Genomic DNA, 72,089 nt, shown 5'->3' on the forward strand with positions numbered 1-72,089 from the left:
TGCAATTCTGGAAAAAAAAATGCCTTCCCATTATTAAATGTTCACATACAATTTTTGTTTTGTTAAAAAAAGACCACAGCCAAATTAATTGCAGGCAAATCCTGATTGCTACTTAACTGGGATTTGAAAATTGGTAAACATAATCATCATTATGAAATACTGGTGTATGATACCCCACCCACTCAAAAACCCAAGTTTATATAGATCATGAACAAACACAAAATTCTTAACCAACATAAGAAGTGTAACAAGTCTAAAACCAAATATGAAGAACACTTCTACTAAAATTTCATATGGAACTCCACAAGTGCCGGCGGGGGGTGGGGGGGTGGGGGTGGGAGAGAATGATATGCAGGGCTTTTTTTCTTTTTTTAGAAATAGTCCAGCAGGAATTCATTTGCATATTAGGCCACATCCCCCTGATGCCAAGCCCGCTGGAACTGCATTAATGTGCGTTCCTGTTCAAAGAAAGCCCTGATGATATGAATCAGGCTACATTGCCAGGTACTTCCACCCATCTCATGTCCTTGATCAAAAATACTTCTACCTCAGCTGCTATGAGTATCAGTAGTAGTAAAAGACAGTCATGATAGGGGTACCAGTCTTTTTTTCTTTCCAAGGATTAAAGCAGCCCAGAGTGTCTGTTTTTGATTAGGGAAATGATGGTGCAGAGGAAGGAAAGAGTTAAAACTTCCCCAGCACCACGTCTCAGAGCCATCTTTGGGGCCACCAAAACTACATTTAAGTGTCAAAAATATGTGTTTTTAGACATGGAACTCCACATGTAAGCTGGCCCTTAATGTGCTGATTGTTATATATATGAGTAAATGAAGCTGCCTTATACTGAATCTGACCATTGATCCCTCGAGGTCAGTATTGTCTACTCAGGCTGACAGTGTCTTTCCAGGGTCTCAGGTAGAATTTACATGTTAGAACACACGTACCATACACAACTCTTGCCTATATAACTTGCTTATCAAACCTGGCCAAAATTGTTCAAGGTTGAGTCATTATAAATAACAATGGGGAAAGTGGACAACCTTGTCTTGTCCCTTTACTAATTATTGTGTCTTCTGTAAGATCAGCATTTATGCATAACCTTGCACATTGTTCAGTATATATTGCTTTTATCATTCTTATAAAGCTTTCTCCCAGCTCCATTTTCTCCATTACTGCAAACATAAAATCCCAATTTAAATGGTCAAATGCTTTCTCTGCGTCCTCAAAGAATAATGCTACTTCCTTTTCTGGATGTCTTTCATAATATTCTACAATATTTACAACAGTTCTGATATCGTCTCTTATTTGCTGTTTGAGAAGAAACCCTGCTTGATCTTCCTTTATAAAATTTATCAAATATTGTTTAAACCGTTCTGCCAAGATTCTTGTATATATTTTATAGTCATTATTTAATAATGAAATTGGTCTATAATTTTTTACGTTCGTAACATCTCTATCTTCCTTTGGAATCAACGAAATAACAGCTTCCTTCCACGTATTTGGTATTTTCCCTTTTGTTCTTATCATATTCATCAATTTCTGAAGTTTCGGGATTAACTCCTCTTTGAGGGTTTTAAAAAATTTAGCTGTATATCCATCTGGCCCAGGTGCTTTTCCATTTTCCATTGCATTAATTGCTGCTTCAATTTCTATTTTTTCAATTGGATCGTTCAAAACTTTTTGCATATTTTCTGCTAAGGATGCTATTTTTATCTTTTGTAAGTACTCATCCATCTTTCCTTTCCTTATTTTAACACCTTTAAATAACTTGGCATAATACTTAAAGAATTCTCTTTTTATTCCTTCTTGATCTACCACCTCTGTTCTATCCACCACAATTTTATTAATAATTTTACTTTCTCTCTTTTCTTCAGTTGCCAGGCCAAATATTTTCCGCGTTTGTTTGCTCCCTCGAAAGATTTCTGCTGCAATTTTTTCAGATTCCATTCCAGTTCATTATTTAACAAATGTCTCATTTGCATTTGTAATATTGTAATCTCCCTTATAATTTTCTTTTTCCCTGGCCTTTTTCTCAGTTCCCCTTCTTTTTCCTTTATTTATAATAATAATAATAATAATAACTTTTATTTCTATCCCGCCCTCCCCGCCTAGGCGGCTCAGGGCGGCTAACAACAACTTAGACATTAACATAAATGATAAAACTTTAAATTTAACAATTAAAATTAAGCATAAAAACCAGTCAGTTAAGTTAAAATACATGATTTTCGTTAGCCTAGATATATATGAGTGTATCTGGCAGCGATTGAGCTGTTATGGCGCTGGTTCTGCCAGTTTAGGTAGTCTTATAGATGGCGGTTCTTACACCAGGCAACTCAGCAGTCAGTGTCGTTATAAGCTTGCCTAAAAAGGGCGGTCTTGCAGGCCCTGCGGAACTGGCCGAGGTCCCGCAGGGCCCGCACCTCCTCCGGAAGCTGGTTCCACAATGCCGGTGCAGCCGCTGAAAAGGCCCGTACTCTAGTATGTTGGAGTTTGACCTCTCTCGGCCCAGGGATGGTCATTTTGTTTTTACCCACTGACCTCAGTGCCCTCTGGGGTTCATATGGGGAGAGACGGTCCCTTAGGTAGGCTGGTCCTCGGCCATATAGGGCTTTAAAGGTGATAACCAACACTTTGTACTGGACTCGGTAGATAATTGGTAGCCAGTGCAGTCCGCGCAGCCCCGGCCGTATGTGCTCCCATTTCGAGAGCCCTAACAGTAGCCTGGCCGATGCGTTCTGCACCAGCTGTAGCTTCCGAGTCCGGCACAGAGGTAGCCCCAAGTAGAGGGCATTACAGTAGTCCAATCTTGAGGTGACCGTTGCATGGATCACTGTTGCGAGGTCCCGGCGCTCCAGGAAGGGGGCCAACTGCCTTGCCCGCTTCAGATGGAAGAATGCTGACTTGGCAGTGGCTGCTATCTGGGCCTCCATTGATAATGAAGGCTCCAGTAAAACACCCAAACTTTTTACCTGGTGCGCTGGTTCCAATGGTGCGCCATCGAAAGTTGGGAGAGCTATTTCCCCTCCCCGAGCGCCACGACCCACACAAAGGACCTCTGTCTTCGCTGGATTCAACTTCAATCCACTCAATCTGAGCCACGTCGCCACAGCCTGTAAGGCCCGATCCAGGTTCCTCGGGGCGGAGCCAGGCCGGCCATCCATTAGCAGATAGAGCTGGGTGTCATCCGCATATTGATGGCAACCCAGCCCAAACCTCCGGACAATCTGGGCAAGGGGGCGCATATAGATGTTGAACAACATTGGGGAGAGAACTGCTCCCTGAGGCACCCCACAGTCAAGTGTGCGCCTCTGGGATCGCTCACCCCCAATGGCCACCCTTTGTCCCCGATCAGAGAGGAAGGAGGAAAGCCATTGTAGGGCCAACCCCCCAACCCCTATGTCGGCGAGGCGACGCTTTAGCAACTGGTGGTCGACTGTATCAAATGCCGCCGACAGGTCTAATAACATCAGTACCGCGGCGCCGCCCCGATCCAGATGCCGCTGGAGGTCATCTACCAAGGCGACCAGCACTGTCTCCGTCCCATGGCCCGGTCGGAACCCAGACTGGCACGGGTCAAGAACGGAATGTCCAACATCTGTTTTTCTTTTGCCCTCTTATCTTTGTTATTCAATGGAATCAATATTCCTCTCATTACTGCTTTGTAAGCATCCCAGACCATCTAAAATTCTATATCCTCTTTATCGTTTATTTGGAAGAAAGCTTTAGTTTCATTTTCTAGAGATGTCACTATTTCTTTATTCTGTAGTAAATCTTCATTCAATCTCCATCTTCTCAACTTCTTAGACAATTTTGTAATCCACATTATTGGGTTATGCTCAGCCCCAATTTTACTTACACTTTCTCTTCCACCTCTTGCACTTTCTTTGATGTTACCACAGTTACCACAGTCTCATTTCTGAGATCTTCTATATCTTTCCTTAGCTCTTCAATGTCTTTTCTAATTTCTTTTTTAGAAGCAGTTATCATGTCTCTCACCCCTTTCATCATCCTGGCTTCCATTGCTTCTAATTGCTCTTGCATTTTCTCCATTGAGGCAGTCTTTGCACGGGTTAACTTATGCTCTGACATTTAAAAAAACACTGAAAATTTTGACCTCTCCAAATTAAATTTAAACTATCAGGTTTGATAGAGTAAAGCTTACCCTTTTCAAATAAGCCTAATTTTGCCATCCTCAGAGCCTCCTGGGCTCAGATATTAATTTTTAAAGTTTTTATTTCTTCCAAAATGGCGGTCGTGACTTTCTGCTTCCCTTTAAAAAAAATTTCCTTCAAAGGGCTTCTAAAATAATTATCAGTGATCATGTCCAATAGTATTTACCTTATAATTGTCACCTCTGTCAGCTTTACCAATTTTTAATGTCCCGAACACTTTAAAAACTTTGTTTAAATTTTGACCTCCTAGCAATGGCCGCCGATGTTTTTCTATGATATTATAGTCCTAGAGTAGGCTAGCTGCTTCAATAATTTCCCTTTTCCATCTGACACTTCCTGCTTTTCTTGCCACCAAATCCCATTTTCACTGGTAAAAAGATCTTGCAATGTTTGACGTATTTCCTGTGTTGACTGTGAGATCTGCAAATCTGTGATGATGGGGCTTTTTCACCAAAACCGCAAGTAGACAAAACAATAAATTCCTTTCCATTTTTTATCACTGTCCTTTAAATTTACAAAGTTCAAATTTCGCCCCTTCTCCCCTTCTTCTTCCAAACTTTCTGAATCTCTATTTCCCACTTTCTGATTTTATTTTGTTTAACTTTAAATAGTCCCGGAATGAAGATAGTCATCAGTACCTCTTTCTTCAGTTATCCAGATCCAACACCGGTCTTGAATAGCTTTAGATGTTTAGCAGTCTCAAAGAGGGTTAGGATCCTGTTGAGCTTATGTCAAATAAATGACTCTGGAAACTTCTGCAGATGATGAATATGCAACTCGTCTCCAGAGACCCCTCAAAGCCTCAAAGGAGCGCCCCCCCCCCGGGACTCACTTTTAGCCAAGGTAAATCTCCTCAGAGTTACCTGTGCATATCTTGGACTGATCTCTGACTGAGAAAAGTAGGCAGTAGGCATTAAATTACCCTCTACTACCCCGAACAGAAGCCCCAGCCTGCTCCCCTTCTGCGAAGCAATTCAGCTTGGCATTTTCCAACCCTGGAAGTATTACTGATGCAAATTCAAGAAGATAAAGAAATAGAAGGATTAAAAGTAAAAGGATTTACTTATAAATACAGAGCATTTGCAGATGATATAATGTTTAGAAATGAAAACCCCATACAAGTCACACCTTTGTTGTTAGCCAAAATACAAGAATATGGGGAGTTGGCGGGACTTTGTATTAATAAAGAAAAATCAAAACTTCTATGTAAAAATATGCAAATAAATAAGCAACAAGAATTGCAGAGACTAACGGGCTGTGAAGTTACCTCCAAGGTAAAATATTTGGGTGTGGAGATAACAATGAAGAATATTGATTTGTTCAAAAATAGTTATGAGAAGCTATGGCGTAAAATGGATGAAGATATGTTAAAGTGGAATAAACTTAATTTGTCACTGTTGGTAGAATAGCCGCAATTAAAATTAATATTCTACCAAGAATAATGTATTTGTTTCAAACTATTCTGATTCTGAAAGACAGTAAACAATTTAATAGATGGCAAAGAAAAATTTCAGAGTTTGTGTGGGCGGGGAAGAAACCAAGAATTAAAATGAAAATTTTAAGATATGCAAAAGAGAGAGGCAGATTTCAATTACCAGACTTAAAATATATCATGAAGCAATTTGCTTAGTATGGATAAAAGAATGGATAATGTTGTTAAACAAAAAACTCTTAGCATTGGAAGGTCATGGAAATAAATTTGGCTGGCACGCTTATATGTATTATGGGGAGGGAAAGATAGGCGGCTTTTTCTCTCACCATTATATAAGAAACAGCTTGCTAAATACATGGATGAAATATAAAAAATATGGAGATGAGAGAAAACCGTTATGGATAGTGCCAGCCGAAGTGATAAAAATAACAGCTGAGACGGGTGAAGAAAAGTGGTTGTCATATAATCAACTATTAAAAATACAAAGTGGTAAAACAGAATTGAAAACTGTTGAAGAGCTGAATAATAAATATGATTGGTTTCAAATGCAACAAATAAAGAGTTTGGTGGAGAATGACATTAAAACTGAAGGAATAAGAAAAGAGCAAACAGAAATAGAAAAAGTTCTGCTTGGAGACAACGAAAAATTAATTTCAAAATTATATAAATTACTTTTAAAATGGTCTACGGAAGATGAAGTAGTGAAATCTCAAATGATTAAGTGGGCAATTAATGTAAATAAAGAAATACAGATGGAAACTTGGGAATATTTGTGGAAAAACTCTATGAAGCTTTCGACGTGTCACAGTATTAAAGAGAACTGTTTTAAAATGATGTATAGATGGTATATGACTCCTAAGAAATTGGCAAAGATGAATAATAAGATGCCAGATAGATGTTGGAAATGTAAAAAACACGAAGGTTCTTTCTACTATATATGGTGGACTTGTGAAAGAGCAAAAAAGTATTGGCAGATGATTCAACAAGAAATTTCTAGGATCTTGGGATATGAATTTACAAAAAGTTGCAGAGACTTTTCTGTTGGGATTATAAATGGAAAATTTCCAAAAGAAGATAGAACTATAATTTGGTACTTGCTTTCAGCTGCTAGAACATTATATGCACAGTTGTGGAAGCAAGAAAAAATACCGGAGAAATGGGATTGGATTGTAAAAGTTATGACATGGGGTGAAATGGACAAATTAACAAGAATTTCAAGAGACTATGATTTAGAAGTTTTTACGATGGAGTGGAAAATAAAAGGACATTGGACAATTTTTGATAATGATTAAGTCTTAGAAAAAAGAAGAATATTAATTTTTGTTTTTATTAGTTAAGGCTACCTTTAAACATTAGTACTTTAAGTAAATAACACCGGCGGGGGTCAAGTAATGGGGGGAGGGGTGGGTAGAAAGTAATATATGGGATAGATAAAAGAAGTTATTAATGATGCAAGAAATATAATTTGTTACCATATGTTACCAAATAAAATTGTTTTAACCCCAAAAAAACTGTTCAAGGTTGAGTTCAGTTTTGGAACAGCTATCTCAACTGAACCTGTCTGAAAGAACAATATGCTAGAGAGCCAGTGCGGACAGCAGTCGAGGGTGGCAGACTCTATTCTGGAGAACCAGATTTTATGAAGCCTCCTGCTGGATGACCTTGGGCCAGTCACAGTTTTCTCAGAACTCTCTCAGCCCCACCTATCTCACAGGGCACCTGTTGTGGGGAGAGGAAAGGAAGGCAATTGTAAGCAGTGTTCTCTCTAAGTTGAATTAGTGTGAGCTAGCTCACAGTTGTTTAGCCTCTGGCTCACGCATTTTTGTCTTAGCTCAGGAAGGAAGGCCCCAGAGCACACTAGTCTATGCAGTAGCTCATAATTTTAATGCCAGTAGCTCACAAACAATGTTCCCTCTAAGTTGCAAAGTCTTGTGAGCAAAAATTCTACTTTGTGAGCTATTGGCATTAAAGTTGTGAGCTACTGCATAAATTAGTGTGCTCTGGGGTCATCCTTCCTGAGCTAAGACAAACATGTGTGAGCTGGAGGCTAAAAATCTGTGAGCTAGCTCATGCTAACTCAGCTTAGAGGGGACACTGCTCACAAAGTAGAATTTTTGCTCTCAAGACTCCACAGCTTAGAGGGAGCATTGGTTGTAAGCCACTTTGAGAGTCCTCAAGGTAGAGAAAAGTGGGGTATAAAAATCTTACCCTATTTCTACATACCAGGTCTTTGTGAGGTTAACCTAGCCAAGAAGTTGTTTTTGCTTACATTTTAGGGTTATGTCCACAACACCAAATACAGCCCTCGGGTAAGTAATGTTTGTCTGTCACATGCTGGGAAATTTCTTCAAGAAGATATAGGTCTTTTACCATAAGCCACAATCCTATGCAGATCAACTTGGAAGAAGATACCTCAGTAGGATTTATCAGTACTATTTAAGCTGAATATGAGAGTCTTGCAGATGATGTGCAAACTTTGATATGCTAACAGCTTCAGCCTGCAACATTCAACTGCAAGCTAAATATTTTGGTTGTGGAGCTGCTTTTAATGATGTAGTTGCTGCCCGGGGAGGCAATTCCCATACAAAAATGTCAGCCTATCTCAGCTCTTGCATATAAAGTATTAGCTGTTATTAAAGTATTAGCTGTTATTATTCTGTAATTTGTTATTATATTCAAACAAATGTGTTAATACATGAATGCTTTGTTTCAGGCGTCACTGTGGAACCTGTATTTTTTGTTTTCCAGTGAGCATGGTGACAAAATGTAACAAGAGATAAAGCTCTACTGCTCCTTGACTAATTACTAATTAAGAAATAGCAGGGACTGGATGCCAGGAGTTCTGACAGCATTCAAATTTGGAACTGATATTTGAACAAAAATATACAACTAATCTCTAAAATTGGTCTCCTTATTGGACAACTGGAAAAATAGATAATGCTATACTCTGCTTTGAAAAGGTACTTGAAAGGAGGAGGGGGAGCCCAAAAATTACACACTCTGGTATTAACCTACATTCCATCCTAGGTAAACTGGAGGAAAACAGTACTGAGGCTAAAATTATTGAAAATACAAAAAAGAATAAGCTTTTGTGGGAACAAACCAGCATGAATTCAAAGGGACATTCTGACACACCAGCCTCTGAGCATTCTTTGTCCATGAGCATGTAAATAGAGGCGATCTGGAAGACTTTGTATCCTTGGTCTTCCTGAAAGCTTTTGATAAAGTCCCTTTGCAATAGCTTCAAATTAAATTTATAGCTCAATAGTGCTTTTTTCATTATCCTGGTACATATAAAGTAGGTTGTTTCTGCTGTGTTCTCAATGTATTTTATTCTGCTATTAAGTGCATTGCATTTTAATGGCGTTCCTTTACGTTTTTGTTGCAAAACTAGCTCTGTGGACATTAATGTGGTGCTTAATAGACATTGTTTGTAATCACTGCAAGACAACCAGAGTCCTATGTGGTGCCATGAATGGCCTGGAAGAAAGAAATGTGAAACGGAAACACAATAGTGACCAACAGTGCCATCCTAAGCCCAGTTGCACTCTTTGAAGTCAGTTGGAATCGAAGGGCAGTTTTGCTTAAAATGCCACTGTAAGGCCACTCAGTGATATTAAATGGGTAGACTTTTAAAAAAGGAACTAAAGTAAAAGAGAAATTCTCAGAGAGACCACAAATGGATACTGGTCAGAAGAAAATGGAGTGCAACGTCTTGCTCCTTAATGCATGTGCAGTCAGGCAAGCTCTGCCCCAGGGAGGAAGATATGAATGCCAGTTTCTTAGCCGCAGTTAAAAACATAGGAATAGCCCCCACAGGATCAGACCAGTGGTCCATCTAATCCAGCATCCCATCGCACACATTGGCCAACCAGTAGCTCTGGAGGTCCAACAAGTCTAGAACTTTCTGAATTGCTTCTATCACAGAGAAGACATTCTTTATGACTCTAGAGCCATTGAACCTTAGGTTGTGATGCTAAGCAAAAACAAGCCCTATTCAATCATTAAAGTCTGAGGGATCCAATCACATGTAAGGTGAGATCCCATGGTACCTGATCCTCTTGATAACGTGTGGCAACCATTTTGTGTGAACAGGGCAATGTGTGTGGGTTTTCCAGCCTCAGCATAACACGATTAGGAAATCAAGTTTCTGATGGCATAGCTGAAAGATACATTTGTGAACCTTTTCACACAAAACAGCAACAGCATGTGTTGGGAGGACTGCAGATAGTGTGCCATTTGAGGTTGCTGAAATGCTGAAGTTGTAATGACTTTGCAAATATTTTTAATCAGACTGCTCCCTGCTAGATGACTGTTGATAGGAGATCTTGGCCAATCACTAGCACCCTTTCCCTTAACCCCTTTCACTTGGGGGGATGGGGAGGGAAGATGCTTACTTGTGTGGTTGGAATCAAATGTAAAACATTCTGAAATAAGTAGATTCCAAGTGTTTGAGGAATGCATAAGGCATTCCTAAGGACACCTGACCAGAAGCAATGCTCAGTTGCCACAGGTGGGTCTCTCAGGTTTGCGAAGTGGTGGGTCTCTCAGGTTTGCGTGGAAATCATGTCTTATGCTAGAAGCCTCTCCCGGCAATCCCGCAGGGTTCCTGGATTAGTTGGGGCTTGTGTTCAAAACCACCTTACTGGACTGATGCTCCAAACTTGCTCCTGGAACCTAGGAGATCAAATGAACCTGTGGGAAGAAGCCAGGGAGGTGGGAAGGAACCTCTATGAAATGGGAGGCAAATCCAGTCATTATTTCTTTGTCTTGGCCCCGCAGCATCACAAATGACCCTGAGGCAGAGCGTGCAGCAAGCGCAAGGTCCTCCCCCCGCCCCCGTCGCACCCCTGGCAGAGCAACAGCCGGCTCGTCGCAGCAGGCAGAAGTCAACAGGTTTGGAGATGGAGTGATGGGGAGGGGGCTGCCCCGCCTGGCTTGCTGGTTGTTAAAGCTCCGGATAGAGGCTGCGTGCGCGGGGAGGGGGCCAGGCGAAGGCGACGGATCCCGCTGCGGGGAGGGTCTCTCTTGGAAGCTCTCTTGGCCCCCCCGCCCCAGCATCGAATCGGACGCCCCCCTCCCTCCCCGTCGTGGCGGGGCGCTAGGACCGCGCTGCTGGCAGAGGTGCTGGGTGCTGAGTGCTGAGTTGCCCACCCACCCATCCACCCAGGCGGAGGCTGCTGCGCGGGGCTGAGCAGACTGCGGCAGCGGGGCTGGGTGCCTGCGAAGGAGGGGGCGGCCGACGAGACCCGCGACAGAAGGAACCGGCTTCTCCAGCGCACAGCCCCGCCGGCAGCCGCTTCCCTCGCCATGGTAAAGTTCTTTCTTTCTTTCTTTCTTTCTTTCTTTCTTTCTTTCTTTCTTTCTTTCTTTCTTTCTTTCTTTCTTTCTTTCTTTCTTTCTTTCTTTCTTTCTTTCTTTCTTTCTTTCTTTCTTTCTTTCTTTCTTTCTTTCTTTCTTTCCTTCCTTCCTTCCTTCCTTCCTTCCTTCCTTCCTTCCTTCCTTCCTTCCTTCCTTCCTTCCTGGGGCCGTCGTCGAAGGAGGGGGCTGGGGAGTTGGCTGCCGGGCTGCGGCTTGTGTGGGTCGTCGGGGGCGGGGGGGGGAGCTTGTTGGGGGGCCGCGGGGCAGCCAAGTGCGCGTCGCTCCGATCTGTGCAGCCAAGCGACGGGCGAGAGATCCAGCGGCGCCTGGGAGCGAGGCGGGCGCGCGTCTTGGGGCGGCGGGAGCTTCGGCGGGGGAGGAGGAAGACACGACAGGCGGCTCCTTGGAGGGAGGCTGGGGGTGGCGAGCAGCAGCACAGCTGGGCGGCCGTCTTGGGGGGCTGCCTGGGAAGGCGCCGGGCGTCGGGAGGTGAACTGGCAGGTGGCTTGACCCGTGGCGGAGGAAGGCAGCCAGAAAGAAGGGTCCGGCGAGAGAGGGCTTCGACCCGACGGGAGAGCGCAGCAGAGATGGTGGGCGAGGGCCGAGAGAGAAGGACCTCATAGGGGAGCGATTGCCCGCCTGGGGCACCGTTCCGCAAGAGGAGCCCGCTTAGCCTGTTGCTGCGAGGCGATGCTGCGGCGCCTTCTAGGAGAGGAGAGGTCCCGGGGCGCAAACGTTCAGGGATGCCCCCGGCCCTTCCTTTTAGCTGCTTTGGGGAAGGGTCATTGTACCTGCTTGGCCTCAGGGGCTTGGCTGTTAGGAAGAGCAAAACGCCCTGCCCTGCGCGGCTCTTCCCGCGGCTGGTTCAGCTTCAGAAGTCACCCTCCTCGCAGACCTGAATCGCCCCAGTGAGCCTAATCTCACCAGATCTGGGGAACCAATCAGGGCGGGCCCTGGCCAGTCTTTGGATGGCGGAGACCTCCAAGGAAAACCAGGGTCCTGATGGCCTAGCACCTCTGAAGGTCTCTTGCCTTGAAAACCCTTCAGGGTTGTCATAAGTCAACTGTGACTTGACAGCAACGAATAATGATTCTCTCAAGCATCCAGAGAGATTCACATATCTCTCAATAACCATCACAACAATCCTGCAAGGTCGAGCAATGTTGTTATTTTCATGCATGTGTTTTTCAGGGGAAGAGAGAGCCTACAGCCATTCATTACGACAGTGATTGGAATGGAAGCCTCCCCCGGCTTTTCAGCACTAGACCACACCGGCTCTGATTCCACCACATCATAACTTTCTGATCCTACGACATACGGTAACTTTCCTCTCTTTGTGGCTCAGGGTACCTGCTGAACATCCTATGGCCTTGGAAGCCCGGCCGACCTCAATCACCCTCTGGTTCAAGAAAGGGGAGCTGGCCATGGAGAACCAGTCTTGGGACTTCTTTGGAACACTGGCGGGCAATGCGAGCACCAACCAGACTTTCCTGGACAACATGCCCCGTTTGCCCCTGGAGATGCAAGTGGTCACCATCTTGCTGGTGCTGCTGATCTGTGGAGTGGGCATTGCAGGCAACGTCATGGTCGTGCTGGTGGTTCTTCGCACCAAGCACATGGTGACGCCCACCAACTGCTACCTGGTCAGCCTGGCCGTGGCCGACCTGATTGTGCTGCTGGCGGCGGGGCTGCCCAACATCTCCGAAGTGGTAGCCTCTTGGGTGTATGGCTATGCAGGGTGCCTGTGCATCACCTACCTGCAGTATCTGGGGATCAACATCTCCGCCTGCTCCATCACCGCCTTCACAGTGGAGCGCTACATTGCTATCTGCCACTCCATCAAAGCGCAGATGCTCTGCACCGTGGCCCGGGCCAAGCGCATCATTGCCTGTGTGTGGTTCTTCACCTCCCTCTACTGTCTCATGTGGTTCTTCCTCGTGGACACCTCACAAGTCATTTTTGCTGATGGAGCACAAGTCAGCTGCGGCTACCGTGTCTCCAGGAACCTCTACATGCCTATCTACTTCTTGGACTTCACCATCTTTTACGTCATCCCCCTGGGCTTGGCCACCGTCCTCTATGGCCTGATTGCCCGCATCCTGTTCATGAATCCACTGCCCTCCACTCCGCAGCACACCAGCAGGCTGAGCAAACATGGCGGCTCCATCAGCACCTCCAGCTCTATGAAGCTCTCATGCCGAGGGAACAAGGGTGCTTTGAGCTCCAGGAAACAGGTTCTCTTTGCTTCTTTTTCCGGGCTAGTTCAAAGGAGAAGCACATGAGGAAATGTGGGGTGGGAGCATGGACTCGCTAGGGGTGCATGGACGGGAACACAGCTTGTATTGTTGGGAGGGATACCTAATAAGAGCCCAAGGTATTTGAGACTGAAATGCCAAATGCACCTTTGCTCTTTATTGGCAATGCCAGCATCCCCCACTTAATCAGAACAAGCCCTACCTCTAGAAAGGTTGAGGCAGCCCACTTCAGGCAGCAAATAGACTGTTAATGGTAACTCAGCTTTCACTGCTTGAACTGAATTGACTCACCTTGCCACATGGTCGGGCTGACCCTAATGGGGGAGAAGAAGGAGACTAACCACTAGGGGGCAGTGGCTTTGCACAGGGGCGTAAGAGGACACTAGTTAAGAAGGTGACAGAGGCAGTGTGCAATATTTGATCATGTTTTATTGATAACCATTTTCTTTGGGGTCTTCACAGCAAAGCACATGCAATCCCCTGATGGTCTGATTCTGAACAAATCTGGAGCACCTAGATGTAGATAAAATAAGGGAACATTATTTAGGACATGAATATAAGTTTGAGGAGGGGAAATACCAGTAAAATCCAAGTATCTGGAAAAACATTTGGTTTGAATAGGAAGGGGCATAGCAATAGTGTTAGAAGCACCATTTGGGTGGTATGGGAAAATGGTGGCAGCTGGAGTCTGCTTTGAATGTCCAGAATCAGTTGTAAAAAGCGAGAGTAGGGATTTTAAAAGTGTGTGTGCTTATGAACATGCACAGAGTGAATTTTCTACAGTGACCACTGCCTCTCCTACACAACTCTGCAGGAGCAGGACCTTCAGGCTGGTGAATGCAACCTTCAGGCAGACTTGAGTCCTTTAGCAATAAAATAATGGGTAAATAATTTCATATCATAGGCTGCACCAACAAGGTAGGAGTATTGAAAATACAATATCATCACAACAGCCTGTAAGGTAGATCATACTGGAGATTGTAGGAGGTCAGGGATGGGGAAGGAGACTGAAGCAGAGAGGTTGTGGCTTGTCTATAGCTGTGTAGTGAGCAGAAGTGAATTTTTAGCTCTGGGCTTCCTTGATTCACAACCTTGCCCTTAGCTGTTACACTAAACCATTGAGGGGGGAAACTCTGAGAAGGAAGAAATAAGGAAAGCAGAAGGCAGCTCCCACATCCAAACCTCTTTAAAATATTTTAAAAGGGTAAAAACTGTAGAGAACTAAAAAGAAAACATTTTTGGGGAAACAACACAGGATTTATTCTAAAGCCCTTGGAAAAGAGAGAAGTTTCATTTTAAAGGAGAACGAGAGGAAACTGACTAGGCCCTTTTAGAGAGAAAGTTGTCCAGAGAAGACATGATGTAGACATGGGTGCCACAGGTTTCTTTCTGGTTTCTGAGGATCATGTTCTGTGGAGTATTATGTATTTGTTTTACAAAATGTATATCCTGACTTTTTGTCCTCACAAAAGCCACCAAGGCAGTTATCAAATTAAAATAAAAATAATAAACCAGCCGCCAAACTGACATCTTTAGAACAATTAAAACTGGAGCTAGCGTACAAAGTCATAAAAAAAACCCTAGGTGGGAAGCGGGGATCTATGAAGGAATGCTAGATGAAATAATGAAGTCTTCACCTATTGGTGGAAAATCACTACAGACAGGACAGATGAGTCTCCCTGGGAGAGTGAGTGCCAGAGTTTTGGTGCCATCACCAAGAAGGCCCTTTCCTGGGTGTGTAGGGGGGTGTACAGTAAGTGCCACTAAGTCACTTCCACCTTATGGCATCTCTATGAATTGATGACCATAACCTCCAAAACATCCAATCTTTAGCATCCTTGCTCAGGTCTTGAAAACAGGTTAACCGTGGCTTCCTTGATTGAGTCCATCCAGGGTTTTTTTTTTTTAGCAGGAATGCACAAGAACACAGTTCCAGCTGGCTTTGCATCGGGGTGTGTGGCCTTATATGTACATGAGTTCCAGCTGGGCTTTTTCTACAGAAAGCCCTGTCTGAAACAATGTTGACATCTGGGGGTATGGCCTAATATGCAAATAAGTTCCTGCTGTGCTTTTTCTGCAAAAAAAGAGCCCTGAGTCCACCCATCTCATGTTGGATCGTCCTCTTTTCCTGCTGCCTTCAACTTTTCCTAACATTATCTTTTGACGTGACTCTTGCCTTCTCAAAATGTGACCAAAGTATGACAGCCTCAGTCTGGGAAGTTCTAAGTATTAGGATATCTTTGGGCAGAGGTAAGTTTAAATTTCCCTGGGATTTCTTCTCCACAGCCTACCCTACATTTTCATTAAGCATAACCAAAACCCTGCAGAAAGATGGAATGCCTCACAAACTTTTTGCTTGACTGAGATGAGACCTGGACTGATTTCTCACTAGGTTTGCTCTGGTCTCAGAGCCCTTTTCCCCCTGGCACTTCTGTCCGATTTCACACAAGCTGCCATGGGGCTGCAACTTGCCTCGCCTCTTTCCTATGGCAAGCAAGATCCTCTGAAAACTGGTTTCTGTTTGCTGCGAGAAAGAGGCGAGACAAGTCGTAGCCCTGTGGCAGCTTGTGCTAAATTGAACAGAAGTGCCGGGAGGAAAAGGGCTCTGAGACCAGAACAAGCCTAGTGTGAAATCAGTCTTGGTTTTTCTGCCACTCACCATCGAAGAGGGAAAGGGCTTCCTCTGAAAGCTGTACAGTGTCCATATGAGCAAAGGCAAATTTTGTTGCTCTCACAATAGTACAATGGCTAAATTAACTTCCTGATTCTGTTGTTGTTGTTCAGTCGCACAGTCGAGTCTGACTCTTTGCGACCTCATGGACAAAGTCACGCCAGGCCCTCCTGTCTTCCACCATCCCCCGAAGTCTGCTCAAATTCATGTTTGTTATATCAGTAACACTATCCAGCCATTTCATCTTTTGCCGTCCCCTTCTTCTTTTGCCTTCTGTCTTTCCTAGCATCAGGATCTTCTCCAGGGAGTGCTCCCTTCTCATTTGGTGGCCAAAGTATTTGAGCTTCAGCTTCAGCATCTGACCTTCCAGTGAACAGTCAGGGTTGATTTCCCTTAGGACTGACTGATTTGATCTTCTTACAGTCCAAGGGACTCTCAAGAGTCTTCTACAGCACCACATCTCAAAAGCATCTATTCTTCTGCGCTCGGCCTTCCTTATGGTCCAGCTCTCACAGTCATACATTACTATTGGGAATACAATCACTTTGACTACACGGACTTTTGTTGGCAGGGTGATGTCTCTATTTATTATACTGCCCAGGTTTGCCATAGCTATCCTCCCAAGGAGCAAACGTCTTTTAATTCCATGGCTACAGTCACCATCTGCAGTAATCTTGGATCCCAGAAATGTGAAGTCTGTCACTACTTCCATGTCTTCCCCTTCTATTTGCCAAGGTGTGATGGGGCCAGATGCCATGATCTTAGTTTTTTTGATGCTGAGTTTCAAGTCTACTTTTGTGCTCTCCTCTTTCAACCTCAACAAGAGGTTCTTTAGGTCCTCCTCACTTTCTGCCATTAGAGTAGTGTCATCTGCATATCTGAGGTTGTTGATGTTTTTCCCGGCAATCTTAATTCTGGCTTGTGCTTCATCCAGGCCAGCATTCCGCATGATGTACTCTGCATATAAATTAAATAAGCAGGGTGACAATATACATCCTTGTCGAGCTCCTTTTCCTATTCTAAACCAATCAGTTGTTCCATATCCCGTTCTGACAGTTGCTTCTTGACCCTTATACAGGTTTCTCAGGAGACATGTGAGGTGGTCTGATACTCCCATCTCTTTAAGGACTTGCCACAGTTTGTTGTGATCCACACAATCAAAGGCTTTAGCATAGTCAATGAAGCAGAAATAGACGTTTTTCTGATACTCCCGTGCTTTCTCCATAATCCATTGAATGTTGGCAATTTGATCTCTAGTTCCTCTATCTCTCCAAAACCCAGCTTGAACTTCTGGTAGTTCCCAATTGACATACTGCTGAAGCTTAGCTTGTAGGATCTTTAACATGACCTTGCTGGCATGTGAAATGAGTGCCATGGTGCGATAGTTTGAACATGCCTTGGCATTACCCTTCTTTGGGATTGGAATATAAACTGATCTTTTCCAATCCTGTGGCCACTGTTGTGTTTTCCAAATTTGTTGACATAATGTGTGCATCATTTTAACAGCATCATCTTTTAGGACTTTGAATAGCTTAACTGGGATACCATTATCTCCGCTCGCTTTGTTGTTAGTAATGCTTTCTAAAGCCCATTTGACTTCATATTCCAGGATGTCTGGCTCAAGGTCATCGATTTCACTGTCATGGTTGTCTGGGACGTTGAGATCCTTCTTGTATAATTCTTCTGTGTATTCTTGCCACCTCTTCCTGATCTCTTCTGCTTCTGTTAGTCCCTACCATTTTTGTCCTTTATCATGGCCATCTTTGCACGAAACGTTCCCTTGATTTCTCCAATTTTCTTGAAGAGATCTCTTGTCCTTCCCCTTCTATTATTTTCCTCTATTGCTTTGAATTGTTCCTTCAGGAAGACCTCCTTATCTCTCTTTGCTGTTCTCTGGAAATCTGCATTCAGTTGGGTGAATCTTTCCTTTTCACCTTTGCCTTTTGCTTCCTTCTTTCCTCAGCTATTTATAAAGCCTCATCAGACAGCCCCTCTGCTTTCTTGCATTTCTTTTTCTTTGGGATGGTGCTGGTTGCTGCCTTCTGTACAGTGTCATGAACCTCCATCCATAGTGAGTCAGGCACTCTGTCTATCAACTCTAGTTCCTTAAACCTATTCTTCACCTCCACTGTATATTCATAAGGAATATGATCAAGGTCAAACCTGAATGGCCTAAACTTTCTGATTAGGAGTGTGTTAAATTGCACAATGACAACCAGAGTGGCTGCCTCTCCAAACTGAGAGCAGGTTTAATTAACTCCTCTAATTTAAGATCATTTACCTTTACTCTTGGGTGTGTGTGTGTGGGAGGAGAAATTAATTGAGCAGCTCCCAGTCACATCTGAAGGTCTTTCTGGCACAACCTGTTTACTTGTTGCTTATTTGTATCCTGTTTTCACACCTTTTCTGTGCTTCTATTTCCACATTCACCACACCAAGGGCATTGCTCTGCCTTTGGGAACATAAGAATATAAGAATTGTCTTACCAAATTAGACTGAGAGTCTGTCCCCCAGCAATGGTTGCTCAGATACATTTTTCAGAACTAGATTGCCTCTAAACATGGAGGTTTCTTTTGGCTACCATGACTAATATATGTCTGACATGCCTAGTCTTTGTTAATCCATCTTTTTTTAAAAAGCCATCTATTCTAGTAGTTCACACACTATCCTGAGGCAATGAGTTCCACAGCCCGGGCACTATTTGAAGGACTTCCTTCTATGTATACTGAAATTTCTGTATATTCCTTTCCCTTGGGTCTTTGATTATGTGACCAAGAAAGGTATATTTCTCTCCATGTGAACTCACTATCCTCTCTAAAGATCTCTCTAAAAAAATCTATTTTCTCTCTCTAAACTCTCTTTTATCCCCAGGCTAAAGAGTCAGAGCCTTTCCTCATTATTCAGGTGCTCTTCGATCATTTTAGATGTCCACTACCTGTAACTTTTGCAGATCTCAGATCTTATTCTAGAGACCAGGCAATGTTGTCTGGCTCCGGAGAATGCATCCACTTGCTTTCCTGCTGTTTGCTGGGTAGAATGTTGTGTGATCTCGGTAACCTATTGGCTAGTTTGTTTGTTTGTTTTGATGATGATATAATCAGTTGGGACCAACATAGTTTCCCCAGATCAACTACATCATTTTGCAAAGACCATCATTAAAAAAAAAATGCTGTCTGCTTCTTGTCTGCACACCTTCATTGTTTCACTGTAATAAAGGTTCCTCTTTTGGGAGAGTTTTCATACAGTGTCATCCGACAGCAAGAGTCCATTCTGCACTGCTGCATCAGCAATTCCCCACTGTTTTGTTGAGTTTTTAACAGAATGGTTTAACTGCACGCTCTCCTCCCCTGTGTTGCAAGCATCTATTGAAATTCTGGGGGAAAATGAGGGAGAGAGCAGCAGCGAGGCCTCTCCCTGCCAGCACAAACATCTCTTTTTGCATCTGTTGTGCATGGATGGAATATAGTGGGGTTTTAATTTAAAAGAGGCTCGCGGCAATATCATTAATTTTTCATTCAGTGGAATGAATCCATCCTTGCCCCTAAGGAATGGCAGTAATTCCCACTCTTATCCAGTAGGGGGAGGTCTTTTCCTGTCTCTTGGCATCTTGGTCCTTTGATGTCAGACTAGGTGAGCTGAGCAAATACCAAGCATCTTCTTTGGGAAAGAAGCAAAGGAACTTAGTGAAAAGAACAAGCAGAACTCACAAGGATCTGTGGGGAGCATCTCATTTCTCTCTTCCTCAGTGATTTACTCTTTCCCTTTCCTGGTGGTCCTCCTAGCCACTCCCCCTTTCATGATTCCTTTTCTCCTTCCCACCTGCCAGCCAACCAACCATTATCAGCTTTCCCTCCTTTCCTCCTGCTGGTGGCCTCCGCCTGGGAAACCTCTGACCAAGTTGTGTGGTGCTGGCTGAGCCAGGCCCAGTTGCTCAATGGTGAACCTAGAAGGACTTATAAGAGGTTCCTCGTTTTCCCATGTATCCCCTTCCCCATACAATTTTCTCTTCCTTCCTTCCTGGTAGCCTCCATACCCTCGCCTTTCTCTGCTTCCTCCTCTTCTTCCTACTCACCAAGCAACCTATCTGCTATTGATATTTATTATCCATTTACTTTATTTATTTATTTATTTCATTTTTATCCCACCCAAAGCAGCTTATATCATTTTCCTGACATCAGCTCCATGAGCTAATAGGCCAGACGGACTGAGTAGAGATTCCAGCCTGGGAGGGTCTCCCAGGTCCCAGTCTGAAACTCTAAACACTACACTACACTGGCTTTCATGGCATGGCTGCTGTTAAAGAGTAGCAAGCAGCAGGCCTGGGGGAGTTATGCAAGTTGCACGGTAGCCAGTTGCCTAGTGGATGGTGCTGAACCTGGCCCAATGAGTACTCCCTCAAAAGCCAACCTCCTTGGTACTTGTCCCCTTCCCTGCCTGTTACTGATGGAAACCTAAGCCCAAAAGACTGGCAACATTGTTATGGTTGCCTAGCAATGGCCACCGAAGGCATCTGTTTCTTAAAGCTACAGGTGCTCTTTTTATCATTTCAGAGCAACCTTCAATCTCCTTTACTTTCCTCCCCCACAACAGACACCCTGTGAGGTGGGTGGGGCTGAGAGAGCTCTCATAGAAGCTGCCCTTTCAAGATAGCTCTATGAGAGCTATGGCTGACCCAAGGCCATTCCAGCAGCTGCAAGTGGAGGAGTGGGGAATCAAACCCAGTTCTCCCAGATAAGAGCCTGCACACTTAACCACTACACCACATTTGGATTTAAGTATTCACAGATGGGGTAATATTGAGAATTAGCTTAACTGTTGGTTTAAGATGATATATATCTAAAACTATGGCAGAAAATGGAAATCTGAATTAAGCAATATTCTATTTTTTACTGGTTTAGATTCATTTAAGAGGGAGTTGAACAACTTTATGGGGAATGGGTCTGTTGCTGCTATGAGCCCATGATCACCAAATGGGACTTGAAAGTTCAGACACAGAATGTCTCTGACAGATGCTGGGGAGCAGCCAGCAGACAAAGCTGTTTTATGGGCTTCCCTGTGAAATCTGGCCAGTTTTGGAAACAAGACCAGATGGATCATTGATCTGATCCACACGCTTATGTACTAAAATAAAGAAGGTAAGAACAAATTCAGTTTAACAAAAAAAAAAGTTCATAATTTGGAGGGAGATGTCAGACAGGGCTTTTTCTGTGGTGACACCTTCAGCTTCCCCTTGAGGCTCCCTGGTGCCATTTTTAATTTCATTAGGCTCCTCCAAGCCAAAACATTTCATTTTACCTAGTCTTTTTAATAAAGAGATTCCCATTGATATTTTTTAGTTTTATGGTCTGATTCTGGCCTGCTGAGTGTTTTATTAATATTGTTTTAGGCTACACAATGTTTGTTTCATGCTGTTTTTATGCGCTTGGCTTGTTTTTTAATGCCTGTTTTTAATGGTTTATTGGTTTTGTTTTATTGTGTTAATCATGAGCTACCTCAAGCAAGTCTCTGAAGAGAACACATATACAATTTTCTAAATTTCCCCTGCCCCATATAATTTTCTTTGAAAAAAATGGATAGATGGTCACAAATGCAAACACATTTATCTCCTTTTTCCTGAGATCAATTTTATTAATTCATTAGATTTCTATTCCACCCTTTCCCAAAGGCTCAGCATGGATTACAACAGTAAAATAAGTGGATATAAAAATACATAATATATAAGATAATAAAATCAAGATGCTGGTCATTCATAAACAATCAGTAAAATATAAAGTGGATAGGTTCCTGGAGGGCCAACAAAACAAGATCAGGAGAAGGTCACCCTGTACATGACTTTTGAGGCCTGTGGGAACTTGGAAGGTCTCACAGGGCTTGAACCTCATCCAGCAAGGCGGAAATGGCTTTTGTCCTGGAGGTAGCCAAGCGGACCTCTTGGAGGCTCAGCACCACCGACAGATTGTGCGATGATGAACACAGCATATTTAAGGGATTATAGTGAGAGAGCCAGACCCTCAGATATGACTATCCCAGACTGCTCAGGGCTTTAAAGTTGAGACACTTCGGTGTGAAGGGCGGGGTATAAATTCCAATATAAATAAATATAAATAAATAAATAAGTACCAGCACCATGAACTTGATCTGGAAACAGGTAGAAAATGTAGCTGCCGTAGCACAGGATGGATATGTGCATCCCAGGTTACACCAGCAAACAATCTGGCAGCTGCATTCTGAACCTGAACTAACTGAAGCTTCTGGAGCAGCCTCAAGGACAGCCTTGCATAAATGAATTGCAATGAGTTCTTTATAGAAATTTATCTTTGGCCAGAAAATTAGCATAACTACTACCAATATGAGTCTGTATCTGCCCTAGACTACTGGATATTCATTACCCCCGCCTGGTAGCAGTCTCTTACACATACAATAGGACTGAGCTATGAGCTGCATGAGGGTCACCCCTTATTCTTTCAGTCTTCGGGGCAACAACCTATAAGAACTTTAAGCCAATATTAAATAACTTCAAATTTGATTGATTTCAGCAGGCACTATTTTTGGCTTACGTTAAGAGATCTGCAAACAGGGATGCCAGATCCCCTTGCTGTCATGGTAGGGGGATGTTTTGGGGGTGGGCAGGATGTCTTGCACAATGTCCCCAACACAATGTTGTCACCTGGATATTTTTTTTGCTTCAAAACCATAAAGTTTCCCAAAAACCAGAGCATTACCACATGATGTCCCTGTTTGGGGGTGGGGTTTTCCCCACTAGTCATTTGGTTGGTGGTGGATCAAAGTCCCCAAAAGCAGGGAAACTCCTGCTGGGACCTGGGGGCTGGCAACCCTATCTGCCGAGTACCTTTTTTAAACTAGAATATTTGTTGCAGATTTAAGACTCCAGATTTTTAGCCAGATTCTAGTGGCATCCCTGCTGAGCAGAATGCGTTAATTTCTGGCTACACTTTTGTAAGTCTGCTGCTGTATAGTCTGTTGAGGCATGTGATAAAATTTCTTGGTCCAGCAGTTTATAGATGGTGTAAGAAAGCTCAAAGCACACTCAGATCTCCACCCCTGCAAGGGCTTCCATATTCATTCCTATGAAGAGGAACAGTTCTATATGCTCAAACAGAGATTTCTGTGAAACTGCCTTTTAGAGTTCCCCAAACATTATGTGCGATCTAAAGTACCCTAACCCAAATTGTGGTATTTGTAGCATTGGGAAACTCTTGTGAGCTTGGGAGCACTGCAGAGAGAAAGGAGAGGCTTCACTGTTTTCTTGAGCCAAACCAGCCCCCTCCAGCTGTTTTAGCTTGAGAAAAGAGTGGAAGTCTGAAGACTTCCTCCTCTGTGCCAGCACTTGCAAACAGAAACCAGCCCTGCAGCATTTGGGAACACGCAGGGCTTTTCTGTAGCAGCAACTCCTTTGCACATTAGGCTGCGCTCCCCTGATGTAGCTTATCCTCCAACAGCTTACCTGTAAGAAGAGTGCTGCATGCTCTTGGAGGATCGGCTAACTCAGGGGGTTGTAGCCTAATATGCAAAGAAGTTCCTACTACAAAAAAGCCCAGAGAACAAGAATTGTACATGTTCTGTGACCCCTGACCCAGTTTGGGTCACACATTTAATTGAACCTTCATGTAACAGCTCCACATATTAGCCAGAGAAGATGTAGGAGCACCATATATTAGGCTTGCCAATCCGCAGGTCCCAGTGGGGGTTCTCCTGCTTTCCCAGGCTCTTTCCTGCTCCCAGTCAGCTGGCCAGCAGGGGAAACCCCGCCCCACAGCCACCATGTGCTTTTCCACCTCCAGAGGCTTCAGATACCACTCGGAAAGGTTTCCTCTTGGGATGGTGCATCTGTGTCTTTAAGTCTGAATGGGGGTGGGGGCAGAACAACATGGCTGCTCCCAGTGACTGTGAAAGCAGCCCAGACCCTCTGTTGGTTGCACAATCTTTTCAGAGATCATTTGCATAGGAAAGGTAAACTTGAACCTTTGGTTGCTCTGTGTTACTTTGAAAAAGTTGGAAGTTCAGCAACTTGTGAGTAGAGATGCCAATCCCCAGGTGGGAGCAGGCCCTCCCCCACTTCAGAGTCATCAGAAATGGGGGGGGGGGGAGAAAAATGTCTGGTGGGCACATTATTCCCTATGGAGATCGATTCTCATAGGGTATAATGGAGAATTGATCTGGAGGTATCTGGGGCTCTGGGGGGACTGTTTTTGAGGTAGAGGCACCAAATTTTCAGCATAGCATTTGATGACTCTCCTCAAAATGCTCTCCAAGTTTCAAAAAGATTGGACTAGGGGGGTCCAATTCTATGAGCCCCAAAAGAAGGTGCCCCTACCCTTCATTATTTCTAACGTAGGGAAGGCATTTAAAAGGTGTGCAGTTCCTTTAAATGTGATGGCCAGAGCTCCCTTTGGAGTTCATTTGTGCTTGTCACAACTTTGCTTATGGCTCCATCCCCAATGTATCCTGGCTCTGCCCCCAAAGTCTCCTGGCTCCACCCCCAAAGTCCCCAGATATTTCTTGGATTGGACTTGGCAACGCTACCATATATGGATATAGATACTGCTACAAACCTTTAGACCATCACACATTTCCTGAATAATCTACCTCCCATTGCTGTGGTGTGGATAAAATAAGGACCAGAGTACGGTTTAAGCTGCTCTGAGCTCTTTGGAGGAAGAATAAAATAAAAATGTACTAGGGAGATAAACAGATAGACATCAAAGCTGGGACTCCATTTGAGTATATTTTCCAAATAATACATTATTTGTCTATGTGAATGAGCTTTTAAAAAATATTTTGCAAATATCCTCAAACAATAATCTACACTGACATTTTAAGAACCAAATAATTAATTGTTCAAAAGACAGCCAATTAGTTTCAAAGATTTAGCCAACTGACAGCTTTGTTATTTTAGGTATTTTGTTATCCCATGAGCAAGATTTGCTTGAATCTCTATAGTCCTGATGACATTTCTACACTGCAAACATAAGCCAGTGTTAAGCCTGATTAATTATCATGGTTCCCTTGAGGGGGTGGGTCAGGAAACAGTAGTTTTCTGTTCAATGGCTAGAACTTCTGCGTGTTACATGATTTCTCTTCTCTCCTTGTATACTCTTATTCCTCTGCTGTGATCTACACCACTTCTCCTTTTGATGTGCATGGATAGAAAATGTAGAAACATTTTATCAAAACATTTTTTTTAATTTGGCAAAAAATACCTACATGGAAAGTCTAATGGGGTGGGAGAGAAGGCTGAAAATATAAGCTAAACACACCAACACAGCTGCTTTAATTTTTAATGCACAATTTGAACTTTTGCACTTAAGCAGAATTTCAAATTTGTTTTAAAATGATGAACAGCTGGCCCTTTCATATAATACTAAAACTCAAGGGCACCCAGTAAAGGTGATGGGCAATAGAATTAAGGTGAATAAAAGGAAGTATTTTTATAATCATTAGTGATTAAATTATGGAATTCGCTGCCAGTGCTCATAGTGATGGCCACATGTGCAGGTGGCTTAAAGTGGGTATTAGATAGATCCATGGAGGACAGATCCATCAATGACTAATAGCAATGACATAGCAATAGTTATAGCAGATATACCAGTATTAGGAGGCAACATCAGGGAAAGGCCCTGACCTCTGTGGCTTGTTGACTGCTGTGTGAAACAGAATGCTTGACTAGATGGACCACTGGCCTGAACAAGCAAGGCTTTTCTGAGGAAGCTGAAAGAATAATAATTTGGCTGGTGACCTACAACTTACTTTAGCTTAAATCAGGGATGGGATTTTAGCAGGAGCTCCTTTGCATATTAGGCCACACCCCCTTGATGTAGCCAATCTTGCATTGGGACTCTAGTATACAAGGCTCTTTTTTGTAAGCTCCAGGAGGATTGGCTACATTGGGGTGTGTGGCCTAATATGCAAAGAAACTCCTGCTAGAATTCCACCCCTGGCTCAAATATTTATGCAAGAATCTTGGATCTGCTTTAAGGGTTACTGAGCTCAATGGCAGTTGTCTCTACTACAGGTCCACCAGCTCACTATGTTTGTGGTCACTGCCTGAGCTTTCTTACACAGATTGCCAGATATAAGACCACAAAACATTTTAAAAAGTTACATAAGATTACAGAGGTAGGAAAACTGATGCCCAGACCTGACAATTGACTCAAACCAGTGAACCAAGAGCAGCACCTTGGACAGCGTTCATCCACCCCACCCCTCACCCTGTAGTCATAGAATTAGAACTGAGGGGTTGAGAAGCAGGTGGATTAGGTTGCCAGAACGGAGGAGAAACACAATTTATACAAGAAACATAAACTCGGAGGCAAAATCAATCTCTCTTTGTTGCAAGAACAAGGGGAACGTTCACGCTGGAGGAATGAGCAAGAGGAGACCTTTTATATACAGGCCAGATTTCAGTGCCCTGGAGCTGACAGCCAGAGCTTCCTAGTCAAGAAGATTTCACAGAACAAAGGCCACTAGAAATAAGCCATCCTTCATTGTTCCCTTCCCAGAGAGAGACCAAGCCCCAGCACAACCTGCTGAACGCTCTGGACTGAGCTTAGCAGGAAGAAACATAGCCCAGCTGGTATAAGAGTTGTTCAGCTTATGAAAAGAGTTGGGGGGGGGGGAAGGTTTGCTTCTTTGTTTAATTTTTAGTGAAGAAATTTTTCATGATAACCTTTTTTTCAAGCTGCAAAGTCAACCAAATGATGCAATGAGCACTCAACAGGCTGAATGAGTAAAATGCAAGGATGGAGCTGCAGTTTCTGAGGAACAGAGAAAAAAACCTACAAATGCAGGTTGTCCCATTGTCGTATTGGTTATGACTAGCGGAGGGTGGGGTGGGGGGAAGTGTTGCAGCAGACAAATATTACCCAGCTGTAGAATTCTAGAAGGATAGGAGTCCTACCCATTTTGCAAGATGGTCGTCCCACACCTAAAATATATAGATAATTCTAGTTAAAAGGGAGGTGTTTCCATGGAGCTATGTAAATATGCAGCTAGCTGGGAAACAGGGGATGCAATAGATATTCATAGGATGGATAGACATATAATGTTCCTAAAAACACATATTTTATTATTTAAAGGAAGATATGATTCTTCTTTCAGATTGCTATAGAATTTGAATTTCTACTGACATATATGGAATTTCCCTTTTAGTTTCCACTTCCCACCCCCCCCTAAGAGTGGGGTATTTTTTTTATCTCTCCTGAGACTTATTTTTATTGCAGTATATTATATTGTGCATGCACCTTGGTTGCTCCTTGCATTTTATTATATTGCTTTCTGTTCCCTTCTTCCTTGAGGGTAGGAAGTCTTGGATTTACAGGGTGGGTATTTGAGTAAAGAAAGAAGCACTGGGGACGTGTGGTGCTGTTGTAATATTCATTGGTTTACTGATATACATGTTGAGCAAAGGAAGCAGGCAGGCTGGCAGATAGCAAGGCAATGTTAATCTTAATACAACACTGGATTCCACCCCACCACCAAACACAAACAAGCAAGCAGCAGGATGTCCACAGTTTCCCAAGCCTTCTTCTTGGCAGCCAGAAGCCTTGGCCATCTGCATGTTACAGCCAGGTAACATGGTGGTAACAAAGGATGCTTTCTGAAGTGCTGCTCTTTGCAAGTGTGCCTGGGCCTGACTTGCATTGGGACTCTAGTATACAGGACAAAGGGAGCTTTCCCCAGCTTTTTTCCTATCCTTTTTTTCTCAACCTGAAATGTCTCTGGGGAGCTGCTACTTGCCCCACTGGGGAAGCATAATGTATGCAAAATTAGTACATCTGGAACCTCCCAAGAGGACGAAGAGCAGCCCCCCAGGAATTATTAAAAGCACCCTCAGCTGGTGCAGAGGGAGTGCATGCCAATGCAACATAGCACACCTGCCATTGAAGACGAATCACATAAGAGCTGCATGTTCACATATACCTAAGACAGAATTTGAAACTGGACTTCAGAGGCCAGGTGTTATAGAAAATAATGGCCCTTTAAAATTTAAACAATGCATACACTGCTAAACAGGTTTTACTGGGGTTTGCTTCCTCTTTTGCCATCTCTTCCTGTTCCTGCTGTCTTGGGGGGAGGGGATGACCAAAACCAATGGTCCAATTCCAAAATCTGAGAAAAATGTACCTGAAATGGAATCCCAAACCAGTAATTACACTCCTGATAAATCTGGAATAATGAAAAGCATGCCCTTCCTGAAATCTTGAAAATAAATTAATATGAATAATTTTGAAGTATGTACGTATCCCCAAATTATACCCAGGTGTTTAGGGTTAGGGTGTCACTGCCCATTCATAGGTAAAAAGAAATTGCACACTCTTTCTACCCCTCTGCTTTCATCCCCACATAGTCTTGTTAATCTTAAATAGATTAAAATTCAGAGGAAACACCCCATCGAACTCATGGTAGACTGCATTGTTTTACAAAGAACAAAATCAATTTAAACAGCAGTTAAGGAGTGACTAAACCAGATGAAACAACTTTGGGAACAAGTTATTTTCCCCAAATGATCAGACTTCCTTGAATCCAGTGGGAGGCACACATTATTATTGCATCCATTAAAAATGCTCATTTTAAAAAAAAGATTCAAAAGTACAAACATTTCTTCATGAGTCACTGATCTGGGATTTCTGCCTCAGAGGGCAGATGATTGTGCCACATGTCTGTATATCTGTATCGGAATGGATTGAATGATCTGACAGTGCAGCAGAATCACCCACTTCAAACAGAAGATTATTAGAAGGATGCCAGAGAATTGATTCATACAGAGATGTACTGGGCAGCCTCCCTATGACTGTGTATTTCAGACTCATAGGAGCCATTAATTCTTTAGTGCCTCACATCCTAGAATCATAGAACCATAGAATCATACAGCTGGAAGGGACCTCCAGGGTCATCTAGTCTAACCCCTTGCACAATGCAGGAAACTCACAAATACCTCCCCCTCAATTCACAGGATCTTCATTGCTGTCAGATGGCCATCTAGCCTCTGTTTAAAAACCTCCAAGGAAGGAGAGCCCACCACCTACCAAGGAAGCCTATTCCAGTGAGGAACTGCTCTAACAGTCAGGAAGTTCTACCTAATGTTGAGCCAGAAATTCTTTTGATTCAATTTCAACCCACTGGTTCTGGTCCTACCTTCTGGGGCCACAGAAAACAATTCTACACCATCCTCTATATGACAGCCCTTCAAGTACTTGAAGATGGTGATCATATCACCTTTCAGCTGCCTCCTCTCCAGGGTAGACATGCCCAGTTCCTTCAACTTTTCTTCATAGGACTTGGTCTCCAGACCCCTTACCTTCTTCGTTGCCCTCTTCTGGACCTGTTCCAGCTTGTCTATATCCTTCTTAAAATGTGGTGCCTAAAACTGAACACAATACTCCAAGTGAGTCTTACCAGAGCAAAGTAATACCATCACTTCACGTGATCTGGACACTATACTTCTATTGATACAGCCCAAAATTGTATTTGCCTTTTAGCCACCACATCACACTGTTGACTCATGTTCAGTGTCTAAGACCCCTAGATCCTTTTCGCACATACTATTGCTAAGACAAGTCACCCCTATCCTATAACCTTGCATTGGATTTTCCTTACCAAAATGAAGAACTTTAAATTTATCCCTGTTAAAATTCATTTTATTAGATTTAGCTCATTTTTTCAGCCTGTCAAGATCATCCTGTATCCTGTTTCTGTCTTCTACTGTATTTGCAACCCCTCCCAATTTAGTATCATTGGCTAATTTAATGAGCATTCCCTCTATTCCTTCATCCAAATCATTTATAAAGATGTTGAACAAAACAGGTCCCAGGACAGATCCTTGAGGCACTCCACTTGTCACTCCTCTCCAAGAGGATGAGGAACCATTCACAAGCACTCTTTGGGTGCAATCTGTCAACCAGTTACAGATCCACCTAATGGTAACAGGATCCAAAGCACATTTTACCAACTCATCAACAAGGATAGTGTGTAGAACCTTATCAAAAGCCTTACTGAAATCAAGATAAACAATGTCTACAGCATTCCCCTGATCCAGCAAGGTAGTCACTTTCTCAAAAACAGATCAGGTTAGTCTGACATGACTTGTTCTTGAGAAACCCATTCTAGCTCTTAGTAATCACAGCCATTTGTTCTAAATGTTCCAGGACTGACTGTTTGATGATTTGTTCTAAAACTTTTCCAGATATAGATGTCAAGCTGATGGATCGGTAGTTACCCGGATCCTCCTTCTTCCCCTTCTTGAAGATGGGGATAACATTTGCCTGCCTCCAATCTTCTGGCACCTCTTCCTGTTCTCCAAGAATTCTCAAAAATAATAGCCAGAGGCTCAAAAATTACATCTGCAAACTCTTTTAAAACCCTTGGATGCAGTTCATCTGGTCCTGGGGGTTTTATTGTAGTCAGCGAGGATTTTGGAATAGTTCTGTTCTCTCTCACTATGTACTTGGTGCAAATCAGCAGCCATATTGAAAATAAGTGATTGAGAAGAGTGTGAGGCACACAATGTGGCTTAGTCCATCCTGCTTGTGAAGGTAGCCAAACTGTTAGGCATGTGTGTTCTTCCCTTGCTTGCCTGTGTGGGTACCTTGTGCTTACATCCCCAGCCGGAGGAGTAGAAAAGAGATTCTAGTTGGGTGTTTGTGTCTGATATCCTCATGCAGGGCATCTGCAAGGGTTCTGAGAAGACACAGGATGGCCATACGCACTGTCAAACAAGGTAGGCTGTTGTTGGTGTAAAGTCCCACATGTGATCTAAGTTTGCAAGATATGCAGCCAGAGAGACTGAACCCTATGCCAATTACCTGATCACAGGCAGACTGCCAAGGGCTACTAGAATGGATTAGGTCCTGTGGATTCATTCTGCCAGCTTTCAACTGGTACAAGGAGACATTCCCTGAAGCAAGAGGCTGGACTGGAAAAGAACACAGCTGCTAAAGGAAGGGATGGTTTGCAGAGTTTGTTGGCATCCTGTGTAAACATGAAGCTGCCTTATCTTGAGTCAGATTCTTGTTCTATCAAGGTCAGGATTGTCTGCTCAGGCTGGCAGCAGCTCTCCAGGGTCTCAGGTAAAGGCCTTCCACATCATGTACAGGCTGATCCTTTTAGCTGGACATTGCTGGGGATTGAACCTGGAGCCTGCTGCATACAAACCAGATGCTCTACCACTGAGCCATGACCCTGCCCATGGGAATGATGTCTTATTGTAGCTGCACAGATGGGCAAGACATGGTGATGGGCAGTTCTCATTGTCTCCCATTGGTGTCAAAGAGTGTATCTTTACCTAAGACAACTTTTTTCTGCCCTAATTTTATGCTGCTGGTGGAGGTGGGATTTCATCCTTAGAGAGTTTAGGATGATGGAACTAACCACTTCTCTGCTCTGCCCCCGATAGGTGCCAGTGCTTCCCTCTCCCCTTCCTGTACTGAATGGAGGAGGAAGGGAGTTTTCTGCCTGCTGTTCTCTCACTCCTTTTTTGGACAGCATGGAGGAAAGAATCCTCCATCACTGCCCTCCTGCCCTGCCACCACCATTGCCTCTGTCAATCCCCAAACTCTGCCACAGGTCCCCAACCCCAGATGGAAGGAGGCAGTAGAGGACCAGGTTCCCTACAAGCTGGCAGCTGGGGCAAGAAGCATCTCATGGGGCTACTACTTGCTGCTGCACAACCTCAATGCTGTGGGTGGACTGGTAGTGCCCCCCCACCCCCGCTAGTGCCCTAGGCAATCACCTGAGCAGACCTACTGGATCCCCCTCTTCCAAATCTGACTTGGATCCAGACTTGGAATATGAAATCACTCAAATCCATTGGTGTATCAATGTAGGGTGATGTTAAAAAAAGAGATCAAAATTAACGCTAGAGGCATGGGGTTATGACACTATAAATCAGGAAATTCTAGAATAATATATGGTTTATGTTAAACTCATAATGCTTTTTGTTTCTGTAATTAAAAGACTGTGTTCTTCTGTGCATTACGCCTAGTTTCTCTGTGACAGCCTAAATAGATGGATAGGATGAGATGATGATAGATTGGGCAAGGGAAGACAGTGAAGAAAGGAAATTGGATTTATGGAGGAATGGGAGGATAATACAGCCAGTTATGACACATTAGGAGATATGCTCCTAGACCTGCAAAGAGAAGCACAGAATCTACCTAGTACATTTTTATCTTGAGGATCTCTGGTTGGTGTGTCTGGGTCCCCCTTTTCTGTTCTGGCTTCCCAACAACCCTGTAAATTGGGACAGTTGGATAGAAGGACTAACCCTAGATAAGGAGGCTCGTTGGCAGAGCAGGGATTTGAACCCAGGCCTTCCAAATACTAGTTTGAAAATCTAAGCATACTATCCTATGTTGGATCTATAACATTCCATGGACATGTGTATGGAACAGTGTGCACTGATGGAACAATATTGGGCTATATGGACAGGCAGTGTGGCAAATCTGTGACTGCTTGTAGCTTTAGAGTTTTTTTCCCCTGCCCAGAGTCCACAGAGTTAAAAAGAAGGCCATTTCCCTCTATTTAAAAAAGAGGACAGATTGTCATTCTGGATGGCCACAAACCAGCCATTCTGCTACAGGTTACAGCTCTCCACAGACCTCTGCTTATCATGCTGGAGAAATGACTGGTATTCTTGCACAAATGAGATGTCATGAGATTAAAGGGGGCAATTGAAACCACCATTAAAATGCTCAGCCTTTTTCAGTGTTGTCAGGAACGCCCCCAAAGTCCTATATTCTTCCAACCCTTTGTAACTGTAATGGACTAATTTGCATTTGACTCTGAAAATGAGAAGTTCTACAAAATCATGAAACTGGGATCAATAACCCATCCAGAAATTCTGGCAAGGAGCATTACAGCTGTTTTAACAGTGCACTGTGAAGCTTTTCAAGTGTACATGGAGGAGGATTAAAAAGAAAAGAAACGTTTATGTCCACCCAACAATGCATTGGTATCCAAATCTAATTATCTAAGGAAAAAAATGCTGCTCGGGTCACGAGGTTATCTGCTCTAATGAAAGAGGGTCATCAAAAACCACAGTGCTTCGAGTTCTGTCTCTCCGTCTCTCATGCTAAAGCAGGAGGCTGCAAATGATTTTCATAACAGCCATTAACGACAATGTTAGAAGTCCTGATGTCAAGGCTTCTGAGATAGTTTAAGTGATCAAAGCTTAATTATATATCATTTTTTTCTTAACCAGACACTTTTGAAAAGCCGCAGCTGTCTGGAATCAACAAGATGAAAATGCAAAAGGGATCAATGTGAATGACAAGACATTGGGCTTGAAGAAAATATTTCCCTAGATGGTGCAATATCCTACAGTATTTTTGATTCTGGGAGTTATCAAGCCTCCAAATGTGGACTAATAGAAGAAGGGAAGTCTAAGCAGATCTACTCAGAAGTGACTCCTGTTTTATTCAATTAGTCTTCCTTCCAAGAAAGTGTTCTTAGGATTGCAGCTATAATGAGGAATAAGAAGAGGAGATTGGATTTATACCCCACCTTTCACTACTTGAAGGAGTCTCAGAGTGGTTTACAATCTCCTTTTCTTTCCTCTGTGAGGTAGGTGGGGCTGAGAGAGCTCTTCCAGAACTGCTCTTGAGCAGAGCAGCTCTGAGAAAGTTATGACTGACCCAAGGTCACTCCAGCAGGTGCATGTGGAGGAGTGGGGAATCAAACCCAGTTCTCCCAGATAAGAGTCCACACATTTAACCATCATACCAAACTGGCTCGCCCACAGAATAACCCTAAACAGAGCATCACCCTTCTAAACCCACTGAAGTGGCAGTTTGTATGTAACTTGTAGATCTGTAGGAACTTTCCTCATAATTCTGTAGGAATCTTTAGGAACTTCCCTCATTATTTTTCTTCCGTCATTAATTTGCATTTGTTGCTCATTTGTTACTGAGAGGCCAGATGTCTTTCCTAAAGGGACAGCTTTAGTTGTGAAAGAAAAGATTCATGTAAGCTGGTTTGTGACTCCTCTATCTGCCAGAAATTCACAAAGTGACTTTACAGAAGCAACAGACTCTTGGCCTCAATTCTTCTGCTATGGGTAGATTAATACTGGTCTGCTGTACAGAGTTGTTGTACGAATTATGCAAAAATGTGTTTAAAGGCAACACTTGAAAATGTTATTCATTTGGAACAAAAAACCTTTAATCACTTTTGGTTGGTCAGAAATTTAGCTTTATGGACCAGAGATTTAGCTTGATGGATCAATAAAGCTGGTTTTAATTACTTGGTTGGACTACTGTACTGCACCTTACTGTAATGATGCCCTTGAAGAGAACCAGGAAAATGCAGCTGGTTCAGAAAGCACCAGCCCAGTTATTGGGTGTGTTCACATGGTGACTGTTTGCAAGTGGATTTTGCTATTCTTACAAAGTAAATATCCACTTGCAGATTGCATTATTTAGTGTGTGTGAACACACCTATTGCCAGGAGTGAGCTGATGGGAGCATATCTTGCTTGTCATACTGCAGTCATGTTGGCTCCCAGTTTGTTTCCAGTTCAAGGTATTGGACTGGTTATGACCTTTAAACTGTTTCAGCACCCATGTATCTAAAGGATCATCTCTTTCCCAATGTCCCCAGACACCAACCGTGGTCCTCACCTTCAGCTAATTGGCAGTTCCCACACTTAAGGTCGCTTGCCTGGCATGAGCCTGTATATTTTGCAGTGTAGTTCCCACTTTGCCTAACAGTCTCCTTTCTGTTCTGTCATGGGGAGCATGTAGTTCTGCATCTAGCTGGGTTGAGCCTTGCTAGAAATCTTTAGGAGGCACTCAGAGGTCATTTGATTTGCCAAGACTTTTAAAGGGACATAAAATGTAGGTATCTTGGGAAGCGGGTTACATGGGTCTATTTTGTTGGTTTTAAATTGCAGTGTTTAAAATTATGGTTTGTAAGCTGCCTTGAACTTCAAGGAAAGGTGGGATGTAAACATTTAAATGAATTTTTAAAACTGATAACAGAAATTTTAAATCAATGGATCTGAAGATTATAAGCATAAAGATTCCACCACCCCCCTCAAGAACCCTTTTTGGTTCTGCTATGTTATTATATTGGATAATTTAAAAAGAAAACATCTAAGAGCCTTGCATTCCAACAATGGGTGACATCGTCCAAATAAGGCATCTCTATTATCCTTTTAAGGTAAGGGTAGTCCACTGTGCAAGCACCAGTCGTTTTCGACTCTGGGGTGACGTTGCTTTCATAATGTTTTCACGGCAGACTTTTTACGGGGTGGTTTGCCACTGCCTTCCCCAGTGATCTATACTTTCCCCCCAGCAAGCTGGGTACTCATTTTACCGACCTCAGAAGGATGGAAGGCTGAGTCAATCTGGAGCCAGCTACCTGAACCAGCTTTCGCTGAGATCGAACTCAGGTTGTGAGCAGAGGGCTCTGACTGCAGTACTGCAGCTTTACCACTCTGTGCCACAGGGCTCATATCCTTTTGGCAATATGCAAATATATATGACTCCAATCAGTCAGTGAATTGATTTAAACACTGGTGATGAATTAATTATTTAATTAATCAAGTCAGTTTAGAGTGCTATTTATTTAATTAATTAAGCCAGTTTATAGTATTAAGAATTGCAGTTGGTCAGGAAGTTATAGCAGAGCCAGAGAATCAGAGAACTTATTATGTGCTTGATCTGGAAATCACTGAGAAGCCTGGCCAGAGTCAGAAGCTCTGAAGCATCCAAAGAAAGTTTACTGATCTGCAATACCCCCACCTGGCCATCTTCAGGGGTGCCGCTGAAGCACAACAGGCAGAAGAAGAATAGCAACTCCCCTCCCCCTGGCAAGCTATCTGAGAAAGTAAGGTATCACATACCTCAGTTCTGCTGCCAGACTCCATTGGTGTCTTACAATCAGGGCTTTTTTTTGTAGCAGGAACTCCTTTGCATATCAGGCCACATACCCCTGATGTAGCCAATCCTCCCGGAGCTTACAGGGCTCTAATTACGGAACCTACTCTAAGCTCCAGGAGGATTGGCTACATCAGGGGTGTGTGGTCTAATATGCAAAGGAGTTCCTGCTGCAAAAAAAAGCCCTGCTTACAATAGTGCATTTTTCCTACTGCATACAAATCACACCATTTTGTCACTGGGCTCATGTGATTTTTCCTCTTGTTAAGCTTGGCGTTTCTCTTGCAAGTGCTGGGTGGTTATATAAGCCTCTCTGGATGGCCCAGCAAATCATTAGCACTGAAGTTCTTTTGTCCCATTCAGTGCTTCCCTTTTTTTTAAGCGTCATTTATTTATTTGTGGCTTCCAAAGCAGCTCACTCCTCTGCTCTGCTTCCTCCAGCGCAGCACCCCACCTTTGAAGATGCATGCCCTGTTTGCCCTTCTCCCATCTTCTGCAAACTTCCTCTTGTTCACCAAGACAATGGCTCAAGTCTCATTAGGGTAGACAGAAAGAAAATGGCAGCCTGCAGGGTGACTCGCCCTGAGCTGTGACCCTTTTTTAAAAGACCAGGCAAAGGTTTGCTTCAGAATCCTTGTGGAAAATGCCACAGAAAATTTTGCTTGAAGAACCAGCTCCCCCCCCCCCCCCCGCTATGTTTTGATCTTTCCTGAAGATTGAAGATTGCTACATAGGAGGGTTTAGACGCAAGAAGGTAATGAAGTAATTGAAGGCATGAATGGCAAGGCAGAGGAAAGCATCTCTTCCAAATGCCAGATGCCACTTGTTTAGCAACCGAACAACCAGAGGATGCATAAATGCCGAAGAGCAATTATAGAATAGCCGATCGTGGGGCTCCACAGTTGGTGCCAAAGGAATAATGTAAGAACAATATGTTCTTGGTAACGATGTAGCCAGTGACACCCCCCCCCAGAAAAAAACTTCCGTGAAATATGTGCAATCTCACCTTGCTGTTTCTATTTATGAAATGCAACCCTATACTTCAAGCACAGCCACATTTAGAATAGTGTACGTGGCTGTGGCTTCCCAGTCTTAAAAACAGCCAGAAAAGCAACAGAGGAAAAAAAGGCAATTAAAATGGTCAAGAAGTTGGCACCTTTCTCTAGGATGAAAAGAAAATTCATTTTTTTCTAAAAAAAAGACCAATTCAGGACAGATACAGGAGGCTTACTGAATTATGGAGGCTATTTTATTTATTTTATCAAATTTATATCCTGCCCTCCCCTAGTGGGCTCATGGGACACTTTGGCTATAATATGAGAACCTGATGTGTTTATAGGGTTGCCAAATTCCTGGTGGTGGCTGGTAATCTCCTGGGACCTCCAATTTCCATATTACAGAGATCAATTCCCCTGGAGAAAATGGCCACTTTGGAAGGGGGATTCTATGGCAATAAGGTCCCTCCTCTCCCCAAACTCCACCCTCCTCAGGCTCCATCCTCAAAATCTCCAGGTATTTCCCAACCCAGACCTGGAGACCGTGTGTGTGTGTGTGGGAGGTGTATGTGTATGTGTGTGTGTGAGAGAGAGAGACTCCCAGTGACACTGAGTGGCAGTTGGGTGAATCCAACCATCTTCCAACCCTCCAGTGGAAGAGTTGCTGACAATGGAGGGAGGCTTCTTAGATATAAGGCAGGCTTCAGACTTGAACCAAATGAAGAAGTGGAGTATAAATAAACAAACAAGTGAATGAATAAACTTTTGTTTAGTGGAGTGGTAGGGTAGGGGTTGGATCCAGCCTGGGAAGTAAGGAATCTGGAGAGTAGGTAGTAGACCCAATATGGTATAGCAGTTAAAGCGTCACATTAGGATCTGGGAGGCCCAGGATGGAATCCCCGTTTGACCATGGAACCTGGCCAGAGGACTAGGGCCAGTCACCCACTCTCTGCCTCCCAGAGATGTTGTAAGGATAAAATGGAGGAGAGCAGTGGAAACAGCTTTGGGTCCCTGTTGGGGAGAAAGACAGGGCATCAAGGAAAACGTTAATTGTTTATATTTATTTTTGTTTATTAAAATATTTATCCCACACTTTTTCTCTTGTGACTTAAGGTGGTTTACAATTCTGCAAATTAAAAACAAACAAACAAATATAGCTCAGTAATGCCATTAGGTATGGCATGGAATAGCCCAATCTTAGATCTTGGAAGCTAAGCAGGGCCAGTATTTGCGAAGACGACCATCAAGGAAAACTCTTCAGAGGAAGGCAATGGCCAGCCATCTCTGCTTCTCACTTGCCTTAAAAGCCCCTTGCTGGGGTTGCTGTAAATTGGCTGCAACTTGACAGCATTTCACAGAGAGAGAGAGAGAGACCCATTAACCCCTCTCCCCACGAAAATGCCTCACACATAAAATAGTATTGCACCATCTTCTTAAAACTCGTTAAGACACTTCTTTTTAGAGTCCATTTTAAAAAGTGGGAGTCACAATAGAAAAGGAACAGGTTTTCTTGGATGTCAAATGCACCACCTTAAATAGGCAAACCATAGAAGGTGACAACCAGAAGATTGTAGTTGGTTGCAGGGGAATGTACAAGGAGAGATAGTCCTCTAAATACATGTTCCTGGGCTATACAATTGTTTTAGGGTCATAACCAGCGCTTTGAATTGAACTTGGAAACAACCACAGCCGATGCAACTGTTTTAAAAACAGGCAAGATGTGTTCCCATTTGCTAGTCTCTGAATGCAATTGGGCTGCTATGCTGTGAACCAGCTGCAACTTCTGAGTTGTCTTCAAGGGCATCCCAATGCAGAGCACATTACAGTAGTCCAGCCATGAAGTCACAAAAGCCTGGGTTAGTGTGACCAGGTTGATAGAGAGCTGGTGAATCAAATACAGCTGATAAAGGCAAAAAAGTATTAATTTGTGGAAGTTGCTCCCTCAGAATACAGCAACGACCCCAAAGAAAATTTTTATAAACCCTTCTTTCCATATTGGACACTGCACATTGCCTCCTTGACTTACCCTGATGCTCTGATCTGTTTGGCACTGACTCCCTGCTCCACTGTGAATCCACTGCAAATGAGACTGATGCATCTTGTCATTCAACTCCCAACTTGTTATTTGGGCTCCCATTTATACTAACTTCCTCCTTAAAAGAAGAGCCCCATGGCACAGAGTGTTAAAGCTGCAGTACTGCAGTCCTAAGCTCTGCTCATGACCTGAGTTCAATGCCTGGTGATGGTTGGGTTTTCAGGTAGCTGGCTCGAGGTTGACTCAGCCTTCCATCCTTTTGAGGTCGGTAAAATGAGTACCCAGCTTGCTGGGGGGAAAGTGTAGATAACTGGAGAAGACAATGGCAAACCACCCTGTAAAAAGTCTGCCATGAAAATGTTGTGAAAGCAACATCACCCCAGAGTCGGAAACGACTGGTGCTTGCACAGGGGACCTTTCCTTTCTTTTCCTCCTCCTTAAAAGGTTGCTGCTGTTATTACTCACCGTTCTTTTCCCCCCATTGCCCCACCTTATGCTTGGAATTCCTTGTTCCTTGATATTCACATTGACCATTTTGCATCCCAGCCTATGTGCATTGGAACTGGAGCAGAGCTCTGGAGAGTCCTTGCTTCTTAGCATGTGTTTTGGTCAGTTTATCAAGTAGGGAGATCCATGCAAAGACCCCCAAACCTCCATCCAGTTCTCTTTTTGATCTGCATGTAAGATTGAAGCCGCAAGCACAGAACTGTTTAATTTTAGCTATGCTAAAATACTCCCATCATTCATCTGTAGAGAGACAGCTTTTGGTCTTTTTATGTTTAGTAATAATAAACTTTGCAGCTAGGATAAGACTGAAGACTACCTCTGCTTTCCCACTGGGGATGAAATGGTTTGGGCACCCCACTTACACTCCAGTGCTCTATTAGGGATGCCAGCCTCCAGTTGAACATATGAACATATGAAGCTGCCTTATACTGAATCAGACCTTTGGTCCATCAAAGTCAGTATTGTCTTCTCAGACTGGCAGTGGCTCTCCAGGGTCTCAAGATGAGGTTTTTCCTGGACCCTTTTTTTGGAGATGCCAGGGATTGAACCTGGGACCTTCTGCTTACCAAGCAGATGCTCCAGCACTGAGCCACCATCCCTCCCCGAGTTGGGACATGAGGATCCCCCAAGAATTACAGCTCATCTCCAGACTACAAAGATCAGTTCTCCTGGAGAAAATGGATGCTTTTGGAGGGGGGGGGCGGGGTGGCACTATACCCCACTGAGGTCCCTGTTTTCCCCAGACTCCATCCCCAAATCTCCAGCAGCTTCTCAACCTGGATCTGGCAACTCTGAGTCCCCCATCTTCCACTGATAGCCAGTAGGGACCTAGCAACCCTAGCCTAAGACCACCTAATGGAAAAGCTGGTTCTGCCTAGCTACCATTAGTACTACTGTTAGTATGATGTAAGCAGGCTCCTCCCCATGACCTCAGAAGGCCCTCCTACAAGAGCCTCTAGGTTTGGAATGTTGGGGATCTGGAAAACCTAGTTCAGTGTGGGTGAGAGGGGTCCAGGTCTTCTGCAGCCCTGATTAGTTTTGCCTTGTGGTTTTATAACAGAGGTTTAAGCTCAAGAAAGCACATTTACTATGAAAGGTGACACCCATGACTTAAAGCAACTGTTACTGCAACTGCTTTAACCATTTTAGAGGCCCGTTAACTTTGATAAGTTCTTGTTTTCTTGTGAAACTTAGCAAGTTGCTTCAATGCAAGGGGGGAGAGTGATTTTTCCCCACTTTCTGGAGTCACGAAAGGAAATGATTGTCACATCAAGCAGAGAAAAGCCTGAGATCTGAGGCTGTGACAGGGTGTAGGCAGAGAGGAGGAAGTTCTTTGTTAAAAAGAAGATCTGGGGAAGAAAGTTTTTGCCTACAGTGCACTGTGGCGTGGAATCATGTCATTCAATTTAAGCATTCTCTGGCAACTATAATTTCCCTCCTGCTATTTAGGAGAGCCTTTTCTTCATCCTCAGCACTGCTAAGGCAGCACTGGGTGTTGCACCAATGTGGAGCAAAGAATAGATTATATCAGCTGGAGCAAACAAGTATATAAGGGATGTTCAGAAATCAAGGATTGTTTCTAGTTTCTTAATTCTAAATTGGGATTTAGGGATGGGACTGTGGTTCAGTGGCAGAGAATCTGCTTTGTATGCAAGGGCCTCAGATTCAATCTTTGGCACCTGCAGTTTTAAAAAGGATCAGCTAGTAGATGATGTGAAAGGCTGCGTCACAATAGACAGCCCTAGCCTTGATAATCCATTGTTGATTTAATATAAAGCAGAATGATGTGGATTATCAGGGCTAATTTTGTTTATTTATCACGTTCATAGCCTACCTTTTCACCAAGATATTAATTGAACATCAAGCATGCGGGTTCAATGACGAGTCGAAGTTGATACAAAGACTACGTTTACTGATAGACCGATACTTTGGTAACAGGTTCTTGAGAGTAATGCTGAACACACATTGATACAATACTTTTAAGGCCTACTTCAAAGGGATTCCAAGGGATGGGGTTGCGGGGTAGCATTCACACATAAACTATCATAAATGTCTACATTCCCATAGCGTTATCAGGACCATGTCCTTGCTTTCCCCAGATGTCTTTTTACTCCCTCACAGGAATGTATGGGAAGGTGCTGATTACTTGGTTTCAGTTCTCACTGCTTCTAATTATGAGCCATAAAGCAAGGTGGGGGGAAGGGAAATAATAACAGGCTAGCAAAGTTGGATCCTCCATAATACTTCACAGACCAGGTTAGGCAGGACCCTTAAGGAATCAATTATCAATGGAATTTCACCATGCTTCACATTCCATTTCTATTTTGGACAGGCTATTGTCATTCTGGCTATGCCAAGTATGGTGTTAAGGAATATCCTGGGTTGCTTTATCCGTTTCATAATAATAAAACAAGAGAACTGAAGCCAGTGACATTTCTTCCATGTTCTTTGTTGCTGAAGCCTTTTTCAGATGTTCCAAGTGAATAGAATTAAACCAAGCAGAGCAGCAGCAAGTTCCATACCCCCCCCCCCAATGTATGTTTGTTGGAAGTAATGTATGTGAGAGCCTCATGGTTGAACCCAACCACTTTGCCAGCTGATGAGAAAGAAAGGCGCATGAGGCTACACTTGGGACCATAGAACCTGCATAGTCAAAGCTGTGTAGTTGAGACAATAGCAAGGAAGGAAACTGAGTGAGTGAGAGTAGAAAAAACTGGTTAGATCCAACCCTACACACATACATAAAAGGTTTGCTACAGAAATGGCAACTCCTGGATCTTGATCAGACAAAGAATTGCACATGGCTGCATTTGTATGAGGATAGATTCTATCTATATATGAACATCAGGAATGCTGCTTGTTGCTACTGTCCCATTCTCTTTCCCCAGTACTTGTTCATTCTCCCAACTAATAACAGCTAAAAATTGCTTGGGTAAATATATGTTTTGAAAATCAATACAGACATAATAGAGTTCCTGCAAGAGTTTCATGAGGGAAAAGAGAAAACCTCAGAGGTTTTGACCAGTTCAGCACCAAGGCCAAACTGCTTTTGGTAAATCTAGCTGTGTTTGGAAAGGTCCTTTCTGGTTTTGATTAGTCTGCCCCCCCTTCGCCTTGTCTGACTGCCTGATTGTGCTACATTAAAAATCTGCTGCAAGGACAAACTTGTGAGACTACTGAAGGTCTTTTTTCATTCACACTCTTGGAATACTGAACATCACTATTATCCAAACAGCATATAGGATGAAAGTCAAGCTGTTCTTTGCTCAATATTACCGTAAAGACTAACAAAATTTGTGGTAGGGTATTGCCTGCCTCTCTACTGCCATTCATTCCACAACAAATAGGAAAAGGAAGAAGTAAACAATTGTTCAAAAGGGAATTTACAGAGGTAATGGAAGCAATACAGTCCTGTAAATTTTTAGCTTTAGGTGTTTACCAGTTTTTCAAGTTGGTCAGTAAGTAGAGGGCACAAATATCCACATATCATTTCTGGCCACAATCCAACATAATCAAACATAATCAAGATCGGATGCAGGGATCCCTCTCCACAACTGAATGTAGGTCAAAAGAAGGACTGTTATTCTTGGTGTGAGTGTTCATCTCCCTTTTGCCCCCCTCCAGTAAACCAGTATTTGTACATAGAGCTGCCCTCCAGGTGGCACTTGGAGATCTCACAGTATTACAACTGATTACCAGATAACAAACATCAGTTCCCTAGGAGAAAATGGCTGCCTTGGAGGGTGCACTCTATGGCATTATGCTCTGCTGAGGTCCCTCCCTTTCCCAAAAGCTGCCCTCCCTAGGCTCTGCCCCCCAAATCTCCAGGTATTTCCCAACCTAAAGTTGGCAACCCTATCTGTACAGTATCAACAATTCAGAAAAGCTGTGGCCGGTGATAAGGATGCAGGGAAATAAATGTGTGTGTGTGTGTACTTCAACAGAATTTTTTTTTTGTTTATCAGATTTATATCCCGCCCTCCCCTAACAGGCTCAAGGTGGCTAACAACAGTTTAAAAAACATTAACAATTAACAATGTCTGTCCTAAAGCACTTTCAGTTTGTAAAAAATGAAGGAGCCTAAAACTGAGCTGAATTTGTTTAATTCTGAATTACTGGAGGATAACAGCAAAGTCTGGAATCGATTCAAATGGCCTTCAAGGTTAGACCTCAAGGTATGCTATGATTGCAGCTCTTTCTGCAGATTTCATTTTCTGCTCTTTCACCCCAACTCAACTTAACCCATTGGAGTTCATATTGAAATAATAAAACCTTCAAAGTCAGCAGAAAGCAGCAAAATGAAATTCCACTTAGCAAATAATGACCAAGTGGTGAATGGATTACTGGCTCAATGGGGAAATATTGAGGTTTGCTAACACTCACTGAGAAAATTGCTAGATACTCAAAAGTGGGGCTATTTACTTACTTGCCCCCAAGCTATTCCAAGCAATTGCCACTGGGAGGAAAACTTTCACTCTGTACAAAAAGGTTAAAACGTTTTTTCTCTCTCCCACTCAGGGTTGCAGCTTGAGAAATTTAGAAAACATAAAATTCCATTCAGGTCTGACTGCCATTTGGATTGATTCTCTGTCTTTTTAAGTGCTTCCCAAAGAACAATATCAGTTCCATTTACACCATAAACACAGAATGAATTTAAGGTGAAGCTTTGCCATCTGCCTGCATTGTAGCCTGGCATTCATTCCTCAGTCTGCTCAGAATAATAACGACACCTTTCTCCCCCAGAAAGACAATTTAAGAATATTCACTCCAAAATAATATTTTTTTTTTATGACAAGCAACAACTGCTCTTATCATAATGCTTGGTGGTGAAGGTGAGTGCTGTTAAGCCACAGCCAACTTATGGCAACCTGTATGGTTTTCAAAGCAAGAGGTGTTCAGAGGTGGTTTGCCATTGCCTGCCTGTGAGAAGCAACCTTGGGCTTCCTTGGTGGTCTCCCATCCAAATACTACTGACCAAGGCTGATCCTGCTTAGCTTTCAAGATCTGATGAGATTGGGCTAGCCTGGGCTAACCAGGTCATGGCTCCAACTAAAAAGGGTCCAGGCAAGTAGGTGTGAAAAGCCTCAACTTGAGACCCTGGAGAGCCACTGCCAGCCTAAATAGACAATACTGACTTTGATGGACCGAGGGTCTGATTCAGTATAAGACAGCTTCATGTGTTCGTATGTTCTTAATGCTTAGCATTTACATAGCACCTGAAAATGTTTTTAAAACATGCTTTGGAAGCACATGCTCATGCTAACACTTGTCTATTAGAACAGCATCATTTTCTAGAGGTGAGGCAAACAGGGGAGTCAGAGAATAGTTGCTTGCCAAAGGTCAGTAGATATGGGTTGGATACAAAGATGTAGTTCTGTTTGTAGAGGAAGTGATGGTGATTTATACTCATTCCCTCTTCTGACTGCAGATCAGTCCCTTGACATGCATTCTGTCCCTGCTGGCAGCTTGATCCCAAGAACTAGGCTTCCCATTTACCTGCCCAGTGTGGGGAATTACCAGCCTCCAGCCAGTTCCAGTTTCCCATCCTTGAGGAATTGAGGAGTGAGAGAAAAAATGGTCCAACATAGTGGCACTCTAGAAATTTCTCCAAGTCTCTATGGTAAGGAAAACAGACTAGGGCAGGCAGCCTAGAGTGTCACCCAGAAGTGATATCACATCTGCTCCAAATTCTGCCTACCCTAGGCAGCACTGTCCAAATGCCTTTATTGAAGGACTGCTCCCTACCAAGAGGCTCCAATGGGCTGCAGTGAGTTTTATTCTACTAGTGGTGTTAATGTTAGATTCTGTAGTATAAGTACTATCTCTCTCTCTACATTGGACAAACAGTACAATCCCTACATCAAAGAATGAATAGACAGAAATCTGACATTATATATGGTTATATTCAGAAACCCACAAGGAATCTGACACACAAATGCTGAATTGTGTTTAAGAGATTTAACATTACCTCTCCCTTTACAGATGTTAATTATTTCTGTTTATCCTGTCTCACACTGGACTTTCCTTGATCTGGCTCTATGTTTATCCTACCCGGCTCATCACCTGGCAGTGGTCCTCACCCACTATGAATGGATTGAATTCTCTTTGATTACACATTGTTTCTAACCTCTCTTTCGAACATCCCCACACCTAAGGATACCCACTTATTGCATCTGATGAAGTAAACTAATAGATGAAGTAAACTAATAGAAAAATTCTGTCTGAAATATATTTTGTTCATCTTTAAGGTGCCACTGAACTTCTGGTTAATTAATTTTCTTTAGAAAAAGTGAACTTTTCTGATTTTCTGCTGACTACAACCTTCTCTCTTTTCAAAATGCTGGCAGCTTCTTTCCCCTAAAGCACAATTTTGTCCCTGCTGTGACTAACATTGAAGTCTGAGTATAATTTTTTACCCTCTTCCACTGCAAACATACTGGGCATCCAATGCTGAACATCACTTTAATTATTAGTGGGAATATTAGGACGAACATTAGCATCAGCCCAGTAGCTGAAAATTCATCGCCACCAACTAGTCATTGTGTGTATCTGTGTCTCCAATGTCACAAATCTTTTAGACAACTTTTATAAAAATCAGTATCCTACCAAATAGTGAATGTTGTGCTAACTTTTATTGAATGGTTTCGAACAGTTCTATGTGCTCAGCAAGTAGTGTTGGCAACTTCTGTTTGGGAAATTCCTGGAGATTTGGGGGTGGAGTCTTGAGAGGCCAGAGTTTGAGGAAGACGCTCAGAGGTGATGTGGTGTCATAGATTCCAAAGCTGCCATTTCCTCCAGGGAAACTGATCTCTATAGTCTGGAGAACAATTATAATTTAGGGAGCTCTCTAGGATCCACCTGGAAACTGGCAGCCCTACCTGCATGTGATTATTTTTTGTTAAAAATATTTTTTTAAGGTGAGTTTTGTGCTCTGAGGGAAATCCACTCTTCCGGAGAGGAAAGACAAGAGCCTCCTTTTCAGAGGTTTTAACCTTCCCACCCATCAAGCAAAGGCTGGCTACTTTGCAACCCCTTGGCTGTTGCTACTATTAAAACAAAAGTCAAGAAAAGGCAGTTACAGCTTTCACCCACCCATTTCTTTGTGATGTTGACATCTGCCACAAAAAACAGGACCACTGTGGTAAAAGATATTGCAATTACAAAAGAAACAACACCATGTGGAAAATATAACTCTTATAATGTATGAACAATATATACAAAAGTACTACATACCCTAAACTTAACTCAGTATTGTATATAAATCTTCTGTTGCAATAATGTTGAATATTTGGCTACATTTGAGACTGTCCTTTACTGATGAATTCCAGATCCTTTGTACAAGGAGTAGAATGATTATGCAGCAGAGACTGTTTCAAGTTGGACTTTGATGTTTTGTTTAGTTTATACATGGTGGAAATTGTATGAATTTATTGCAACAGATGAGTTCAGTTAGGGTGCAAAACACTATTGTATATATTATATCTTCTATATTGATTATGAGTTATATTTTCCTCACAATGTTGTTTCTTTTGTAATTGCAATCCCTTCAGAGCAGAAGAAAGAAATGGGCACACTGGAACTTTGGTGCTGGACCTGTTGGCCATTAAACTTACCTAGTTCAGCTGCAATAATCAGACTTAGCCAGTCAACAACTGTGTTTGGTTCAGCACTGAATGGCTCAATTGCTCCCTGAACAGGTTTTTATTAGTCCCCTCCTCCCCCCACCAAAAAAAAATAGTGTATGTATGTGTGTTAAGTGCTGTCAAGTTGCTACTGACTTATGGCAACCCTATGAATTAATGACCTCCAAAGTGTCCTATTGTTAACAGCCTTGCTCCGGTCTTGTGAACGAAAGGCTATGGGCTTCCTTAATTGGGTTGATCTTTTCCTGCAGCCTTGAACTTTTCCTAGAATTGTTGACTTTCCATATAACTCTTGTCTGCTCATTATGTGACCAAAGTACTATAGCATCAGTTTGGTCATTTTAGCTTCCATGGTGATTTCAGGCCTGATTCAATCGAGAACCCACTGATTTGGTTTTTTTGGCAGTCCACAGTACCCCTAAGACTCTCCTTTCAAAAATGTGCACACACAAAGATGCTGCCAGTCCAAAGGATCAGAAACACATGAACATACCATACTGCCTGATACACAGTCTTACTATTGATCTATCAAGGACAGTCTGATCAGCAGTGGCTCTCCAAGGATTGAGCATAGATCTTTCACATCAGTAGATCTTTCACATCAGTGATCTTTCACCTGAGCTGGCGATTCCAGGGACTGAACCTAAGGATCTTCTGCATGCCAAATGGATGTTCTACCACTGAACCATAGTCCCTGCCCTCTGTTATTTTCTCAACAGGGAATGATTATCATTGTTCTGGTCTGAGGAGTGACAACTAAGACATGGCAACTCAATGGAGACCTCTGATTTGGACCAGTGGTTAAGACTGAAGAATGAAGATTTCTGTCAAGTAGTGCAGCCCTGTAGCTCCTATAGCTCATCCATATTCTATAGCTCACTAGTGTCAAGTGCCATCTACCAAAGTAGGCTGTAGAAATGCCCTGTAATGATTTACTGTTTTGTTCTATTATGTTTAATTTCCATCACTGCAATTGTAACATGACTGGTCCATTGAGTTCTTAGCTATAACTTATTTTGAGATCATAGAGAAATTGCAAATCTCCATGGTAGGCTTTATGTGGCTTTTGGCCTTTATTATACCTTGGGGCGGGGGGGGGGGAGAAGGTCATAAAAATAATTGGTACAATTGAAATATGCATAGAATATAATTCAACAGGATACCAAAATCAAAACAGACACATTTCTGTGAGATTCCACAGGGAAGCTGTACTTAGGATATTTTCCCTCCAGATGCATCAGAGTCTTTTTTTGACACGTGAGTATACATCGGGAAAGGAAATATGGCTCAGTGACAGAGCATCTGCTTTACATGAGTTCTGAGTTAAATGGATCAGGTTGCAGGTGATGTGAAAGACCTCTGCCTGAGACCCTGGAGAGCTACTACCAATCCAAGTAGGCAATACTGACCATGATCGACCAATGGCCTGGCTTTGTATAAGACAGCTTCATGTGTTCACGTGCCCCTTTGGTGCACACCCAATGCTGCTTTGTACACAGATAATCCATCCCTTTGCATTCGATGAATACATGCTGAGAGGGAGGATAATCATCTGTCACACAAATAGCTCTGTGTAGTGATTACAATTGTTAGAGAGTTTCATTGCAAAGTAAATGCATCTAAAAGAAAGAGCGGGGTGGGGGTTGGAGTTGGCACAGGGCAAGGATGAAAAGAAGCACACTTCCTCATTCTCAACACTTCATTGTTCTCAGCATGCTGCTCCAGTTTGTGTATTCATTATTCACACTGCATGTATTTAAAAGGTGTCCTTTTGTCAGAAGAGACCCTGGAACCTATGCTGGGTTCTGGAAATGTTTAATAGCAACCACCAGTTGATCCATTTCCTTATGGGAACTAAACAAATAAATACAATCCACAAAATAGTCCTCCAAAATGCAAAATAAACATCTCCTGATTAACAAAGTTTGAGTACAGTGGCACCTTTAAGACCAACAAAGTTTTATTCAAGATGTATCAAAAGTGATAAGACGGTGGACTTAGAGTTTCACTTCTCATCTCCATTGCTTCTGTTGTTGTTGTTGTTGTTCAGTCACACAGTTGAGTCCGACTCTTTGCGACCCCATGGACCAAGTTACGCCAGGCCCTCTTGTCTTCCACCATCCTCTGAAATCTGCTCAAAATCGTGTTAGTTACATCAGTAATGCTGTCCAGCCATCTCATCTTTTGCTGTTCCCTTCTTCTTTTGCCTTCTGTCTTTCCCAGCATTAGAATCTTCTCTAGCGAGCGCTCCCTTCTAATTTGGTGGCCAAAGTATTTGAGCTTCAGCATCTGACCTTCCAGGGAACAGTCAGGGTTGTTCCTATTTCATCTCATCTCTCACATTCTGAAGTTTGCAACTGCCTCTTTCCACTTTGCACTTTACTGTATCCAGGACTCTCCCCATTGCTTTTACACACGCCACCTCACCTTCAGTTGTTTCCCCTTGTTTATTTATTTAAATCTCCCAGAACAGCTGTTGTTCTCCTGTTCTCCTCCTGTGAGGGAGGCTGGGCTGAGAAAGAGTGACCGCCCCAAGGTCAGCCAGCAAGTGTCCGTCAGAGAGAAAGACAAACCAGGTTCTCCAGGATCATAATTGGGCATTTTGACCAGCCACTACATCAGGCTGATGATTGCAGTATTTGCATTCCTGCATCAGAGCTGCTAAGAGTCCTGTCAGAAATCCCACTTGGTTCAAATGTGTTCATTTACGCATTCAAGCCAGTGTTCTATTCATCTGCTTTATATGCTGCCAAGGACTCGTTTTTCTCAGTTTATTCTATCTTCTGCCTCTTATCCTCAATATCTGCTTTCTAGTTTCAGCTTTCATCTGATTCCTGTGCTTGTTCCTTTTTCAGTTTCACATAATAGCTTTGCCCAATATTTTATAGAAGCTTTGACATGTCATAAAATTAAGGCAAGTGACGCTGTTCATGTGATGCTGTGCCCTTCTAATTCTTGATGTAAAGCCCTATATATAGTTCCTATGCAGCTCAATCATACACAGAGTTAGGTCCCCTTAAGTCTATTGAAATGAACGAGCTTGCACACCTTTAACTTTGCATAAGATCATGTTGTTTGTATTGTAATTCACATGCATATGTCCCTTTGATCCCTCGTTGCCAGCTCCAGACTTGAAATTATCTGGAGAATTGGGGAGTGAAGTTTGAAGAGGGTGGGATTTAAAGAGGAAGGACTTCAATGGGGCACAATCAGGGCTTTTTTTGTAGCAGGAACTCATTTGCATATTAGGCCACACCTCCAATGTAGCCACACCTCCAGAGTTTACGGGGCCTACTGTAAGCTCTTGGAGGACTGGCTAAATCAGGGGTGTGTGGCCTAATATGGAAAGGAGTTTCTGCTACAAAAGAGCCCTGGGTATAATGCCATAAAGTCTACCTTCCAAAGTAGCCGTTTTCTCCAGGTGAACTATCTTTGCTACCTGATGATAAATTGTAATTCCAGGAGATCTCCTGCTGCCACCTGTGAGAGACCCTGGAGAGTTCTGAGACCCTGGAGAGCTGCTACCAATCAAAGTAGGCAATACTGACCATGATAGACCAATGGTCTGGCTTCGTATAAGGCAGCTTCATGTGTTCATGTGCCTCTTTGGTGTGCACCCAGTGCTGCTTTGTACACAGATAATACATCCCTTTGCACCTCACTTGCTCTGGTTTTTGCTTAATCCTTATAGTGAATGAGTCAAGGCATGTTGTTTATTCCAATTACACTATTTTAGAAATGTCAATAAATGAATAAACATTTTTGTAGACTAACATAAGCAGAGCAAAAGCACCTGGAAGGATGGTATCCTTAAGGTATTACATGATTCTGAACCATATACTATCCTTCATTTCCCAACTCTGTAACTTGCCTGGCCTAATTGTTAATCAAACCCTAGGAGTGAGTTTCCTGTTTTTCCCTCTTCCCCTCTAGGTGTCTCTCTGCTAGAGTTGTCAGCTCCTTGTTGGGAAATTCTTGGAGATTTGTGAGTAGAACCTGGGGAGGGCAAGTAATCTGTGAGGTACAATAAGGGTTACCAGATCCTACCTTCCTGCCAGCAGTGGGGGAGAGGGAGCTTTCCATAAGTTGGGTGCTGGGGCAACATCACCACATGCGACATCCCCAGTTTGATGATGTCACACAGAAGTGATGTCATCATGCTAGGGACATCGTATAGCAACGCTCTGGTATTTTGGGCAAAACTCTATGGTTATCAGCTGGCTGATAGCGGACAGGAGCCTGTGAAATTGGGGGATCTCCCACTTCCACCTGAGGGTTGGCAACCCCAGGTACAATGCCATGGAGTCCACCTTCAAAACAGGTATTTTCCCCCCTGGGGGACTGGTCTTTGTAATGTGGAGGTTGGCAACCCTACTCTTTACTGGAAAATGTAGTCACTTATCTTGTTTATCTGTTTTTAACTCAAAGGTGACCAAGATGTTGGCTGTGGTGGTGATCCTCTTTGCTCTTCTGTGGATGCCATACCGTACCTTGGTGGTGGTCAACTCCTTCATGGATCCTCCTTACCTGAACAGCTGGTTCCTCCTCTTCTGTAGGCTCTGCATCTACCTGAACAGTGCTATCAACCCCATAATTTATAATGTGATGTCTCAAAAGTTTAGAGCTGCCTTCAAAAAGCTATGCAAATGTGAGCAGAAAAGAACTGAATCCACAACCCAATACAATGCTCCAGTCTTTTATAGCACCATGAAGGACTATTCCCATGACAGCTCGGACCATGATTTTACGGAACAAGAAGATCTTAATGGTTACCCTCCAATGGCAAGGAAAACGAAATGTTCTAAATAACATGTAACACAATATTGACTTGGGTGGAAACCAGTTACTGAAGTAGTTTTTAGAAATGTAAGAACAGCATGTCACAAGGCCTAACATTTCCCACTTCCATTTCAACACAATGTTTGTATCAGGTTTATGGGCTTGTTCTCTTTTAATTTAGGCCAGAACTTTCAATTGCTATTGTGTGTCTTCAGAGAATTTATATGGAATGTGGCAGTACGGTGGAATCCTAAACATACTATTATTATATGTTGTGCCACAAAGAGAACTTTTGTGTCCTGCACAACAAGAACATTGAAGTTGCATTCAAGTTCCATGATGGTCAGCATGAAGAATGAAGAGCATGGTTTCCTTCCCACAGTGTCTCCTTGCGTCTTTGGTTCACTTTGTTCTCAGCATGTTTCTCACATTAAGCAAGGGCAGAGACTTCAAAAACAACATAAAGGTTGTCCCACACTTTAAAGTTAGGTGCAAAATGGAGATTTTGCTCTTTGATGGAAGCAGACACATATTCCTGTCATGGTGGTGGAAAATGCCATCAAGTTACAGCCAACTTATGGCAACCCCATCGTGTTTTCAAGATAAGAGATGAACAGTGGTAGTGCTATTGTCTGCCTCTGCTTCAAGACCCTGGACTTCCTTGGTGGTCTCTCCACTATTTCCATTGGTGATCTAGCATAGCAATCCTAAACAGAGTTACACCCTACCAAGCCTCTTGAACTTGTTTTATTTAGCTATTTATTCCCCACTTTATTCCACAGTGGGGGACCCAGAGTGGACTACAACATTCTTCCTTCTCCATTTTATCCTCCCAGGAACACTGTGAAGCAGTTGAGGCTGAATGAAAATGACTAATGCAAGGGTCCCCAACCTTTTTAATTCTGTGGGCACCTCTGGAATTCTGACACAGGGTGGTGAGCGCAACCACAAAATAGCCAATATGGGAGCCAGGCCACAAAATGGCTAGCCACCATCAAAGGCAGATTCAACTGCACATGCTCACAGATGAAGCCCAAGTGCAGGGGACAAGAGGAGTAAATTTGAAAAATATATTAGGAAAGTGGAGTCAGAGAGAGAAGAAAACCAACACCATAGTAGCAGCTATCACTGAAATGTTATTTTAATCTTCACAGCCAATCAGATCTCCAGTGGGCCATCAAAAGTTTTCATTTCTTTGAAAACACTTGGTGGGCACCATGTTGGGGACCCCTGGACAGGTCAACCAGCAAGCTGCAGAATGAAGAGCTCCCAAATCCTAGTCCAACACTCTCCATGTTGACAGTATGCTGCTCTGGACTGAAAAGTTCAATGGTTTAAAGAAGGATGCAATTCTGCACAGGACTTCATGGCAGGAGACCCAAAAATGAATTTGGGTCTATGTAAATTTCATACACAGCTTCTCTACCATGTGTATCAGCTCCCATGCTGCCAGGGGAGCAACAGAGACCTCCTAGCTGTAGCTCCATTTTTATAGGACATCTTAAAAGCAGCACTTAGAGTACTCAGCAGCTGGGGGCGGCATTTCCATGATGCTTGGAAAGGTCACTGTGGCTGCTGTTCTTCTTGTTCTATTGCAACTTTTTCTTTTGCCTCCAGACAGTGGATTTGCTGGGCAATGCAAAAGCCACAAGCACTATTTTGATTCTGCCCTGCTGAGTAATTTCTGTAGCGTCGCTGTATATATGGGTCCTTTGGCTGCCATGATTTTCTGCACAGGCAGCTCCATCAGTGATGGATAAAGTGTCTCCGTGACATCCTGAAAATAGCTTGTACATATTTGTAATCAAAGTGGCTTGGCATGCTCGAGGGTGTGGCAGGGAGCAGGATTTCTCCTCGTTGCAGTTAGAGCAGTGAAATGAATCTTGGCAAACCTGCATTCCGTCTTTACGGTGATCTCGGCAAGGGGGCTACTAAATGCAGCCCAAAAGGAATCAGGGTTTATAATCTAGGCAACTGGGGGAGGGGAGGGAACACCCAGCAATTTGTTTGTGAAGTCTCCTCAGAAGTCATCAGCTGTAAATGAATGGGTGACTGAGGTTTTTTTCTCCCTTACTGTTGACAATTTGAGCACAGCACGAGAACAGCCTGCAGGTGAGTGACTGAACAAACTGATAATACTGCTGAAAACCCTGGCATGATATAGGGTTACCATATCCAGCTTGGAAAATCTTCAGAGATTTGGGGGCAGACTCTGGGGAGAGTGAAGAAGAATTGGTTTTTATACCCCACTTTTTATTACCCAAAGGAGTCTTGGAGCAGCTTACAATTGCCTTCTCTTCCTTTCCCCACAACAGGCACCTTGTGAGGGAGGTGGGGCTGAGAGAGCTCTGAGAGAACTGCTCTTGAGAGAACTGCTCTGAGAGAACTGTGACTGGCCCAAGATTGCCCAGAAGACTGAATGTGGAAGAGAAGTGAGGAAACCTGAGAAGTGGGGAAACCTAAGAAGTGGCACCCTGGGTTTGTTTTGTTTTGTTTTTTAGCCACCCTGACAGAGTGTTGGACTGGATGGACCATTGGCTTCTCTTATGTTCTTAAACAAACTTTGTTCTCCAGATTAGAGTCTGCTGCTCTTAACCACTACATCAAACTGGCTCTCAGTGAAGTTTGGGGAAGAGAGGGAACTCAGAGAGGATGTGATGATATAATCTGACCTCCAAAACTGCAGTTTTCTCCAGGAAGACAGATCTCCATAACCTGCAGATTAGTTGTGATTCCAGGAAAACTTCAGGCCTTTCTGGAGGTTGGCAACCCCAGTCACATGGTTCAGACCACAAACAGCTCTTCCTGTATATATTAAAAAAAATGCAAGCTCTGGCTAAATTGAGGTATGTTTTGAGATGTGCTTGTCCATGGTGAGATTGTACACATCTCAAGCAGCAAAATAAATATATGTATGTTCCCCACACACAGAACAATCCCAAAGCTTGTATTTTCTCTTGATGAAAGATTCTCTTGATGAAAGACCATAGCCCAAATAGCAGTAGGCTTTTAGAGCTCATTTATCTGCTTTGAATACATTTATTTATGCGCTTGCTTTTGTTTATTTGTTTGTTTGTTTGTTTTGCTTATAGCATTGTCTTTTGAATCATTTATATCCTACCAGCATGGTGTAGTGGTTCAAAGGACTCTAAACTGGAGAACCAGGTTTGATTCCCCACTCCTCCCCATGAAGCCCTCAGGGTGATCTTGGGTCAGTCACAGTTCTCTCAGAACTCTCTCAGCCACCTCACAAGGTGCCCAGTTTTTGAGAGTCAGTGCTCCCTTTGTCAGATACCAATGGCACTATCAGATACCTCACAAGATGCCCATTGTGGGGAGAGGAAGGGAAAGGCAATGGTAAGGCTGCTTTGAGACTCCTTAAGGTAGAGAAAAGTGGGATATAAAACCCCATTCTTCAGCTTTCCACCTATGACTCCAAGGAGTTTTACCAGTGTATATTACCTCATGCCCCCAGCATCACTTTCGAGTTGGGCATCCATAATGTAATATAAGTTTATTTATTTAGATATCTGTGTTCCTTTTTTCCACCCCAATAGGGATCCAGAGTGGCTTACAACATCATCTTCACCTCTTCCATTTTGCCCCATTGTGAGCAACAACCCTGTGAGGTAGGCTAGGCTGAGAGAGAGTGACTGGCCCAAGGTCACCCAACAACCTTCCACAGCAGAACGGAGATCTGAACCTGAGTCTCCCAGATCCCAGTCCAGCACCCTATCCACTTCGTCATGCTGGCTAAGAGAGTAAAATACAAATCCCGTTCTAAATTTCATAAAAGGCATAGAGCCAATAGTAGCAGTGTCAAGTGACTGGGTATAAAACCAGAAAAAGCATTTAAAAATTATTTTCCAGACAGCAGCAGGAGATAATCAGGAAACAATCAACACAGCAAAGGTGCTGTGATCCATTCATAGCTCCCCAATAAAAATATTTCCTCTGCCCCCCCCCCTTCAAATCAGCCACTACATTTGGACCTCCTAACACTTAGCAGAATACACACAAGATGTTGAATTACAGCAGCCACAATCCAGTGTGACCCAGCATGGCTGTCCCAGGGTCCTGGAATTTAGTACCACCAAACCCATCTTATTGGCGATGCTGAAGAAGACCTCATCAGAAGTCCTAGGAGAATACAAATGTTGTATGGAGTGTTCTTGGGTAACACTGATGACCTACATCAGGCATGGATGTGCACCGTGATCTAACAGTTGTAAATATTTGTGCTGTTCTGCTTTGTGGCTGTATCCTTTTAAAAACATTGTCATTGCCTTGGATACTTTATTTCATTATGGTAAACAAAATACAAAGACTATGCTCCTTGCTCTGGCAGATACATTTTTGTCTGTTTTTTTAAAAAATATAAAATTGTTCTGGAATCAATTGACCAAAGGTTTGGACCATCACTGTGATGTTTTGATTGGGTAGTTGATGGCGCTGTCCAAGAGTGAAGATTAGGATTTTAGGGAGCTTGAACTGATTCATCAGGGAAAGCTCTGGTGTGGGATTAAAGTTTCCAAGTCCCCCCTGGCCACTGGTGAGGGGAATAAAGTTGCCAAATCCAGGCTGGGAAACTCCTGGAGATTTGGGGCTAGACCCTGGGAAGAACAGGGACCTCCATGGGGTACAATGCCATACAGCCCACCCTCCAAAGAAGCCATTTTCTCCAGGGGAACTAATTCCAGGAGATCCTCCAAGGTTGTCAAGTCCCCTCACACCCAGCTACTGCCGGGTGTGATAGGCTTGCCAGATCTAGACTGAAAAACTCTTGGAGATTTCGGGTGGAGCCCAAGGAGACCAGGGACCTCAGTAGGATACAATGTCATACAGTCCATCCTCCAACACATCCATTTTCTCCAGGGGAACTGATCTCTGTAGTCTGGAGATAAACTGTAATTCCAGGAGATCCCCATGCCCCACCTGAAAGCTGTCACTCATATATGGGATATATAAGCTTGCTTTGGCTGGGAAGCAAGTAGAGCTCCAGGTGAGGGGCATCAGGCATGCAGGCTCTGGCTAAAATCCAGGTTCTTCCCTGAAAGCCATTTTCCTTTGCTGTTTTTGGTGGACTGGCAAGGGAAGAGGTGACTTGAAATCCTTGCCCCAATGTCTTAGGCACGCGACTTCCCACTGACAGTTGCTTTTGCTGGATGTTCTGCTCATTTATTTGAAAGCACATTTTAATTGGCTGCGCTGCTGGAATAGATGTTGCAGCAGCAGGCAAGGGAGGGGGGGCTGGGAAGCATCTTGCAAAGGGCGCGCTTCGTACTTCAGCACATACATTTTTCTTTTCTGATTTTCAATGGATGTGCTTACTGATTAGCAGAACAGACGTCAATTGTTTTCAGGTAGAAGGGCTTTGAATTCATTACACAGCATGGAGAGAACAGAGAACCTCCGAGAACAATGGCACACAGCAAAAATGGGTCGCTGATTGCCTTATTATTGACACATTTGAAATAAAACTTGCCTCTATGATCTCACCTGTTTCTACCAGAGCTAAATCATACAGCCAGCAACAGTGTCCCTGTAGATAGGACTATACCACTTCAGACTTTCATGATTTGCGCTTTACAGCAATAAGTTCAGAACCTATTCCCTGATGTGCTGAGTTTGTATTGACAGGGAGTTTTATATGTGGGGGAGCATTCACACATTCCATCCCTTCCCCAAAGTGCAAGAGATTACATCATTAAACACATCCAAAGAAATGGAATAATTTTAACAGACAGTATCAGCTTTGAAAGGCATCCTCCTCTTTGGGTGGTTCTGGGGGATTGCTGCAAAGGAACACTGAAGTATTGTCTTATTTTTTTTAAAAATGAGGTCCTTGAACAGGTTTCATTTATGCCCAGTGGCACTATGATCACCAGGGTGACTAAGGTCACCACATGCCTGCTGGCAGGGCTTTTTTTGTAGCAAGAACTCCTTTGCATATTAGGCCACACACCCCTGATGTAGCCAATCCTCTGAGAGCTTACAGGACTCTTAGTACAGGGTCTACTGTAAGCATCAGGAGAATTGGCTACATCAGGGGTGTGTGGCCTAATATGCAAATGAGTTCCTGCTACAAAAAAGCCCTGCCTGCTGGAACTCCAGTGGCCAGCAGGAGAAAGTTTTTTTAAAACAAAATCTCCATTAGCAGTGGTTTGATATTGGTTCAAAGAAAACCTCTGTCCTCCAACAACACAAAGGCAGCACTTCATCTGCCTTCCAATGCTTGGAGAAACATCGACTGTGGGGTGACATGATAGAGGTTTACAAGATAATGCATGGGATGGAGAAAGCAGAGAAAGAAGTACTTTTCTCCCTTTCTCACAATACAAGAACTTGTGGGCATTTGATGAATTTGCTGAGCAGTCGGGTTAAAATGGATAAAAGGAAGTACTTCTAATGTGGAATTGACTGTCACAGGAGTGGCAGGAGTGGCCAATTTTTTTGGCCACTGTGTGACACAGAGTGTTGGACTGAATGGGCCATTGGCCTCATCCAACATGGCTTCTCTTATGTTCTTATGTTCTTAATGCCACCCTTGGTGATTTCATACAAAATATAAAATGCCACCAGCAGTAGCCTGCTGGCACTGGTGGGTCACAGGGAAATATAATCCACTCCGGCGGTTTTGTCCATGAATGCTGAATAGGAGTCTCCTCCTGGCAGGCCTGCCAGCTCTGAGTTGGGAAGTTCTTGGAGATTTGTGGGTGGAGTCTGGAGAGGGCAGAGTCTGGGGATGATGCTCAGCAGGGATGTGATGCCACACTATTCACCTTCTGAAGCTACCATTGCCTCCAGGAAACTCATCCCTGTAAGTCTGGAGATCTGCTGTAATTCCAGAAGAACTTAATATCCCACCTGGAGGTTCACAGATGAAGTTCCCTTACACTGAATCAGACCATTGGTCCATCAAGGTCAGCATTGTCTACTTGGACGGGCAGCTGTCCAGGGTCTCAGGCACGGGTCTTCCACATCACCTCCTATCTGGTTCTTTTAACGGAGATGCTGGGGATTGAACCTCATAGAATCACAGAGTTGGAAGGGACCTCTAGGGTCATTTAGTCCCTGCACAATGCAGGAAATTCACAAATACCTCCCCTTAAATTCACAGAATCTTCATCGCTGTCAGATGGTCATCTAGCCTCTGTTTAAGAACCTCCAAGGAAGGAGAGCCCACCATCTCCTGAGGAAGCCTGTTCCACTGAAGAACCGCTCTAACAGTCAGGAAGTTCTTCCTAATGTTGAACAGGAAACTCTTTTGATTTTTTATTTCAACCCATTGGTTCTGGTCCTACCTTCTGGGGCTGCAGAAAACAATTCCACACCATCCTCTATATGACAGCCCTTCAAGTACTTGAAGATGGGGATCATATCACTTCTCAGCCGCCTGGGGACCTTCTGTGTGGGGGAAGCAGAGGCTCTTCCACTGAGCCACAGTCCCTCCTCACACTCCTTCCTGGGCCATCTGTGGGTCACTCCCAGCCTTCCAAGCCTCAAGTGCTGTGTGGTCCTTCCAACTGCAGTGTGTTCCAGCATGATGCATAGGTGCTGCTTGTGGTATTGAGACCAGAAGGTCCCCAGTGCACAAGCCACAGGATAAGACCCAAAAGACCAGAACTCTTTGGGTGCACTCACACATACTAAATAACATGCTTCGGAACTGGATTTTTACTGTGTAAGAATAGCAAAATCCACTTGCAAGCAGTCACAGTGTGAAAGCATCCTTTGTCTCTTGCCTTTCAGCTCATACCAGAGGTTTGTGCCTATGGCAAGGTGGCCTGCCTTTATTTGAACCTGTTAAAGCGGGAGGGAGCTGGTCTCAGCAGATCTTAGTGCTAGGTTCCCAGGTGCTTCAGCTTCCCACACCCCATTCCTCAAGCTCATGTCGTTCAGCAGTACTAATAATATTCACCACAGTCTGAATCTGACACAGAGAACTGCTGATTACATACAGCCCCTCATAAGGGTTCCATGGTCTTTCCTTTCCATGGCAGTATGTTGAAAAGCTGGGACAGACCTAAGCAGTGTCGACCCTGGTTAGTATTTGAATGGGAGACCACCAAGGAAGCACAGTGCAGAGGAAGGCAATGGCTAGCTACCTCTGAACACCTCTTGCCTTGAAAACTCTATAGTATTGCCATGAGTTGCCTCTGACCTTACAGCACTTTCCACTACCACCAACCCAAGATGCAGATGGCATCGATACTCCAGCTGCTGTTTACTCATTTGCTTTAAAAAAAAATCTAGCAAGATTTAAAAGGAGCCCCTTCATCTGCTGCTGGCACTTGATATTCATCTACAGCAGCAACAGCAGTGAAGGCAATATGATGAATGGCGCTGGGGCGTTTTTTTGCTGCTGGCAGCTTATGTGTTTGGGATACTGAACAGAATCTGGGGCCATGAGTTGCTGAATGACATCGATTAGGAAGATCCAAGGACAAAGGCTTCAAACATAGCTTCACATGCCTAAAGCAGAGTTGCTTGGCTGATGTTCATCGAAAAGAGTTCTGCTATGGCATGCTGTTCTTTGGGGAGCTTTAAAAACCAACTTTGGTGCAGCACACAGAAAAGGGGAAGGCAGCCAACAAAACCTGACCCAATTTGAAATGCCTGGAAACTCCTGATAAATAAGCAAAGCAGAAGAGGCACATTCGTCATGACTGGAGCACAGAATCTGATGAGCTTTCTCGGGGGATAGTCACAGAGTGCTAAAATATTGCTCCGGGTTCTTACTGTCAAGGCTTTATTTAAACACCTTCTGATCCAAGGGAACGTTGTTGAAACAAATGCATGGGAAATGAGCCAACCTCCACTGCTTAGAAGGCAGGCCCTTTGATTCCAGTTGGAAACCATTTCTCATATGAAGAAGAAGAAGAAGAAGATATTGGATTTATATCCCGCCCTCCACTCCGAAGAGTCTCAGAGCGGCTTACAATCTCCTTTACCTTCCTCCCCCACAACAGACACCCTGTGAGGTGGGTGGGGCTGGAGAGGGCTCTCACAGCAGCTGCCCTTTCAAGGACAACCTCTGCCAGAGCTATGGCTGACCCAAGGCCATTCCAGCAGGTGCAAGTGGAGGAGTGGGGAATCAAACCCGGTTCTCCCAGATAAGAGTCCGCACACTTAACCACTACACCAAACTGGCTCTTCCAGGGGGGCCTTCCATAGGGGGCCTTCCAAATTGCTGCATTAAACAATACATTATCCCAGCATGGATGTATTAGAAAGTGCTGCTACTTGCTCATGATCTCAGAATAAATGAGAAGGTCCCATGTATTGTATGCCCCCTTCTCAATATTTGCTAGATTTGGGCAAACATACCTGGGATCAAACACACCTGGGCTACATTTGGGATTGTCCTCGGTATGCAGGGATATTTTCCCAAAGCATTAGATGAAGGATAAGATCCAACCACTTCTCCCTTGATGAAAAAAGAGGAGGGTCTCCTTTGGCACCACAAAGGACATGCTGGGCATCCTGTGAGTCTCCAGGTAGCACCCAGAGAACTCCCAATATTACAGTCGACCGCTAGATGACTAAGATCACTTCCCCCAGGGCTTTTTTTGTAGCAGGAACTCCTTTGCATATTAGGCCACACACCCCTGATGTAGCCAATCCTCCAAGAGCTTACAGTAGGTCCTGTAATTACAGCCCTATAAGCAGTCCTTGCTGCAGTCCTTCCCTTCCCAGGCCCCACCATCCTGAGGCTCCACCCCCCAAATCTCCAGGTATTTCCCACTCCAGAGCAGGCAATGCTGCATGGATATAAGCCATCTGGGATGGGAACTGTAGTAAGGAAGGGAATTCAATGAGATAGAGCAGAAAAGCTGGCTGGATACAACCCAAATCTCACCCTCCCAATCCAGTTCTGAACCTACCATTGGCTAGAGCATAATGGGGTTATCAAACGCCCCCACAAGAATGTGACATTGAGTGTTGGACTAGATGGGCCATTGGGCTGAACCAACATGGCTTCTCTTGTGTTCTTATGTTCTTATCTCCCTTGGCGGGGAGGGCGGGGTATAAATCGAATTAAACATAAACATAAACATCTCAGTTCCCAACTTTACCACCATCCACACCACTTCTGTTGCCTCCTTGCTCCCTTGCTTCTCTGACCAGACTTTGGCAATAAAGAGAATGCTCCAGATCAGGGGTGGCCAAACTGTGGCTCGGGAGCCACATGTGGCTCTTTCACACATAGTACGCCCCCTTCTCAATATTTGCTAGATTTGGGCAAACATACTTGGGAGCAAACACACCTGGGCTACATTTGGGATTGTCCTTGGGATGCAGGGATATTTTCCGGCAGCTTGGAGAATACATTTCAAGTTAAAGTTACTTTCTGTCCACCTCTCCTTCCCTCTCCCCATTTATTTGCCTTCCTTCCGGCTCTCAAACATCTGACGTTCATGTCTTGTGGCTCTCAAACATCTAACATTTATTCTGTGTGCCTCTTACATTAAGCAAGTCTGGCCACCCCTGCTCCAGATGCTTCCTCTCAGATGCCAGAAAGGTAAGCATCCCAGGTGTAAGACACACTTTTCTCAGGGATCTGGAGACTACAGCACTTTCCCTACAGACTCAGGCACCTGGGAATATTATATCTCCCAGACTTCCTGGCAGTCAGGAGAGAAAAAGTGGACTATCAAGGCTCCAGATCTCCCTGCCACTGGGCCAAAGTTGATATAGCAAGTATCACTGTCAGATAAGTGAAGAGGGAAGGGAGTTGCGGAACAAGGGCTGGGGCATATCCATCTCCCGGATGATTCAAGATATGAACCTGGTCCTGGTAAACATAATGGTCGATTCAGAAAATGGCCCAACTTTATAAACCAAGTAAATTCATAATTCAGATGATGGATGAGGAGGAAAGCACCATCTTTCCAGAGTCGCCAGAGTCGACCCTTCTTAGCTTCCGAGATCTGATGAGATCAGGCTTGCCTGGGCTATCCAGGTCAGGGCACTTCTAGCCATTCTTTTGACTGTAGGTTGGGCTTTGTGTGGCTGGAGCACCTTCTTCTTGGATTTTGTCCTTTGGTGTTCTGTCTGAACTTTGTACTTCAGTCTGGCCAGGTAGCATCTGGATCAGAAGACCAAAGCCTGAATAAGTATTATAGGTTAGCTATTTAGTTCTGTTATTTTCTTCTCTGTTTTGCATGGCTTCTCTATTTGTACACTTTTGCACATTTCTTTTAATAAACCTTCTTAATCATACTTCTGTGGTGCTATTTGGGCTTGGGGGCTTTAATCTGAACACAGTATCTTGGCCTATTTTTGGCTATAACTACCAAAGTAATTGTCTGTGGAACTCAACTTGCAAACGTCCTACCTTGCAGAACCGACTTCTTGATTAACACCTGATAGGGCTGGAGACTTGGTCCCTCATTTTCTCAGCTGAAGGTTAGTTTAGAGGGGCTGGTGGTGGCTTGTGACCCTGGGCAGTGAGGAGTCACTCCATGGTTTTGTGCATTTTGCTCTTGACTTTCATCCTAAATCCTTCTTGTGGGACAAAGGGGATCTGACACTGTTTAATTAACCTTTTTTGTGTGATACGGTACTTTAGTGCCGGATTCATTTCTTTCAGTGTTGCATCCATCTCCTTTGTGTATTAAAACAAAACATCCAGTCTTCCTTCCTTCTCATAGATCAGACGGACTCCTTCCTCATGGTTTTTCTCCCTCTCTCTCCCTCTGTGCATTGACTTTCTTCTCTGTATTTCAACTAGGGTTGCCGGATCCGGGGTTGGGAAGAAGAGGAGGAGGAGGAGTTTGGATTTATACCCTGCCCTTTGCTCAGAGTCTCATAATAGCTTACAATCTCTCTCTCTTCCTCTCCCCACAACAGACACCCTGTGAGGTAGGTGAGAAAGCTGAGAGAGCTCTGAGATAACAGCTCTTGAGAGAACAGCTCTGAGAAAACTGTGAGTGACCCAAGGTCACCCAGCTGCTGCATGTGGAGAAGTGAGGAATCAAACCTGGCTCTCCCAAATTAGGCTCCATGCTCTTAACCACTACACTGGGTTGGGAAATACCTGGAGATTTTGGGAATGAAGCCTGGAGAGTGCAGGGTTTGGAGAGGGGAGGGACCTCAGCAGGGTATATTGCCATAGAGTCCACTCTGCAAAGTAGCCATTTCCCCCAGCAAAACTGACTAATGTCATCTGGAGATCAATTGTAATTCTGGGAGATCTCCAGGCCCCACCTGGAGGTTAGCAACTGTATTTTCAACTAATATTATTTCTGCTTCTTTTTGGAGTATGACAAACAGTTGTGCGTGCGTGTGTACAGTTTTCATTTGATTCTGATGTTTTATTCATGCCGGAATTGTACCTGTCTTTGCCCCAATCAATTGGGTTTCTGCTATAGCTGATCGGAGGGCCTAATATAGCATCCTTAAATGGGAAGAATCTAGATTTGCAGAGCAGGTGCTAGATTATTTATTCTCAGAATTTTTTAAAAAAGAGCTGAATTTACCAATTTAGCCTATCAGGCTTGAAAATGGTTTCTTAATTTCAATAATAAACATCCACAAATTTAGTGACTAGAAAGCTCAACATCAGCAGTAAGCATAATATGTAAAACTTGAAAAAGGAATTTAAGTTTTAGCTTTTGTGACAGGGTACATCAGTGCTAGATTCCTTTCCTTCATTGTTGCATTTTTCCTCTACGTGTGTGAAAAAAACAAAACATCCAGTTCTTCCTTCCTTCTCATAGATCGGATGGACTCCTTTCTCGTAGTTTTCTCCCTCTCACCTGTCTGTGCAATGATTTTCTTCTCTGCATTTTAGCTAGGGTTGCCAGATCAGGGAATTGAAGTTTTAGTTTTTACAATGTTCCAGTTTGGAAGCTTTGCCGTGGGGGTAGCAGACAGAATTGGAGGCACCCCTGTACTCAACAAGGAACTATTTACTATCTGAAAGATCCACTCAGATAAGCTGCCAACTCTGGCTTGGGAAATTCCTGGGTATTTGAGGGTGGAGCCTGGAAAGAGCACAGTTTGGGGTACAGGAAGGACCTCAGCAGGTTATGATGCCACTAAAGTCCACCCTCCAAAGTTGCTATTATCAGTTGCAATTCTGGACATTTTCCAAGGCCCCACCTAGAGGTTGGCAACCGTAAATGCTATTCTTGTTCTCAGTATCTTTTCAGCCTCTTGTGTCCTTTACATGAATTCAGCAACTGGGTACTCCTAAAGCAGTTTGTATCTTGATGACTCTCGGTGATGCAAGATTGCAGCCAAACTGCCTGAACTCCACAGCTCTGGCATAAAACTAACCAGCCATAAAGCACACTGCTGTTGGAAAATGCAGCAAGACACAGTGATAAGGAGTGTGCTGATAGATGACGTTTTGGTGAGAGACGGGCTGCTTGCTTCATGCAAGTAAAATACCTGACCGACTGTTTCCAAGCTTTCCTGCAAAATCATGAGGTCTAGATACCTGAGCAATTTGAAGAATGAAAACTGAGGTTACTGGGAATGGGCATATCCCACCGCATTTTGTGTAAGGCAGACTCTTTCCTGTGCAATGTGGTCTCACAGCCATGCACAATTCTGAATACATTAGATACAGTTAAGAAATTTGAATCTGGTCAGATTTTCAGTACCAATTATGACATTTGAAAAAATGCTTATCAAAAATGTTTTTAACCAATTTTCAGATCTAAAAATTGTTAAGACAAATGCTAAAAGTTAACTAACAAAAATGTTAGACTCAAAAATAGCCTTGGGCTGTCCAAATCCCCATTTCATTGTGCTGGCAGGGGAGTTGATTGAATTTATAGGAGAGCAATACGTTTCCTTCCCTACTACTTCAGTCCCCTCATAATACTTTTTTCTCAATCCTACTCCTGATCGACAGGAGCAGATTTAATAACTGGGCTCTAAAATTCCATGGTAGTATCACAGGGCTTTTTTTGTAACGAGAACTCCTTTGCATATTAGGCTACACCTCCTTGATGTAGCAAATCCTCCAAGAGCATACAGGGCTCTTAGTACAGGGCCTACTGTAAGCTCCAGGAGGATTGGCTACATCAGGGGTGTGTGGCCTAATATGCAAAGGAGTTCCTGCTACAAGAAAGGCCCTTTACTATTGTCATTAAGCAAACATGAGCAATAAATCCAATACGTGTTGCTTTTTGAGACGTGTTGCCTTCAATTCTTTTAGAGACAAAGTCCTTCCTTCTTCATAAAGAGAATGAGAGGCATCCTCAAAAAATGTCTGCAATTTTAACAGAATGGCCATGTAAATTTATGTTGAAGGTCTTCATCAGCTGAGCGTTGCTAGGAAGGAAGTAACATGCAAGCAATCTCCTTCCCCCACACAAACAATGTTTCTGCCCCCCTTATTGCCCCTCTCAACTAATTAATTCAGAGTGCTGATGGGGGGGTTATTACAGGTGAAGGGTTGAGCAGCTAATCAGAGGAGGTGAAATCCTGCCATATGGGGAACCCCCCCCCCAAATATATTAATGCAATTAGTCAAAGGTTATTTGTTTATTTTGCATTTCCTCTGTGGAAAGAGGTCCTGGAGGGGCTTTTAATCAGTAAATGCTTCAGTGTGAAGTTCAACATGCTCAGAAGTGGCTCTTCAGCACCCCCCCCCATTAAAAAAAAAGACCTTTTCTGAAAACCATACTTAAAACAAGGGCTTTCCAAACTTCTCTGTGGTAAACCTGCTTAAATCTAAGATGTCTCTTCTTGCACTCAACTTCTCCAAGTGGTGGAAACTTTAAGGAGCTATTCTGGGGCACACTTCCTTTTGAGAAGTGTGTGGGAGTGCACTATGCATGCATCTACTTACAGGCATGTAGATGAGAAGCAAATTGGCCAACAGTATCTGTCCTCAGCTGGTTTTGTGCTAGCAGTACCATCCTAAGGACTCATGCTAAGGATTTAGGATTGCCAGCTCCAGGTTGGGAAACACCTGGGGTGGAGCCTGAGGAGGGTGTGCTTTGGGGAGGGGAGGGCTTCAGTGGTGTTTAATATCATAGAATCCACCTTCCAAAGCAGGCATTTCATCCCAGTGAACTGATCTCTGTCACTGGGAGATCAATTGCAAGTGAGAGATCTCCAGCCACCATCCAGAGTTTGGTAACCTTATAAAGGACTACAGCCCACTTTTGGGCTGCTCCACTGTTTGTTTTCCATCACTGCTCATTGCCAGCAGAACTGAAGTGATGCTTCTGCAGTGCATTTACTATAGTGGGTGCTCTGTTCCTTATAAAAACCCAGCATTGCCCTCTCCATTAGAAAGAATGTTCTATTATGCATACTCAGAAGTAAGTCCTATTTAGGAAAAAAGAGTTCTGCTTCTCCCTGCAATTCTCCTTTTATTTTTTTAAAGGTAAAGGCAGTCCCTGTGCAAGCACCAGTTGTTACTGATCCATGGGGTGATGTCACATCATGACGTTTTCATGGCAGACTTTTTATGGGATGGTTTGCCATTGCCTTCCCCAGTCTTTTACACTTCCCCCCCAGCAAGCTGGGTACTCATTTTACCGACCTCGGAAGGATGGAAGGCTGAGTCAACCTTGAGCCAGTTACCTGAACCCAGCATCTGCCGGGATCAAACTCATGTTGTGAGCAGAGCTTGGACTGCAATACTGCAGCTTACCACTCTGTGCCACAAATTAATTGAATTAATTTAGCCTGAATTAATTACTTCAACTCCTTCTTTCCACTGGTCACGGTTTTTCCTGAATCAATTTTCATTTCTTGAGCATGGGAGGAATGGAGGAAGAGCAGGAACTTAAATACTGTTTTTCCTTTTGCAGAGAAAGCAGCACTCTTTTCTACATATTTTGTTACAATTACAAAATGACAATCATTTTAAAAAGTGAGAGCACAAAATGCTTCCTTGAGCTTTTCCATGGCAGACCAGAGTGGCTGTCAGTCACTTCCACAGCAAGTTTTTAGGCAAAGATTAGTGCAACAATAGCAGCTGGGGCTTAGAGACAGAGCACTGTGTGCAGGAAATAGGACAGAACTGATTGGAACACATGTTGGCTGTATTCTAAGGCATTGTTCCTTTTCAGGGCAATCGGTGTACATCAAAATAATTTCTCCCCAGCTTAGACAGTCTGGATGCTTTCAGCCTGAAAATAGCTGAGTCATTTCATATTGAGAGGAGCAGCAAACACACCAGAAAATAGAGATAGAATTCAACGAGATCTGAACACACTGGAAAACTGGGCGGATAAGACCAAGATGCAATTTAACGAGGATAAGTGCTGAGATCTTCATCTGGGTACCAAAAATGAGGAACACAAATACTGGAAGGGGGATTCACTTCTGGGAAGCAGTGTGTGTGAACAAGATCATGAGGGTATGGGCGGACCACAAATTAAATATGAGCAGCCAGTGTGATGCAGCGACCAAAAAAGCTAATGCAATCTTGGGGTGTATCAACAGAAGAAGAATCTAAACTAAATTTGAAATCCATATTTGGAAATTATGCTACAATAATACTAGATCCAGATGTTGGGGGAACCTGATAAATATCATCCCCAGTAGGACATTTTCCCCACTAAGTGGATGTATGTGCACCCATACACAAAAAGTCTCTCCCTTCCTCCTGGAGGAAAGACCAGAATGGGGACTCCCTTGCATTCCTTCATGTTCTGTTGGTGTCAGCAGGGCTGAATGTCACATAAATGTATAGCACTTTGCTCCATCCCCCCAGATTGCCCCCACAAAGCTGGGAATGAGCAATTCTCCCAAAAGCTCTTAAAGAGTCTCTGGGGTGATCTCCAGTTTCCTGCCTGGAGGAAGCCCATAGTACAGAAGCTGGGCACCACTGCCCTCTTACTCATGTTAGCCACAGGAGCTGTCCAATCCTCCTGATCCATGATGCCAGCCCTGAGTGAAAAACTCAGAGCAAGTACCACCAGTGTGAAGCAAAAGGTGAGTGTTCTTGATGAGCCGTCGGTTTCCATTTAGTAGAAAGGCTTACAGAGCAATCCCAAGCAGAGTTAATACAAGAAGCTGCCTTAGAAACCAATGAACATCGCCATCAAGATCAGTTTTGTCTACTCAGATTGGCAGCCGCTTTCTGGAGCCTCATGCAGAGGTCTTCTACACCACCTTCTACCTGATCTTTATAATTAGAGATGCCAGGGATTGAACCTGGGACCTTCTGCGTGCCAAGCAGATGCTCTGCCGCTGAACCACTGTCCCTCCTGTTGCTCCCTTTTAAGTCCACAGACTGTTATAGATAGATCAGGATGGGTAGCCATGTTAGCCTGTCTGCTTAATTCAGATATTTGAAGAAGTGACCAATGACTCATGAAAGTTCATACCCTACCGTAAATTTTGTTAGTCTTTAAGGTGCTACTGGACTCTCAAACCGTTATATAGTTAAGCATGAATGTGCTGTAACCTCTGTGAAGCCTTTAGTTGTTAGGAACAATTACAGAGAATTGTTAGAAGCTCAAGTAACAGTTTTAGGTCTACCTAGCAGAGGACAAAAGTGAAAGTTGTCATCTATTTTCTTGGGTGTTGGGAGATGGGGAGGCTTTAGAAGTCTGTAACAAGTTTGCCGAAGGTCAAAATACAAATCTCTGAGCAACACCGACCAAATATGAGGATCTCTGAAACACACAGACTTCTTTTTTTTGACATGCATTCTAAAGCTGACACAAGTATGCAACAGTATGTCACAGAAGTGAAGAAACTCAGCAAGATCTGCCAGATTGAGGAAAGAAACCCTGATTAGAATTGTTTATGGCATTGCAGACTCTGTGTTACAAAAGAAGATGTTTCCTGAAGGAGACTTCAGCCCAGATATAACTGGCCGTCTCTGCAGGGCACCAGAAAGAGTGAAGGTACAGGCAACATCTAGCCATAGGAAGAACACACTAAACAAGAAGAAATCCAGCCAGAGAAAGTCAGTTCAAATGATATCCCCTGCTGCAAATTTCAGTGCAAATGCAGAAATGTCTGTAGGATGTATGGAATGCGGGATCGACGGCTTTGAACCAAATGGTTTGCTGCATTTGGAGAGATCAGTCATAATTGGTAAAGAAATAGGTGCAGGTATAGGGGCTTGCCTCAGGGGGGAAGCAAGCTTCCCTTTGCCAAGGTTTAAGAGCACAGTTCTTAATAGAACCCATGACTTTGCATATACCAAGGGTCCTGCTTAAACTGGGCCAGCTATGCTTGCAATCATGCTATGTATGCAATATGAGTCTGTCGGCACAACACCTGCCTGGTTTGTGGCTCCCCGGCATGCTAACACTGCACACATAATAGTGGAAATGAGATATGCCGGGCAGGTGGGAAATGGCATGAGTAACTTCTTCATGGTCCAGAAATGGGATTTCATTGGGGGGCTCTTTCCTTCTCCCCCACAATTCAAGCACTGCCTTTGCTCTTCGAAAGACTCTGTAGCAAGGACAACTAGTTCTGCTATAACGCTGTAATCATGTTCCTGAAGATCACCATGTTATAGCAATATGCCATACATTGCCCAGAAGTGGCAAGGATTGGGTGACGACATCATCATCATCATCATCATCATCATCATCATCATCATCATCATCATCATCATCATCATCATCATCATCATCCCCCCCGTTCTAACATGTTAAAGCTGATTTGACCTCTAAAAACTCTCACTCGGGGCTTTTTTTTTAGCAGGAATGCACAGGAACGCAGTTCCAGCTGGCTTGGTGTCAGGGGTGTGTAACCTAATATGCAAATAAGTCTCTGCTGGGCTTTTTCTACAAAAAAAGCCCTGCCACACTTTAGCAGAAGAGATGCACTAATTTTCTTGCTTTGTTCAGCCCTCTCCATAGGTTAGCATTTAACATCTAATGGGGAGGCAAGCACTATCCCACCATTCCACAGCATTGGTATTTGAATACATCCCACTATAAATGTAGAGCACTAAAGAACACCTAACATCATAGTTACATATAGTGCTCAATAAGAACTAACCACGCCATCTTGGATTCTAGGGAATGAAATTGAAACTGGGATTGTTTTAAATTGTATAATTATATGAAGTGTTTAATGATTTTATTGTGATTTTATTCAGCACTATGTTGTTTTTATTGTTGTTAGGCACCCTGAGCCTGTCAGGGGAGGGCGGGATACAAATGTAATAAATAAAAATAATTTAAAAAATACATTTCAGGAGGGATTTTTTCACCTATCCTCCCCCTTCTTTAAAGAGTTACTTACTGTACATTTAAAGATTAAATACTGTTCTGAGGGAGATGGCTGCTTCATGCTGTCACAGGTGGCCAGCCAATCAGCAATCTGTACAGCTCCTGCTCCTGACTGCCCAAAGTTGTTTCTCCTGATCTTATCCCCAGAGGAAAATTGTATCTGAGACAACATGTGATGGGCATGCTTTGGGGACTTCTCCTCCTACCACCAAATTGTTATTTATTGTACTTATTTCTCGCTTTCTTCCATTAAGGCTGTGTACATAGGATTCCTAAGAAGGCTGATTAGACCCAGACTAGCTGAGCTTCAGCAAATGTGCTGTATCAAGTGAAAGCCAGTTTGGTGTAGTGGTTAAGTGCGCAGACTCTTATCTGGGAGAACCAGGTTTGATTCCCCACTCTTCCACTTGCACCTGCTGGAATGGCCTTGGGTCAGCCATAGCTCCGGTAGAGCCGTCTTTGAAAGGGCAGCTTCTGTGAGAGTCCTCTCAGCCCCACCTACCCCACAGGGTGTCTGTTGTGGAGAAGGAAGATAAAGAAGATTGTAAGCCGCTCTGAGACTCTGAAATTCGGAGTGGAGGGCGGGATATAAATCCAATATCTTCTTCTTCTGCTTCCACCCATACCTTGGGAACCTGTGAAAATTAATAACAGAGTGTAGATTCATCAGGCTAAATGGAAAACTCCATGTTCAGTGGCAGTGTACCATTGAATATTAGTTGCTGGGGGACAGTGAAAGGGTTAGCCTTCTTGTGGGCTTCCTGAGTCATCAGGCTGGCTGCCGAGAAAACAGATTTTTGGAGTATACGGACCTTCAACCTGATTCAACAGGGCTCTTCATATATTTCATTTATATTGATAGATCCAGAAGATTTCTTTTTAAAATCATATTTCAAAATTACAAATGTTGAATACTGAAGCAAACAAAATTAGTGCCTGCGGGCTCAGTGGTTCAAGAGACAGTGCATTCTTCAAACAGCCACCAATAACCTCAACTCATGTGGACTTGCCTATAAAAATCAGTGGGACGTGGAAGAAATGGGAACTAGCTAGGATCCAAGTTGGAGCCACCTCCCAGTTCAGCTGGGCTGGGCTGCGGAAGGGTCAGCGAGGAAACTTTTCAGTTCCTTAAAAGAAATGTTTATCTCAAGTCGACAGAGCTGG

At 43.5% G+C, this 72,089-nt stretch overlaps 1 protein-coding gene across 1 annotated transcript; it reads left to right on the forward strand.

Annotated features, from left to right (window-relative positions):
• Positions 1-12,315: 12,315 nt before the first annotated feature.
• LOC132567559 (thyrotropin-releasing hormone receptor-like) lies at positions 12,316-51,861 on the forward strand. Its single transcript, XM_060233239.1, has 2 exons — positions 12,316-13,199; positions 51,394-51,861. The coding sequence occupies exons 1-2, from the start codon at positions 12,330-12,332 to the stop codon at positions 51,772-51,774; spliced, it is 1,251 nt and encodes a 416-aa protein (XP_060089222.1). The 5' UTR covers positions 12,316-12,329; the 3' UTR covers positions 51,775-51,861.
• Positions 51,862-72,089: the final 20,228 nt, after the last annotated feature.

Source organism: Heteronotia binoei, chromosome 2 (genome assembly GCF_032191835.1).
Source record: "Heteronotia binoei isolate CCM8104 ecotype False Entrance Well chromosome 2, APGP_CSIRO_Hbin_v1, whole genome shotgun sequence".
NCBI lineage: Eukaryota > Metazoa > Chordata > Lepidosauria > Squamata > Gekkonidae > Heteronotia > Heteronotia binoei.

What these genes read in the sequence shown, in the direction of transcription:
- LOC132567559 (XM_060233239.1), top strand. Translation starts at nt 12,330, where the DNA reads ATGGCCTTGGAAGCCCGGCCGACCTCAATCACCCTCTGGTTCAAGAAA. An exon ending in CTTTGAGCTCCAGGAAACAG is followed by an intron (nt 13,200 to 51,393) that starts GTTCTCTTTGCT and finishes TTTAACTCAAAG; the next exon opens with GTGACCAAGATGTTGGCTGT.